Genomic DNA, 60,948 nt, shown 5'->3' with positions numbered 1-60,948 from the left:
ACTTGGGGGAGAGGAGACTGGTGAGAGTGAGGGGATTCATGTGCATTGCAGGGTGCAAAAAACTTTAACTGTTACTCCCAGCAACCTCTAGAGAAGAAACCCATCATTAAAACATTGTAGCACCTAAAACTTCTTTTTCTTTTTCTTTTTTTAACTTCACAAACGCATAACCCCATCACACACGTTCATTTCTGCCAATAGACTAAAATCCCAGAGTAGTTTAACGTGAACAAATTGATTAAGAACAGCAAAAAAGCAAACATCGCTGCCCGTTCACAAACTGAACTGCTTGTGACCACAAGGATATTCTCCAGCTGCTGGCAAGATACTGCCTACGATAGCCTCCTAGCCTGGAAAATTGAGCCCTCCGTGAGATCCACGTACGTCTTTAAACTTAATATGAACAGTATATCCATTTAAGCAAGTGAAAACTCAAATTAGGTTGCTATAAATACCGCCGATCCCAGTGTCATAAGAGGGAAATTCAATTAACTCAGATTGGTCCCCAAAATCGTATTCTGAAAATGAGACAATGATGAAACACCACAGGCTTTTTTTAAATTAGGCATTCTGGCAGTAGCTCCGAGGGAAAGCTCGGCAGTGTCAGAAACCAGGAGCCCTCTCTGTTCAACCACAGCAGCTGTCAGTAAGGGCTTGCTGCAGTCACCATGAAACCTGAGCCACAGCGCAGGGGAGACTGAAACAAAATAGCCTGAAAAGAGCAGCTGTGTCTAAGGAGTTCAGCTTCAGCGCTGTTAAACTGTAAACTCCTCTTCTCCACACAGTGAGCTTTTTCTAACCTCAGGAAAGAATCTTCTAGATGCCAGAGTCACAGGCATTTTTAAAACCTCCCTGGATCGGAGAGCTCATTTATCTGTTTTGATTTTATACTAAGACTGGCCCACCAGACTTTCAAGAACTCATAGTGGTCCTCTCACTAGCAAGTGACTAAAGCAGCCCTCTCACTGACCATTACTGAGACAACATTTGACCTTGTCCGTGTGTGTGTGTGTGTGTGTGTAAAAAAAACATGCAATATATATCTATCAAGGCTTTGCTTACAGTGCAAGCTAAACCATCTTATAGTCCATTTCTCTCCTCTGTTACACAGGGGAGAGTGAAGGACTCTCCTAAAACATTGCCTCTCCCTAACAACGGTGAACCCAGAAATCTATTAATATTGACAAGTTCACAGCCTTTTTTCCGTGTGTTGCCACTACATATTTTTTCTAAGACCCCCCAACACAAATCCTTCACAGAAGTTTCCAGATACATAATTAATACAAACAGGATCCTTTGGTACGTAGACCCTAATACTGGCTTTTAAGTACCAGAAAACAACCCACTTCTATAAAAACTTGTACAAAATCTAAACCAAGGGGAAAGAAGAAAGCAGACAAGAACTCCATGACAGGATCTCTGCAGAGATGCAATGCATCCAGACTCCAGGAACAGCTGTCTGAGAGCAGAAGACACTTTCTGCATGGTATCTGGCTCATCTACCATAGCTTCCCTGTTCTGTATGTGCTGTCAGATATGGCACAAGAGGAGATGCATATTCAGTTAAAAAACAACACACGCACACACACAGAGTATAAACCCATTTAGAGCCCAAAGACCAGGCCTTTGCACAGATACCAGAAAGTACACGGGTACACAAGGGCTGCACAGCTTCTATAATATTTGCAATAAGTGAGGTTACTTATGGGTGGGTAGAGCAAATAGCAGTCTTCGGCCCACCTCCAATTCAGAGCTTTAGAACAGCGTAGCACTCACAGGAGGTTTAAATAAACCACAGCAAGTCTACTTAGCGACAGGCACATTAGTCCTTCCTCTACCCTTACCCAGCTCTGAATACAAACAGCTCAAGCAAAGGAGCAAAGAAACATGGTGAGGGGGCTTCACTCCCTTCCAGCACACATCTCAAACTCCCCAGCTCTCTCACCCGTGTGCCAGGATTGGGGAACTGGATTGAATCTGCAATGCTGTTCAGAGAAGAGGTTTTCTCACTGTCGCCCTGCCTTGCAGTCTCATCCCTTGTCATTTACCACAACAGAGGAGGCAGGACAAGGGTGACTTCACTGACGTTAGGGCTGCATCCGCTCCTGGGTAGGAAGATAAGAAGTTGGCATTTGGACAGGTCTGTCACAACCCTGCCTTGGTTTGTCACAGCGTCCAAGACTAAAAAAATTCAGCATCAAATAATACTAGATAGCATATTAACAAAGGAAAAAAGGAGGAATATTTTTTTCCTTACCTCTGCAAATCATATCCAGTTTCATCCTCACGAAGATAGAGCTGCCAGCGTAATACGCTCTCAAAATCTGACCTTTCTACTCTAGAGTCATTTCAGTACTACATCAGGTCAAGAGGGGAGAAGAGGAGCGAGGCAAGTCAAACACGGGAGCTCATCCTGGAAACTGTCAAGCTAATTTGACTGACACAGTCCTTGCCTCCATAACCTAAGTGATATTTTCCCCATTTATAACGCTTTCCGTCCGAACACATTTTACCCAACATCGCACTTATCTAACATGTGGGCATCTCAAGCTGATGTGGTAACACACAGTTACGGTGATAGTACAGCATCAGGGTCCAGCCTTAGCCTTTTGAGAGAGTCGTTTCCCTCCGAGGCTCAAAATTGCCACAGACCTTTGGTGTGCCTCCACAAAGCCTCCATCCCTGTTACTGTGTCCCTCCCTATCCCTTGCTAGGCTACAAGAAGTGCTGGGAGGCAGCTTGGGAGGGAAGGATTCAGAGGCGAAGGTGTACACTGCTGCCACTCTCATTTTTGCAACTCCAGAGCTGAATCAGCAGGAAGGGGAGCAGGGCTCAGTTGGCAGCCCCCTACTAAAGGCAAGCAGTCAGTCAAGACAGGGCTAAGAGTTTTCTATTTCTACTGTTTCCTGTGGTTGCAATGCCCTCCTGAGAGGGGCAGGTCTCAAGAATGTCATTCCACAAGAGATGCCTGTTCTGCTCAATGGCATTTGAGTATCTGAAGCAAACAAACATTATTAGCATGCCTGATACGCTTGCTATATGCAGGATGCTTTCTGCCTCCATAATCCGCAGTGCAACGGGTTGAAAGATGAGTATATCGGAGAACCCATGAAATGACATATTACCATGAGACTGGAGCTCTGGAAATGACAGAATTAAATGAGAAAAAGCTCTTAAAAGTCATGGAGGTTGTGAGGATCCCGAGTGAGGAGCAGAGACACTGCAAGCTCTCCCTGCTGCTCCTCAGGGTTTAGCTGCCTGTGCTGAAGGTCAGCTCTGCCATGGTGCAGCCTGCGGGGAGAACATCTATGTGGTGGCAAAGAGGCGTGGACCCCTTATCGAGTGCCTCAGCCTCCCTCAGCTTGGGAGCTGCATTTAAGCTCAGGCCCTTCCCCAGGTCTTTGCCTGAGCTGTCTTGCAGGTACACTGTTCTCAGAACATACCTCGCTGACCTGGACCCACTGATGTGGCTCCTTGGCCTGACCTCGGACTCATCTCAGTGCTAGGGCTGGTGAGGGGGCCACAGGCCCCTCAGCTGTCCCTGGTCACTGTCCTCAGGCCCACTCCGCTCTCCACATTTTCGGGCTGTGGGCCTGTGCCCTTGTCTGAAGGGCCTTGCCCGTCCCACTGTCACCCTCAGCTCCCTCTGCTGCTGCTCCCTGGCCCAAGGTATCTTAAAAACAGAACTTTTGAACTAGAGAGAGATGGGTCGCATAGCAGCATCACAAACTTATCTGGAGGACGCACGGGGCTAGCACTCCCAGTTGCTTTCACACTTTCTCTCAGGAATGTCCTCCCTAAAATGTTCTCAGCAGCTGCTCTCCTGCCCACCCGTGCCCACTTTCCTTCATCGCGTTAACAAGCAGCCAGCTTGTCAGGGGCGGAAAGCAGGGCAGCCGGGTGGATTCTCTCCGCATTTATTCCTGGTTCAGCGGGGGTGGGTGTGGGGAAATCCAGGGAGAACAGCGAATTCTTCTTCTCACCCTTCCCATAAAACTGCATGTCAATCAGCCTGCACAGCCTGCGCGGAATCCCATGAGTTCTCAATTACAGAAATCAGGATGAAGTCTCAAATTATATGCACTTCAGGGCAGGGACACTCTCCGTCACATATTTGTTCAGCTCCAATGCATTGGAGCCCTAGGCACCAAATCAACTAATAATTCCAGTTCTGTTCTCAGAATGTGTCAGAAATCTCTGAAGACACTAGCTGAGAAGGGGTTGCAATCAATCCAGTGAATTAAGTGCCTATTAGGACACTTTCATTTCTTTAACTCATAAGGACTGTCTACACAGGAGAGTTGCTCTAATCCAAGGCACTTTCAAAGTGCCATTGATTTTGATCAACTCAAGTGGATCACATACTTGCTACTTTCCTATTCCCTTTCACATGGTACAATAGAAAAAGCAAACGTTACCTAACTCACAGAAGCTTAGCGGGTTTTTTTTCTTTCTTTTTTTTTTTTGTGAAAGAAGAAAAAACTCAATCCTCTCCCCCCACCCAACACTTGTATTTAGATGCTGGGAATTGTTTCTTTAAACAATTTCCACAAAAGCTTTACAAATTCATAATGTTACATTGCAAGGGCAAGTGTGGGAGTTACTTGAGCAAGTTGTCATGTATCTTTGTAGCATGTGAACCACATAGCAAAAAGGTTGCTATGGTAAGCATGCAGTTTCTTGCTTTTTAAAAATACAACACCATATTTCATAATCACACAACCTTCTGCCAGTTATGGGCATATAAATGCTGCTGGCCCTAGCAATCTCTCCTTCCAAATTCAACCTTTTTCTACCCTAAGTCCCCTAAGGAGCAGAAATTTTTACAACTCAAAACTGATTTTTAAGAGAGATTACAGGTGTTTATACCCAAGCATTGAGTTGCCCACACACACCGCTTACACTTGCTTTCCAAAAGACTTCCCATCCTTTGTTTTCCTTCAGCAAAATGCAAGCTTTCAATGACAGGCCCAGTTTAGGCTCATGTGGCCAAAATCCATTACGTTAGATGTGGTACAACAAAAGCTCTAGACGTTGCCATAAGGCTTCAAGGACTCTGGAAAATAATACAACACATGGATGAAGCTTGCTGTAATGGATGGTGCTTTTTATGTCTTGATATACTTGGCCTGACATAGCTAACTAACATAGCTATGCTAAGGCTCACTGCATGCTTGGGTTGCTTCCTAGCTAAAAGGTTACTGCAGTATTCCCTTACCGCTTTTGGTAGGGCAGACAGAAGACAACCTTTCTCAAGTTCATCTGTATACTTTGTGTTCATTCCTTAACTGGTTCTATTTTGTGCGATCTTTCTCAGATCAAAAGAGTTTTTGACAATGTTGTCAGTTTGCTGATCTATAGGAGCTCAAACCCTTCTTTCTCCTGGACCAAAGATACATCCTATGAATGTATAAAATCAGTTACAGTTTTGAGCATACTTGAGAAACTCACTGCAGAAAAGCTGTGTAAAACACCCAGAAGTGCCTTTCCTCATCACCGTCCTGAACTCTCGTACAAGCTCTTTTGACCACAAGCTGGATATCAGGCATAAGCTTTCTTTTTCCAGATTACCTAGCGTGATAAGCAAGAGTTATTCCCCAGGGGTTTTCAAGCCATCACTGTGATTCTAGAACAAGCAGACTTTGGTATTGAACCTGTCCCAAAACTGCGCAGATACAAAACGATCTTCCTAGGAGGAGCTGTAGTCATCACGAGGACTTTGCAGGACGGCACATTTCAGCATCAGGCAAATTCACAGACAGATAAGATTAGATCTTAAAAAAATAGCAGTGCCAGCAAATTCTCATCTTTGTTAATATTGCTGAGCATGGTTATTACACAGTCTTCTCAAAACTGTTCTCAAAACCTTTGTTGCAAGCTAAGGTCAACTGAGTGGCTGCAGAACTTTATAATATTGAAGTGTTGCCGTTTCCCACTAATTAGCCCAAAGTTGTTGGTGGTAAGGCATGAGATAACTAGAACAAATAGCATTAAAACTGTTGACAAAGTTTATTGAATATGCTAATATAGCAGAGTTGAATACAGCATGAAATGTCTGAAGGAAACAAGAAGCTCGTCTCTCCTATTCCTCACCCCATCCTTTAAAGGAACAGAGACAGGTCAGAGTCAAAGACTTTTTTTGCCTGTGTGCCACATAGCATGCAGAATACTGTTGCAGAGAGCAAACCATTGCTCAGGGCAACAGAGAGGCATTTCTTTCAGGAGTTTCTCCAATTTCCCTGGGTTATGCAGAGTCTCAGAATCACAGAGACTGCTTTCCTGGTCAGACTCCCAGGGAGATAAGTGCCGAAAAGATGTCTTGGGCACACCTTGGAAGCTTAGAGCAAAGAATGGGTTTCTACTTGCAAATTAGGAGGATATTTCTTCTTTAGCAAATCTGTTCCTTGAAGATATATCCTTTAACTTTTAAATGTGTCAGCACCAAACTTCTTCTCCAGCAGAAAAACAAACAAGATAAAAAACTCAAAAGCACTTTTCTCCACAGTGCTAGTGACCTACATAGCTTCTATGAGTTGTTTGAGTTCCTCACTACCCTTTCACCTTCTGTAACTATACTGCATCACCACACATTTCCAGCAGAAGCTATTTTTGCCTTTGGAGAACAGAATTCCCAAGGAGAAAGGGAATGAGAAAAGGGAAGAGCAATTATCTGACATGGTCGCAGACCAAGAACAGAAGGATGTTTTTATTTTTCAAGAGATGAAAATGCCTGCAACAGCCACTTACTCAGGCAACGCTTATCTACTTGTCTCCGCTCTCTCTCTCTCCAGTTCCAACAGATACTAAATACATTTTTCCTGCTCTTAACATTTATCATTGGAGAAGGGAACATTTGATTATAAAAACTGTTTGTAGAAATGAATAAACATAATGCAATTCTGAAGGTGCCAGAAGTCTGAGGTACATCAGTAGGACTTCATATTCATTTTCTGATTTGGTTATGCTACTAGTGTGTTTCATTTCCTCTTTTCAGCATTACCAAGAGGAAAAAGAGGAGTGACAGATTTAAGAAGGAAGACTGACTCAGGCTCAGCTAATAAGGGAGGGAAAAATAACTATTAGCTGAAAGACAGACCTAGCCTTGGGGGTTTTCGCTTGACTTTTAACATTTTTTTCTGCAGTCATCCGGAAAAGGTACAAACAAGGCACTCAGAGGCACTTCAGTAACGCTCCCTGCACATTACTCAAGGAGAACAGTGTTTTGATATTGAGTAACTTCCTTACTTACCTATGAGTACTTTCAACCAAACATTTTCTTTCATAACTGTGATAGTAAGGATCTACTTCTGCTCCTCCTTCTCACTAACACACAAGGCTGGTCTCATTTCTGTTCCTATTTCCCTCCAATTACTCTGATGTGCCACAGCAGATCTGCCTCTGCACTTCAGCACCTGACAGCACTGCAAGATGGGAGTAACTTATGTACGCTGAATTTGAAAGAACAGCAAACTCGTGACTGAAAGCCAGTGTGAGCGAGTGCAAAGATTTAAGGTTCGTGCAGGCCTACTTTTGGTCTTCTGCTTTGTGCAGGGAAGCCCAGGCTCATGCCTCATGGAAATAATCTGTCCTTAGCACTTGGCAATACCCATCCTCATGCTGGGTTTCATCAGCTCAGCAAGAAACAGTCCCCAGCTCCTGGGTCATTATCATACATTTCTACAAACAAGTCTTTGGCATGCGCTCTGGGGTATGGATTCACCCTCTGTGGAGATTAGCACTGGAGTTTGCCCATTTCAATCTAAAAATCTCTCCCCCATCCAATCTTTTAACATATTAAGGTCACACTTTCATCTCAGTGTGAAAAAACAGAAGGAATGAGTCAAACAAAACACTTGCACTCTAGTCTGAGCTGAAACATTTTTTAAGATTTATCATTGTCCCAGATGTTAGAGCAGAAACGTTGCCTTCACTTTCAAAAATCCATCCTCATTTCTGACATCTTTCTCTATACTTACTTGCATACTTTCAGAACTGGAGTTTGAAATATAAATGCAAGAGCTCTAAATAAGAATCCAACATTTCAGGGTATTTCCTGCTCCACTCCTTCAGAGGTATGAACATTAACGGCCTTTTGTGGGCCTAGGCTTCTCTAAGGCTAGGAAGCTACTTACTTTATGAGCATAAATTTTCGATCCCGCTCTGAACTGTGTTTTTAGTATGGTTGTCTACATAAGATGTATGAATAGCTCAAATAAAGTAATTTCTTATACTCTTGGGATGCAGTCATCATTGTGCAAAGACCACACACGATACGTTAGATTCAAGGCTTCCTGCATGACATCATCCTGAATCATCCTTTTAGATTAATGGATCACAAAAAGTTTGAAGTCTCACACTTAACTGAGAGAAGGAAAAAAAAACTACCACAAGGCAGGAATGAAAAATTCAGGCGAGCCAATGAATTAGAGACCATTCATTTTCCAACCACAGGAAAGATCAAAGTCACACCACCTCTGTTATACACACAGGCTACAATCTCACCAGAGGAGCTTCTTTGTTATCTCTTTCAAGGCAAGGTAAACTGTGGGCATAAATATCAGGCATGGTAGAAGGGATCTGGAAAGGACTGTAGCAGCACCAATCCCTGGTGAAACAAGGAGGCTAACGTTGCGCTTCTATGAACATGGCGCCTCCAGCTCTCTAATTCCTGGCACCAGACCAGAAGTCACTGCAGTGTGATGCTCTGCTCTGGTATAAACTAACTTTGGGAGGTCACGTTCTCATCAGAAAGATCAATCCAGATTTGTCTAAGCAGGCTTCATGCTAATTTTATGTTGGCTGACGGAAGATGGATAAGATTGTGTCTTGTCTGTGTTCTTTACCACATCCTTTGGCTAGTTCTACAGAAGCACGATCACATGCCATGCAAGACAACTCAGATCAGTATCACTGAGCGACTCAGTACTGCACTGATCTAGTTTTACAATTGTGGAAGCAGCCGCTAAACGCAGCCAAGAAGTTTACAAGACAATGCACCTTCTACTCCTGAATAAATTCTGTTCTACATGGAGCATGTTAAATGTTACTGGAAAGTAAACAATTCCATCCTCTTAGTCAAGTATTTCTCGGTAGGTTTTTGTTTTCTAACTATACCTGTTATTTTCTCTCGGGTCTTTTGCGTTAGTGTTAGTTAACACAAGACTGCATTATTTATACACACAGGAACATGACATCAGCTCCATAGGCTTAACATCTCTTTAAATTCAGTATTTGCCACGCAGTCAGTGCACCAACAGGCTCAAATGCTTATCCCATACACCCTGAGCATTTAGCTGCCCGAGTCGTAGGTCAGCTCTGCCATGGTGCAGCCTTGGATCAGACTGCTGGGAAAACAGCTAGGCTGTGGGAAAGAGCTGAGAGATGCCTCAGCAAGCCTCTCTCTAGTGGCTGGCGTGGTGGCCACAGGCCCCTCAGACACCCCTGGGCACATTCCTTGGTGCTGCTCTGCTCTCCTCGTTCAGGGGCTGGGCACCTGTGCCCTCATCGGGGAGAGCCTGCCTGCCCTGCTGTCGCCCTTGGCTCCCAGCTCTGCTGCTGCTTCCTGACAATATCATAGATCTGTCAATCTTCTGTTCCGTCCCAGCGTAAACCAGTGCCTCTGGGTTTGTTTGAACTATTTTCAGCTTTTAGATCATGTCCTTCCCTTGCCCTTTTTAATCTATATTCCTGGAGTCTTAGGGGAGATTGTCGTCTTCGTTATAAAGTTCCCTGTCAATTAGAATTTTGCACTACTTACAACAGTAAGTAGTAGTAGACTTTGGCAAGTTAGTTTTTTCTATTTAGGGACATCAAGTAACAAAACAGACTCACATGAAAACTACCCTGTCCCCCCATTGGGCACTGAAAACCATCCAGAGACAAGCACAACCACATGCTTCCCAGTTCATTTTGTTCCTAACTGGATACTGGACTCCTGGATTTCTCCTGCACCACGCTGAACAATTTTGACAGTTTTTAAAGTCTTCACAGATGACAACTTACCTTCGGATGTTATGACCTTTAGCATATCTTACATATAGATATCGAAAAGGAAGATGGTAGTCACGAGAACCTGAAATGGCTGCGTTTCGCCAGCGCTGCAGCCTGGCAGCGAGCACCAAACTCCATGGCATCTTTCAGCATGAGGTAGGTCTCTTCAGTTACAAATGAATACGTAGTGCTTCCAGTAATTTCTCACAATACTTAAATATTTCTTCTAATGTTTTATCACCATCTGTTATGTGCTTACTGTTCATTCTGCTGCAACCATATCACCTCTACCATTGACCTTGTCCTCTAAGGTACTTGGTAGCCTCAAGACGAGTCAGTACTTGAAAGAAGAGCCAAGGGCTGCAGAAGGTAATACTAACTAATTCTTGTGTGTCATGCCAAGAGCCAAGACTGCACAACAAATATCATCACTATGAATCCTAAATAAGATACCCTAGTAATTTGTTAAGGCTCTACCATACTGTCTAAACAGAGTACTGTTAACCTTGATCATTTAGAACATTCTGTTTGTTTTGTATCCTTTGTGCTCTTTAGTCACAAAATCCTCTTAATCTTCTTTACTAAAAGCTGCTGTACACGTTCAGGACCCCAAGGTGGCTATATTATAGTCATGATTAATTCCTACGTATATTTTTAAGATTTTTCGGATTCTTTATGAAATGTATCACACCTTGTACTGAGTAGTATAACTACCTCCTTCAAAGGGATTTAGCACAGCAGCGATTGTAGCTCTGACTTGCTCACCGTGATGTAAAGCAACATACAATTCAGTTATGGAAGTTTTTTTTCCTTGAGAAGTCCTACAAGCCAGTGTTTATTTTGCGTTCATTCTTGAAGTTATGAAAACTGCTGGGCATCTTCGGAGTGCATATGATATTTGTGATATAATAGCATTTTTAGATTACAATCCACCTGGAGTGAAGAGAGTTACCCTCTCCATCACCCCTTTTGGGAAGGACAGTGGCCAAACAAATGGCACAGGAGAGCTCTCCAGAACAGAAAACATTCTTCCTTTTTCTTTTGTTTGGCCTATTACATAACACTTTCTAGCACACATGGGAGTTTAAGTTCTTTTAGGCTCACCATGCAGACACACAGTAAGAAACAGTAGTGCTGAAGTTCAGGATGCAGCCTTTGAGCACTGGAATTTCACGGTTCATCCTTGCTTATGGCTCAGCAGTCATACAGGGATTGTAGGAAGGCCTGAAAAAACTTCATCTTGACACTTGCCAGTAACAGTATGACAAACATCAAGAATGTGTCAGTACCCAAGACAAAAATATAAACCTTTTCCCGTTTACAACTGCAAAGGCAAGGAGACTTCTATTTTTTGAATCAACTTTTAGGCATTCCCTACACTTTAAACAAGTACTTCTGATACAAACAATGCATTTTGTAACAGTTAAGAGGCAATTTTTTAAAACTTTCACATTCAAAGGAAGCACTATGAAAGCTGTTAGAGAATTAACCTGTCAGCTATATACTATACTTTATGCAATGACTATAAATACTAATTGTGACTACTCTATGTTACTATTTTTAGTATGCCCTCTATAAATAAAAAACACCTGGCCTTTAGGAGTGAATTAAGCTAAGCAATAATTCCTACCATCTCCAAGAATGTGATACTGTGTGTTAGCTGAATACTGGAGCAAGAATAACAAGCTCACACTATTCAATGCTATTTCCACTAGTTCACAAGTGGAATACCTCTGTCAAAGTGGCACATTCCTTGCCTCAGCCATCCAAAGAGACTCCCACTGAATAGGCCACATATTTCAGGGTAACACTTCCCTATCAGATCAATTCCAAATCAAAGGGGTACGGACCTTATTTACCAATTGCCCTGCATTATGTATGTATAAGGTGAGCCACAGGCATAGACAGTACATCCTGAACTGTTCCTAAGTTTTCAAATCATCATAAATTGCAGACTGAGGAATAATAATACACGCTATAACCTGACAGCACTTTAGAGCTATTCAGCTCCCTCCTTGCCTCATTACTGGTAAGAGCCAGATGCCAAAGCACATAATCTCAGCACACGAAAAAATACATGTAAAACGCTACCTTCCTTGCTCTTCAGCTCAGATGAAATGCAAGGATGACAGGCCTCCTGACATGCAATTAAGCAGCAGGCTACAGAACTGCAATTTATAAAACAACACAGCTAAATCCAGCACCCTGTGTATGATGCAAGGTACTCATATACCTACCAAATAAATGACCTGGTTTGCTGGACCATCTAGCTCTTCTTACTCCCTTCATCTCCTACCCCTTCTCAGCATCCTCTCCCCTAAGCGTCAAGGTCCTCAACTCTCATCTATATCTTCCCTTGTGCAAGCTGGCTTTCAGACCACAAATCAAGGTCTTGAAGGCTGCTCCTTCATACTCTTTCTGAGGGGTCATGTCTTCACATTGGACACTTGCCTGATGTGACTCATACTGGTCGTAAGCTGCAGCCAGTTGCAGACAGCACTTCCTCGTGTTGCAGTCGATTCCAGCTCGCTCTCCCCTTTGCTGACCTTCTCCTCTGCCCCATACACTAGCTACTACTTTCCGTCACATTGCCTAGTTGAATGACAAATTAACTCAAATTTTACTTCACTTGAAATTTGCTGTTTCAGAAGGGCTTATGTGTGCAAAAATGTTTTTTCCCTGCCCTGCTGTATCATCTGGTTGAGCTGATTACTTTGAGGCTGTACTTCCATAGCTGTTGCCCACTTTACTTGTTCATGTTCCCCTCACCCCACTCCACCGCTTCAGGGACCTCACAGGTCTCAGGAAAGAGCTGCCTTGCAATTCAAAGTGCTCACCTAGATTCCAGTGGGTTTAGGGGGAAATAGTAGCTCTGATAGCCCTTTCCCCCAGATGTAAAGATTTCAACTCTTTCGTAGGGAACCAACTCAAGAATTCATTTTGAGGGCTGTAGACAGACCAAACTGGTAACCTTAGTCATGGCACAAAGTTCCCTAGTGTCCCTGTATTTCCGTTGCTCACTCCTCTAGCTTATGTCTCCTAAGCCTGATTCCAGGGCCAAAAACCATCACAACATTCCACTGCAGAGCTCCAAGGCGTATCCCTAAAGATACAGGCTCCAATCCCAATATTACTCCTTACTAAATCTCAACAATAGCTGTATTTTTACTATAAAGAACTTGTGTTGTGCTGTTCCTGCTTGGAGCTCCCACGACAAACTTATAAAGACTCTGTGCATTTTGCTTAATAAAGAGATGAACGATACAACACTGTAGAGAAACAGATCACTGCTGATAAAAGCAAAGAATTCAAGTTGTTGATATTCCTGTAGGAAGAGGGCTTTTTTAAGGCTTTGTTTAAACCAGTCAGCTACAGGAAATGCTCATGAGCATCCCTGAATATCTGCAGGGTACTTCTGTTTAACTAAAGAAAAGATGAAACTCAAAGAGCATATAAACACCTGAAAAAGGGGAAACACACCAAAATTATTGAGAACTCTTCACCATGTAGAAGCCATGAGGAGAATGGGGCATCCCAAAGCAATTTTTTTTTTTTTTAAATAGGATTTTTTCCTCCCTCGTGTAAAGAGTACTGGAAGTTCTAGAGACAGGTGATCAGTGAAGAAAATATTCAGATAGCTATGTTAGTTTTGTTAAGCATATTAGTCAATTCACATACCTGCAAAAGCTGGGCAGGTAGAAAATTCTGATTTTCAAAACAGTAATCTTAATTGGCTAGTTCTGGAAGATCTAACACACTGAAACCAAAATGAGAAGAGAGAATGCTGTAAAATAAGTGAAAAGCATATAGGCATGAAATTGTTTACACTTGCTACCCACAATAAGAACTCTTTTCTCAATAAGGCGGGAGGAGGAAGATAGTGACAAAGCCAGAAGAACCTGGGCAGTAAAGCACTTAAAAGATTTATTGTAGCAGCAATGGAAAATTGCAAGTACATGCATGTGCAAGGCCATATGGTAGCATAAAAGGAGTAGCACAATTTTGGCTTCCATATGGAGGAAAGGAAGTTACAGACTGTCTCTAAGCAGCTTTACTGCGGTTGTATGTGAAATAAAGCATTTATCTTTAGAATGCTCCCTAACAGGAAAATAGAGGCAAATTAGGGCAATTAAGAAAAATATACTATCCATATACAAACAAAAATTTGGAACCTAAAGGGACAGATTTGCAAAGAACTATGAGGAAACTTGGTCTAACAGAAAAAATGAGAAAGAATTGCTAGCCTAGAAGTATACATGCCTGGTTTAGATGACAAGGGAAGAAAGTCAGATATACTGCCAAAAAAGCACATTCTTCAACACTTTCCTTCCGCTCTCCTCCAGAAGGTCCTACTGTACCATAATGGAGAAGCACCCCAGATTTCAGTCCTGTACTATCATTTTCATGGCAGCTGCCGTGGTGAAGAGCACAGGACAGGGCACTCAGGCAGGGAGGCAGAACAGGGAAAACACATAACTTGGCTTTGCCTCAACTGTCCCACAGGTAAGTTGCATTCCCAGGCCCGAGACATCCACTCCTGTATGCTTCCTCCATACTCTCTCTTATTTGTGCAGACTGCTCCTTCTCTTCAATATGTCTACCACAAGCATCTTCCATCCAGCAGCTCAGGGTGGGGAACCTGTGGGAAAACATGCAGGTGCACACACATACCTCAAGAGATTCAGGAAATACCATGTTACTCTTAATAATTTTGAAAAGTGGACTGGACTGTAGCTGACTTTCAACTGTAACATCTTCTATGCAAAAAATAGCATGCTTCTGTGCATCTCTGGGAGAAGGTTTTCCTTGTCTACTCTTATTCTTTAGACAGTGAAGGATAGGACTACAGGAGTGAAAAGGGATGGCATGAATATCAAGAATCACGTAGTGGTATAACAGCAACGTGGGATCCTATGTTTGGGGATTTTAAATTAGGCTGTACAAAGCCCTACATGTACACTATTGAAAAAAGTAAAAGACAAACCTGTTACTACATAACCAGTATCCTGATGCTGTTTTGAAGTGCTTCAGGGAATTCACCGGGGAATTGAAAGAAACCCCCTAATATGGGAAGAGGTCATTAGAGACAAATCCAAAGGTCATGACCTTTTATGTTCTGAGTTTCAAGACAAAATGGCCAGAGCACTAATTATTTTATTAAAAAGTAAAATCCTGAAGCAAACAAGTAAATTTGAAGCTTCATTTATGTATGATGAAAAGGGAATGACTAGCTTGTTAAAAATTATGCCCTAATTAAAGCTGAGAGTCATACCCTCAATAGTTTTAAAGGTTAGACCTGAGATGAGATCATTGTCCTCGGAGTCAGCGGGTGAGCCCACACCAGCCTCAGCAAGGCCAATCTTTCACCCTGTTGAGTTGCCAGCACAACCTGCCTATCAAGCCTAGCTGCATTGAGAACCCCTCAGCATTAGGTTTCTGAGGTATTTTCTACTCAAGAACATTGCCCTGAGTGAATAACTATGCCACTCCCTTACTAAAAACCACAGTATCAATTAGGAGCTTTTGCCATTCCACCATTAGCACTCATCTTTATACTTAGTAACACTTTGCAGTATAGCTTCTTCATCTTCTCTTCCTTCAAGACTGTATCACACCTATAACTGTTTTTTGGAAAGCAAAACCCAAAATCTTGCATCTATTACTCTTAAGAACAATTTCCAGCATGCACCCATAGTTACTGGCATCTTATTTGTTACCTAAAGGAAAGCATGAACTTTACCGGCCCCCACTTTGCTCTCTCCCCTATGTGAGCCTCGTTAGCTCAGCAGGCTGCACAGGCTGGCACAGGAACCTGCCTGCAGCACTGCCTGGTGAAACGTGGCCCTGGGACGGCAGAGCCCATGCCTGCAATCTCAATGCCTCAAAACCTTCAGTCTTTCTGTATATGGAGGAACTGTATCCAGTATCATTCATACCATACCAAGAAAACCACTTACTTCCAACTCGTACATAGATTATACAAGATTGTAAAGCATGAGTGGCAGACTTCTGAATACTATAAAAGGATATCACAAGCTTTCTGTAGTTTAGATACATCAGTTTGACTTAATTTGTTCCAAAGATCTAGTGGATACCCACACAAAACCTAAAAGTTCAAGCAAGTGGGTTATTACTAGTTTCAATACCCATTTTAATATTTACTTAGGAAAAAGGGTTTTTTTGGCCAATATTTTTCAGTCAGTTTATTTTCCTCTTTTACATTTCTGCCAGGAACTGGAGGAGGAAGAGCAGGCTTTGAAATTTGTATTTAAACAACATTAGGCAGTCCTGCACTTCACCAAGTAGATGTACTGCTCCTCTTGTATCAAGTTCACCGCTCTAGTTCAATTGACCTACTATAGTCAAATTGACCGTGCAGTACAGTTGCGTATTTAATTTTCCCTGGAAGATCCACTTAACTACAGCCAATGTGGATGACTTCAACTGGACCTCAACTGCCAGGGTCTAGTTCCTCTCAACAGGAATTCAACAGACCTTGAGAAGCAACAGCTGAGCCTTGAGCAGAGCAAGTCAAGGTTCCTAAATCGATTCGTATTGCTAGCACAGAGACAGGATGAAAACTCATCTCCCTCCACACACATACTTTGTTCTTGAGGTTTTTTGCCAGAAGCCTAAATACCATTTAAAGATATCGGAAGATCTTAGTTGTCAACTAGTTATGATAATAAACTGGACAAACAGTAAATAAACTAAACATCTGGAGAACTAAATCAGACACAAACTCAGGAAGCTGCATTTTCAAAAACAGTCATTTCTGTTGCATGGCTACTACTGAACAGTAGCGAAGGACTAGCTTAGCATTTATAACATTTTGTATTTATTAATTTTTACTTTTACATTGTACATTGGAAAGGAGCAAGGAACCAGTAGACTGAGGCACTCTAAACATAAGATTCAGAAAAGTCTGGATTGCAATAAATTAAGGGAAAAGGAATATATATATTTTTAAAAGAGTTCTTACTGAAGAGAAACAAGGTGACCTTAAAGCCAAAAGTTTTTTCTCTTCTTTAAGAAGTCACACAGACCTCTCAAAACAAGGTTTCAGGGAAGTGTTAGAGAATCTCAAGAAGCCTCAATTATTAGACGTTCTCTAAACAGAATTCTTCCTGCAGGCAGACATACAAGATTCTTCTGTCCTCAGGACAAAAAGCCTCTCCTGTTCTTACCAGCACATATTATTTTGATAATCTCATTAATAGGAGTTAAGAGCTAAGATAAGGCAAAGAGTTTTCATTTTGTTAGCCAGTAGGTAAGAGAAACACATTTTCCAAAATCTCCACTTAGGTTTGTATTTATCTAGTAAACCATAACCTTCTATTCAGACAAAATAGATTAATAAATTAGGTATTTTCCCTCTCTAAAATGTGAAGTAACATGAAATTAAAAGGAATCTATTTTTCTTTTGCTATTGTGGTGTTATGACTTTAAATCAAGCTCTCATCTATCAAAATTTTGCTGCCTAGGATGTAAACAATAATTGAGTGTATCAAAAGACCAACATTATAAAGCTAGTTTAAAATTAGAATAAAATTCTTTCACCCACCTCAGAAAAAAAAAGCAAAATGCTCCTCAAGGCCACAGAAGTTTCCAACTCCAGCATAGGACACACAACGTGAAACCTGTGGAAGTTAATCATGTTTAACCAGGTGGCTGTTGTGTTGAGCAGCTCCATTAACCACAGCTGCTAGGAGTTAAGTGTTATTTTAAACAGCCACAACCCAATTAAGTTTCTGGAGCTCAAATTTGCAGCCGTTCACTGAGAAAGGGAAAAAATACGTGGTCCTACTCTTACTCCAGAAAATAAAATGTTATTCTTATTTCCATAAGAAAGGAAAAATGTTTCCAGTGTTGAACAGTATCATAACAGAGGCCTACATGTAAAAAAACAGAAGTAGATGAGGTCAGTTTTTGATCCAGAAGTCTGCCCCATGATACAGCTGAGCTGAACAATTTTCTATCTCCTTGTGTGAAAGCATCTTTTGCACTTGGGGTGGTTAAATAAAATATATGAAATACAATTTGTTGCCATACAGAAGTGTGCTTATACTTTGAGAGGATCACAGATATTTATGCATTGCTGAAAAGAAGCAGCCACAGACTAGCCCTTGCTTTTGCCGCCAGTTTTGCCTCACAGATCTGGGAAGGAGGAGGGGATGAGAGGAATAAAGCAGTCTTGCCTCTACAGTTAATTAGCACATCCTCAGCACTGCTTTTCACTCGCACACAGTCGTACGCTTCCAAGCTCTTCTGGTTGCAAGAGATTACCAGTATACATAGGTGCTTGGCTGTCTTCCGTTTTACCAAGGAATACGCTTGCCAATAAGCCGATGGCTACAAGAGGGCTATATATTATAAACAGTGAGAATTTCTTGACAGCTTATGCATCAGGGCATAGCAGAGCAGGTGATCTATGTACCTTTGGTGATATGATAGTATGCCAATGTCCAGGTAGAAACTGATAAAGACTCTATATCTGAAACAGCCGAAAAACAATCGCTGATCTGATACTGCAAGTAAGTTCCAAGAGTGTATGGTACACGCACAAACGGAAATAAAACTGCACATTTTGTACTCAATTAATTTCTAAAATGACTTTTGGAACACTTAAACAATAATTCACTGTAATTTTAAAAAGGTCTTGAGATTAATCCTATTACTGCACACTCAGCAAATTTAAAAAGCAATATTGCCAATGATAGCCATGACGTTTAAATACAGTTTCAAAGAAAATGAATGATTGTACAAAAGTACTATCTTCATAACAAAAGCTCTAAAAAACAGCCTAATTTAAAATCTATATATTTAATGCAGAAAAATCACTACCATCCTTCACTTATCTCTTGGGAGGGGAAAAGAAGAACTAAAACATCAGCCAGATAGTCTCAAAGTCTTCCTTTTCAAAGACTTCTTTTTGTATTATTCAAAAATATAATTTCATCTTAGTTATGCATGCCCTTGATGGGAGGAAGTCCTTTAACGTATGCCCGTATCCTGCCAACTCATAGCTGGTAGCAGAGAGATATCGTGCTGGTGATACTCTGCAGGTGACACTCTGCAGTGTGAGCATGTTGCATTCTCCCGGTCTGCATGAGAAATGAGAAAAAGGCTACGGGCTGTGCAATATTTTCCTTGATGATGTTACTAAATAGTTTCCATTAGACAGCTAGCATCTGCAGGATGTTTGGCCCTGGTTTTGCTTTAATTGTTCCCAAAGGAGAAAGGCTTCAAGGTATTTCAACTGTGAATCATATTTGAAAGATTATACTTTTGACATGGGGACATATGCCACTGTTCTTCACAGAACTACTGGTCATTTGCTTTCAAAAACTGTTAATTGAGAGAGGCTAAGAAGGCAGGGCTTCCAAACATAGAAATTTTCCTTGAGAGAGATATGGTTCACAGTGTTTAACTCGTTCTTTGAAGTTTCACTTGAACTTTGGACATTGTAAGTCTCACTGCACTCTTTTTCACCTCAAGGACAGTGAATTATTCTTTGTGTAGTGACTGCAGGATGTCACTCTTTCATCTTTTTTCCGATTTTTTCTCTCTCTCAGGCCAGAGATCCCGATGACTCCTGCCTGCTGCAAAACAAGCCCATCTTCCTTCCTTCAGTACCTTTTTCTCTTTGAGGTGGCTTCCCCAAAGCTATGCCTCCCTTTGTAGGGGACATTTAAACCCACCACCAGCAGCAGTGGGATTCCCAAGCTACTGAACCAAGACTCTCGGAGGCTGTGCTGCAAAGGCGTGGGACAGTGGGATTCAGAAAGACAGAGAGCAGCAGCAGCAGCCACGCAAAGCCAGAGCTGTGCTGAAAAGGAGATGTAGCATCTGGGCTTTGCATTGTGCAAGGCACCAAAAACATGCATGCAATTTTTCTAAACCAAGTGCAAAAATTTGATACAAATATAAACCATTTTGTTTTCCTTAGAAATAAAATGAAGGGGTTCCCTTGCCTGTAAGTGTTACACTGATATCAAATCCTGTTATCTGGATATGTAATAGGCTGGATCGTAAGGTGACATATGTCAGTGTCATGCCCTTGGTATCTATATAGTAATGTCAGTCTGCACGGGCTGACAATTTGACTTTTCAGCCTCTTTCTCAGGAGAGAACTGTGGAAGGGGCTTCTGGTGCCTAACTCCTTTTGGTCTCAAACACATTATGACTGGAAGGGACAGATTTGACAACAACAGTAAAGGAGCCACATAAACCTCTTTATATGATTAGGAAATAGTGTCTGGACTTGCTTTGTGTCCTGCTGCTGCTGCTGCTAGAGGACTCTGGTACATTTCCATTGCTATTTCAGGATGCTGTACTTATTTTTTAAGTGCTTAGATACCGTTGTAACTGTGACTGTATCAGCTCCTAGAGAGACACACAGAGGGACAGATTGCCCATATGTTTTATCTTATAATCTGCTGGTTGATTCTATCCAACCCTGGTCACAGTTTGACTGCTTTGTGAATTTTGAAGTAAATCTGACTTTGTAACTGCCATATGAATAACTGGACCCTACCATCACTACATTCTTTTCTAGATGCAGTTAGTGAGAAAAAGAATAACACTCTATAATTTTCTCAGCAAACAAATAGGAATAGTATTGCATCTTATCCAGAAATGAAAACATGCAATATATTTATCCACAGGATATAGTTATCTGTTTTAAAATAAAGCTGTATTATAAAGAAGAGCACATTAAATGTTCTTAATAAGTTTCTTCATTATTACTTCAAAGGAATCATTCAGCTGAGTCAGTGCTGAGTCAAAGCCTAACTATTAACTGTAACAATATAAAAATATTCAAGCAGGTCATATGGATGATAACAATTACAGATTATAATAATTACATTTCTACAAAAGACAGAATATGATAACAGTGAATTCATATTTATCAGTAAACTATAGGCATTATCAAAGAAATGGGTCAAAAGTTTGGTTTGTCATAAAATTCTTAACATTTTATAATTAAAAGGTCAGAACTTCAGTAATTCTGCATGCCCATTTTTTTTGCTTTGGCATTAGAATATCACTGAACAGGCTTTCATGCACTTCAGCTGAATGCTCAGAATATATCAAAACATACAAAACCTCTGCTATAATCCTGCTACGCACTGTTGGTTGAGTACAGGCCATTAATGTCAAATGCCCTTAAAAAATGTAAAAAGCACTTTGGTGGAACATTCGTACCTTATACAACATACCTATCCACTTTGGAAGTAGTTCTTACCCACTTCTACCTGTATTAAGTAATCCCAGATTGCACTGCAGCATTACGTAGGAATTTATTAGGATACGTAGGATTAGATTACACTGTGCTTGGCATGGTAAAACACACATGCAGAAAGTATCTCTGCCCTAAACACTTTTTAAAACTAACTATTTTTTTTCACTATTCTGATGGGCAAAGTGGTCAGTTATTCCCTAGATCTAGTCAGCTGAGAATTACTTAGATTGAGAGAACGGAGATGAAATGAAAACAGTATAGAGGAATACAATTACGAGGTATTAGCTCCACTGAAACGGGGAGAAGAGCATGACACATACGAGGGACAATTTCTGACATTTCATTACCTTGCGTGGGAAACACTCTCACAGGGGATACAGTAGAACTTCAAAGCTAAACAAAACACAGTGCTGGATAACCTGTTGTGCAGAGTCAGGTGTGGCACAGGCTAGCAGGCAAAAGGGATACTCTAATGTTGTAGGTCCTTTCCATCTCTAGAGCCTCTGGGTTCTTTACTGTAACGCTTTTCTATTCAGCAGCAAAAACAGGCAGTGCACGCTAGCCAGTAAATTCAGTCTTGCTGTTACACACAGACACAGACAGGCTGTTAGGCTCTTTCCAAGAGAAAGATATCAACACTGTAGTGAAATTACGAGCGCTTAAATACGACTCACTCCACAACTAAAAGGTGACACTAGAAAAGAGGCTCTCAACTGTATTTAGTGATAAGTCATACAACTAGCATGTTGCTTAAAGAAATCGCTCAGGATGGCAGAGGTATAGTTTGAAGCTCTGAAACTGTACCCAAATGTCGAGAAACAATCTTTTCTTGGGACTGCCATACAGCTGTTCTCTGGGAAGTGAGATGAAAGAGAATGAGTATTCTCAGGACAAAACCTTTCACCAGCTATTTCTATTTAATGACGTTCGCCAGATGACAAACATATTTAAATTAGTATTTGGAAATTAAAGATTGTCCTTGTTTACTGCTGAAACAATAGTGATATAACTACTTACTCATTAATACTGTCTACATTAGTCATGATTCATGAGAGACCTCCGTATGTCTTCGACATAATAGGGACAACAGGTACGTTTTTGAACTCTTCATTTCTGTAATGGAAGACATCCAAAAATTGAGCAAGAAGTAATGGATCACTATTCTCAGTCCTCTCTGTGAGGGACTAAAATTTCTGTATTTCACAGATGGAGATATGGAAGCAAAGAATGATTAAATGGAGTTGTTAAACCTGGGGCAACACCTACCTTTAGAGAGACTCAGTGGACAGGTCACTGTTTCCGATGGTCCTCAGATAGTGTGCCAGGCTTGGAGGATAAAGGACTGAAGAAATAAAAAAAAGAAATCATACTAATTATAGGAAACAATTCTATTGCAGAGTGGCTTAAATCCACCTCTAAAAATCTCATGCCATTATGCCTATACGTATACTTGCTGTGTATTCTGTGCATTTACTGAAATTTCTCTTTGTCAGCTAGATCCAGATATATTTCAAACCATTTATAATGTGAAAACACAATGAACAAAGAAAAGACAAGAAAGGGGAGTTTCATGTTACAACAACATAGTAGAGGAGCCAAGAGGCTCATAAACTTTTTCTCTTTGCAGACTCCATAATTAATTTAGTTAGCTCTCCAAGCCGCGTTTTTAAATTTAACTACACACATGATGAAGTGGTACACTACACAGACTGCCATTTTTGCCAAGGCTTCTATCAACACTGGATGCCATCTGGCAATTTCATTAACACTAATAAGAACCATCAGTTTGGAAACACCCTAATAGAGAGCCAATTAGCACACTCAGACACATTTATTATTGTAGCCAAATGCAATATTTATTAGTATTAGCAAATGTAATATTTATTTTACAAGAAAGAGAATTACAGTGAGCATGCGGTCATTAGATTTCATTAGAAATCGAAATGGGCTTAAGCTGACAAATCTGGCATTTAGTAACCTAAATATTAGTAACGTCTAGCTGGTAGATTTTGGTTTGGCTGTTTTTAAGGGGGCCTTTTGCAAGACTTTAGTGCAATTTTGGATCCAAAGCATTGGCCAGATTTCAAAGTTTTGAGATGATTTGATAACCAGGTAGAAATAAGGATAGCCATTTTTATTATCATTTTTAAGCTTTAGTCCAGGCTGGATCTACTCTTCCTGGTACACTTATTGGTTTAAATCGCTTCCACATATTTTATCGGATACTTGAGAAATACCGAAGTGAGTACGACGTCCTAGATGCTGCTCTGGATAACTAACAGCTGGTAAAGCAAGCAGTGCTGCTCAGCAGTGAGGGTACTATGCGAGGATGCCCACGTTCCCTCCCCAGCTTCGCAGGGGGCCAACTGCAGTGGCTTCTCCAGCCACGGTTCCTTTGCCCCAGTTTGCCCATGTAGGAAGCTACTCTTGCAAAGCCACTTTTGAGATTTTCTGATGAAAATACTATAGGCAAAAAGCATTTTCTATCAATCTGCTAACAGCAGCATTCTTACTGCTCTGGAAACTTTCACTGTTAGTGTTTATTCAGAACTAGCTCCTGCTACCCTTGTTGGCCGAAGGTCATTTAATACAAGGCAGAGAACAGAACAAGGTTTTCCCTCATTAAACATTTAGTGCTAACATCTGTGACTGCGGTGTAGCGCCTGTCGTGTCTCTTTTTAAAGCCTGCTTCAGTGAAATCATATCTTCACTCTGGATCCTTAAATTGGAGCCATCTTTGTATGGCTGTTGAAATAGCTGTGTAACTGAAAGCAAACGTCCGTCTAATTTTTTGAAAATGGCTCCTTTAAATATAGAGGATTTAGGTTCAGAGCCAGACTGTTAAAGAACAAAGAGAACGTTCTCCTTCATGGGAAACTGGTCATTTGTTCTTTCTTGGTTTTCCTCAAATAGAAATAAAACCTGTTTATATATTAAACTGAAAAATACGTCTTTTTCCTGGGTATGCCTGAATGTTTGTGATCAATGTAAAATGAGTGATGAAATACGTGAAGCATATAATCATTCACAGGAGTTTGCAAAGAGAAAAGGGTTTGATGATATCTATCTTCTGTTCTCCAGAAAGCATACAAAATACCTAGGAATACTATTTTTTCTGTTTTAGATGAAAAAACATGAGGTAAAAAAATTAATCTACTCTGTGTTTTAATCTCTTATAGGCACTTTGAGTATTTTTACCACTGTGTAATACTTTCTTACTGTATTTATTTTCCCTGGAAACCAGTCTTCATTTACCTTTAATTTGTAATATAAACTGAACATTAGATGTTCAGTTTAACTCAACATGAATAGTGTCCTTTCAAAGTAAAATAGGTCTTCCTTACTTGTCATTAATCATAACGTTCCCATAAATCATGGAGGCTATGCTAAGATTTAAAAAAGGAGGGTGACTTGTTATCCAACCCTGCAAAATAATGATAGTACAGAAAAAAATTGAAACAAAAACTCATCTCCCATTATGGCTATCAGATTAACCAGATACCTCTTAGCACCTTTTTCCATGGGGAATCTGCTCAGTTTGTTCTTCATAATCCCGTTATGGGACCAAAATAAACATTTTGAACCATGATGGGATGAAAATCCGTATCTTGCGCCACTTCTTTTCCCTGTCACTGGAAAAACGACATGTCCTCAGAACGATTTGGCATGGAATTCCTCCTCATCGGAGGTCACCTTGCCAAAGACGCTTGGGGTTTAAAAGCTTTGACGTCAGACATTCCCAATACAACCGTGCCCCGGCTGCATTGTCCCATTAGGCCGGACATTTTATAAAGATTAGCAAGGGCAAAGGGATTATCGTTGACAGAAGTCCGTGGCAGAGGAACTCAAAGCGAAATGTTCCCTTCTGGTCACACTTTGCCCCACAGGAAGCTAAAATAAAAGGGAAAAAAGAGCAAGCATAATCATTTCACAGGTGCTGCACGTGCCATGCTCAGGAAAAAGAAGATTAAAATGTACTTTATTATCTTGTGTCTCTTTGGTTGTAGCTTTTAGCTGAAAAACGCCAGAGCTCCCATTTGAGGGGCAGAAGATCGCACGTTAACGCCTCACTGGGATATTTCATAGGAGCTTTTCAAATCAGGTATTCTACAGAGCAACAGCACTGTTCAGTTTTTTAAAGGGCTAGCAGCACTACTTTAATTTAATGCTTCGGGCTTGTTTGGGCACCATTATTAAAAACAAATTGGAATTGTAAGATAAACAACTTTCTCATGCCTGAGCCCTCACTTCTAATTATGTAAGAAACTCCCTTTAATAACCCGTTTCACTAGGCCATTCATCTTGAGTAGGATACTCTAAAGCTTAGGGCCTTAGAGTAAAAAAAGTCTCATAAATTTTATCAGGACAGCAGAAAAGAGAAAGGGATTTTTTTAGAAGAAATGAATATTGATCAACTAGAAAGGGAGTGCGTATTTTGATACATATCCAAAGTACAGTATTCAGCATCCAAAAAAATCGGTGATTGTTTTGTGCATAGGCCCATATTTCATGGGCAATGAGGGCTGGGTAAGAAATGAACGTGCATCTTTCCTGGGGGCGCAGAACACCGAGTGTCCAAGGCAACCAAATAATTTCTCTAAACAAAAATTTTGTTTTGTAAATGGTTTTCTTAAAACCACCATCATTTCTCTAAAAAGGCATTCAATTCAAAGAGGGTTCTTGGGAGAAGGTTAATTTCTAAAATTGTTTAATGTAATTGAAAACCATTTTGTCATAAATAATGATTAGTATGTTTGGAAATCGTCTGTGGATGTATGCTGCACTAAAGAAAAAATGTGGGACCCGTCCATAAACTCTCTCCTGGCTACACACAAAAATGACTTATTCCCTAATGTCACCCCAAATTATTATACATTGTCCTTCACCTGATTGTGGCTTCAAGCTATTACAGAACATTTAGAAAGTAAGATCCACACAGTCAGTGGGGTTATTACACTCAGTATGAAAAGACGCCTTGCAAACAAAGAGAAAATAAAGAGGTGAGATTGGCAGAAATTCTATTATTTTGCTTGCTGTGAGTTTGTGGGCAGGAGAACTTACAGGGGGTTGTATGCTGTATGAAAAGCACTTGAATTTGAGAACTCTTGTGATTCTTCATTCTTTATTTCATTTCAGATTTTCACTACAACTAACTCCTTGACAGAGCTGCTTTCTTAATTACCAAAGTACTGTTTGCATTGGTAAGCTATGTCATGATTGACATCTTGTTTGTTTTTTCAAATGTTCCTCAAATCTACAGTGGACAAACTACTTTTAAGACATTTTTTATGCAACACAAACCATTTCCTTTGGCATTTATGATTCCCTGAGAAAATATACCCTAAACTAAGGTGATGGGGAGAGAAAAAGAGGAAAAAGTGCACCACACAGTCTTTGTGGAATGGCAGCTTGCCAGCTAATTGATTCTTCTGAGTCTTCTTCGGCGCAGCAACACACGTTCCTTATTTTGTTACTTTTAGGAAAAGTATATACAGATTAATTTTCATAATTGCACATAATTGTACCCTTCTGAGTTTACTGCACTAGAAAAAGTGAATTTCCTTTCTTTCTCCTTCTAGATAATTTACCCTCTAGTTCTCTCTTCACCAAGGAAGGCTGAATAAAAAAGCTGGCAATATTTCAGGTTAATATAGTGAAGGTGCTTAAAATATTTATGAACCCTGACACCAATAATCACATTCAATGATCATGGCTGACACCTGATCTTGTTGGCTGCAATGTAGTAGTCAAATTTCATTAAGACACAGATTAGGCTTGTAACGTTTCCAGCCTTAGCAAAAGCAAGCACACTAGCAAGCAATCTAATCTATGGATATTATCACCACCTAACGGGGCAGGTCCATGCTGTAATTTGTTCCTTAATTAGACCTGAGCACACAGTTGCGGTGCTCCTGCTTGTGCCGCAGGACAGGCAGCAAATATAAACTTTACTTCAACATAAAAGTGTCTGACTTTTATCAGGAGCATTTTCCTATACAAAAGAAATAAAGATATTTTCTGGACCGCATTAAACTGGAGATAATGGTATTTCGAAACTTTTCCATTCAAGAACGTTGAGGCCCTGTGGTGAAGTCAGAGGCACACAGTCGTTTCCTCGCTTGAGCTCCTCTGAGTATCTCAAAATAGCGACACCAAACAGAGGCAAAGTCACCGTGCACAGAACAACGGCTGTGTTTTAATGGGAAGCTTTTGCTTTTTCTCTTTGGAGACAAGAGAGAAGTATTTTGACCTCAAAAGGACCAAGGAAAAAGTGGGTCTGAGAGACTTAAGCGTCTCATTCTCAAGAAGCAGGAAGCGTCCCAGTTTGTCATCTATGGTATGTTAGTGAGACATGGGCACGCTGACCCGATGAACACATCCAAGTCGTACATCATCACAAGCAGCAGAAGCTTTTCAAATGATGAATGAAATAATTCTGCGGGCTGTTTCAGTGCAGGCAGCATTTGGCCCCCAGTCGGGACCCTGCTATTTCAAAGGAACAACACAAGGGCTTGAGGATGAGGTTTCATGGTGGACCTGAGCCAACCTCACAGTGGGCTGCCACCGACAAGGGCTGCCTGGCTTTCCCCTGCCCTCACCCCGCCAGCCACGTAGCCCTGCTGCCAGTTAACTCAGCAGCACAAGCATTTCTGAATGTGCTGAGGCAGTTTTAGGGGGGACCACGGGTCTGGGAACGCAGTAGGGAGGAGGCGAAGGAGCAGGATGTCAGCTTGGAGGGTGGGACACACTAATTTCATAAATCAACTCACCTGCATGGTGCAGCCTCAGGCTGAGTCTTCACTTAGGCTCGTCTCATGCTGCTGTTATGTCACGGAGGCCTCTCGTTAGCCATGGTCCATGACAAATCCCGCCCAAGAGAGGAGAGCAGGCCACAAACAATTGTACTTGCATGGAGACGATGAAAGGAAACGGATGTCCAAGTGTTTCTGGAGAGAGTTCATTTCTCCATTTTCCATGCTGCCCCAACATACTCTGCAGGAAGCAAATGGTGGTAAATGAACTTTTCAGGCAGCTGAGCAGAACAGCACTTTTTTTTTCTCTGTGAGATTACACTATGGTCACTGCATGCAAATTATAAGTTGCTGTGATAAGCAACTAAACCTGAACAACTGTTTACTTAGTTGCTAAAAATTAATGAATATGCATCAGTAATGTTTTTACAGTGGTTAAATAGTGGTTATAGTCTGAATAACTTTCTAAATTCAAAAATAAATCTGGAAATTAGATAATCCCTGTCATCAGTGGCTCTGAGCCCCTCGGCTCCTTGGAAAGAAGGGAGTGGGTCCTAAGTGTGAGGTCATGGCTAAATGCCTGCCTGTCTTTCATGCTTTCCTCTCTCCACCTAAACATCAACAGTCCCCACTAAGGAGAACCACAGTGTTTCTTATGAGTTTCGGTTCCACAGATGAGGCGCTAATAAGAGACAGAGTGGGGGATACACGGGGGTCCCCATTTTTGCAGAGTTTGTGCTTATGTAAAAGAGTTTTCCCCTTTGTCATAAGAACCTCCTTCTTCAAACAGGGATCCCCAGAATAGCTGTGGACAAGAAAGCTCCTGGTATACCTGGGATGACCATGGCTTTTTTTTTTTTTTTTTTTAATAACAGGGACATTGGCTCCAGGTATAGCAGAGCAATACAGTGGAAACATCCCCCTTTTTTTCAATACCAGTCTACAAACTGAAGAAACAAGCTACCATCTATTTCCACTCCTGCTTAAAATTAAATCAACAATAGCTTATAATCAACCTAGAGAAGACCAATAGCTAGAGCACTCAGAATAATCCTTTTCTTAGGCATTTCCAGTTGGAAGTCTCACCCACTCTGCATTTATTTTTTGGCTACCAAATACCAAATCCTGGCCTCTGGGGCAGTTCAGGCTCCAGGATGATTCCCAGACTCAGTCAATGGATGAGCGCAAGGCTGAGAATTTTCTTTAGCTTAGGAAGTGCGTGTAACTAACACACATCTGGAATAAGCACATACATATTTAAAATACTGCAATCTTTCGTGAATGGGTTGCACTTCATATTTCGTCCATCTTTTCCTCTTTAAATGTCACTGAGGTAGGGATGCCTTCAAATATACCAGGATTTGGGTGCGGGGGGGTGGAGTGAAGTAGGGGGGGAAGTTGACATTGAAGAAAGAAAACAAAGTACCCAGCGCCAACAACTGCAGTTCTGAGCAACGACAGCATATGGCACACATGAATTATTCTGACTGATGCCCCTGTGAAAGCCACTGGTTTCTGCGGCTGCAGGATGCCCTGCAACAGCATGACAACCTTGGAGGGCAAAGCTTAATTGCTTACCTGCTTTTAGCAACAATGAAGAGACCTTTCTCAGTCTAGATTACAGGCACATTTGAACCACTTAATTAAATGCCTTGCAGCATTTTATAGAAAGGCAAGTTGGAAGTGCCTGAACTTTGTAAAGTCAGAAAGTGGATACAGGGATATAACAAAACAAAAACGCTGTAAAAACGTCAAAAGAAAGCTAGGGAAGTCCTATGCTAAGTGGCACACTGAGTTTATTGCAATAAGGTACATATAGCCCCTTGAAAGGAAACGCTCGGTGTCATTTCTTAGATTTGCACACAGCCCATGGGTACACAGAAAGCTACATCTGTGGTAAACAGTCAAGGATTAGCATTAGGATCATGGGAAATAATTATCATTTCCAAAGATCTATTCAATGAGCTTAAAATCTTTAGAAAGCCGTAACTAGATCCGCTCTATTTAGACAACAGCGGACAACAGCGGGGGCCCTCGGCTCTTGCCCCTTTTCAACTGCATCAGGATGCCTCCCCAGAGAATTGTGTCTAGGGCCCTGGCTTTATTTTTGAAATAACAACATCGCATTTCCTCTTCATTGTGAAAATGTGCAAAAATGAGACCTACTGCACATTTGTCTTCCTCTTGAGCGCCAAAGACACACAAAGAGGCAGGAACTACATCATTTCCTTCAAGGTCCCATGGATTTTGAGATATGACAGATCCAAAATACCGTAGTTTTCCCACACCTACCTCGGTGTCAGGGTGTCAGGCAGGCTGGCCGCTCTGGGGAGCTGGTATCAGCGCGGGCTGCCTGTGGGGCAGGTCAGGGCCTGGCAGCCCGGGCCCGTCTCACCACCCCGCAAGGGAGCAGGGCACCGGGGGCAGCTGGGGAGATGCTAACTATAAAGATGTCCACGGCTATTGTTATGTTGATGGCATTTCAGTCACATCAGTTTTAAAAGTGTGCCCTACCCAGAAAAGCACTTAGAAGATGTTTAATTTTCAACACATGAATACTTTCATTGCAGACAACGGAACTGCTGAATGTTTACTGTCAAGCAGGTGTTTTTAAGTTCCTTGTAGCAGGCAAGTCTGATTTTCCCACTTCTTTTTAGTGGATGGCACAGACTATCAACCACTGTTTTTTAAAAAGCTTCAACAAAAAACAAACTGCATGCTTGAGTTAACATGACATGAGAGCTTCAGCTGCAAGTGACATTGCTTTTCTTAGTTTTAACAGATAGCTTGCAATGAATCACTTAGCCACCGAATATAATATGACTAGAGTATAATAGTTCTCAACCTGACAGTTTTCCCTGAAGACAGAAAAGGAAGCTTTGCAACTGATGGTAAGGAAAGAAAGGCACATACATCTTCAGTTTTTTCAGATTAGCCTTAATGATGAGGACTTCCCAATTTACAAAGAAAAATGGTGACAGACAAATAAAAAAATTAGGGCTATCAAGCCCCAATTCTACACGTAGTCTCACAGTCTGAACGCTTTTGGTACAACTTCAAGATAGAAATAAGGCAGAAGCAGCAGGAAAAAACATTCCTCGTAAAAGAAATAATAAGGTTCCTATTTGGTACTCTTACGCTAATCTACTATTTCAGAAATATCCCCTACTGTTTAATGCGCCTATAATACAAATGTCCATAAGGTCATTTCCTGTGGCACGGTAGCTGAGTAGAGAGGCTCCCTGACAGCAAAAAAAAATGAGATCATTCCTCTCAACTGGGGAGAAAGAAGACAGGGAAAAGTAAGGGAAGGTCTTCCGCTCTCTATGCAGGGATCTCCTACCTGCTGGCAAGAAGCAAAACAGAGAGAGGTAATAGCCGGCAACAGAGGACAAACAAGAGAGGACAAATTTACTATTTTTGTGAGTGCATGAACTCTTTGATCTTTCCCCTGGAAGCAGCAAGTAGTATTTAACACAGGTTGTTACTGCCGCTTCATAAATCCAACTCCTCTGGTTAAGATGTTTCTCGTGGTGTACATGGCAGAAACAGCAAACAGATCTGGAAGACACCCACTCAGCTTTAAATAAGGAGGTCTAACCTAACCATCTCCGCTGTTGTAGCATTTTTAAAAGATTTCTGTAAAAAGAAGGGTCTGATGACAGAGACCTAGGTCTGAGGACAGGAAAAAATAGCGATTGTTATAAAGAAGCTAGGGAATCAAAAAATGACTTCTGAAATCCCCAGATTCTTAAACTCCCAACAGAAAATGTGGGTTGCAGTTAGCAGCTTAGTCTAAACTGTACTTGGAGGTATATTTATTCCCAATACGTGGGTGTTAGCAAGTAATGCAACATCTTACTATATAAATAACTGTGAGTAATTACTGGATTCTTCTGTGACATATGGAAATCAAGTCTAAGACTAAGCAGTGATGTGGTAAAACAGCATAGACCTGCTGAGTGAATGTCAGGAACATTCAGCTAGAGAGGGACAGTGGAGAGAAGGTGAATAATAAACAACTTTTCCCAACTAATGGGTGATCAGCTCTGGCAGCTTTCCAACTGTTCTTTGATCGGACAAATTTAACTGTACAAAACTTCTTGCTACCAGCAGTAGCAATTCTGAGTCCGACAGCACTTTAAGTGGTGGGTTAGACTCCATTGGAGGACCACACGCACCTTTAGGGCTCAAGACACCTTTTTCCTTCACTTTCTTCTTTCAAAAGTTGTAAGAATCAAGATTTTTCATATTACTTTAAAAAATGAGTCATCTTGTCACTGCCAAATACAGTTCTGGGCTCTCAAGTTAAGAAATAGTTAACTTCCAAGAGTCTTCCGAAAAAACATCTTCACCAAGTAACTTCATAATGAAATAAGCTATATTTCTCAAGGAAGTCACCAAGTGGGACTAGCCCAGCCATTTAGAGTTTGTAGGCGAATCATAGAGAAAAATGCTAAAGTTAATCTCTAGGAAAAGACAACGGAAACTGAAGAAGTGGAGACCTGTGATTACTTCTCCTGTTTTGCAAGCTACTTATATTTACTATTATTTTCATTGCTTCCCTGCCCTCCTTTCACACTCATTGGTATTCCACATGTTTTGCGTAGTCCTTTAGGAACAGATCTGGCAAGGGTCAAGCGTAGGCAGAGAAACTTTCACTGCACCTGCACTCAGGCTGGCCAGGTTGAAACCACCTCTGGTGCAGAAACTGTGCAGCTACCTTAATGACTGTGTCTATGCTTAACATGCTCTTTCTCTCAGTCAGCCAGCTGAACTACCCAGCTCCCAAACCAGGGCTGGGGCATTCTCGCCCAGGATCGGGATGGTACAAGTTTGTTCAGTTCAGTTTGGTAGAACTGGCTATTGAAATCCATCCCCAACAGGGCCTGCTCCCCAGCTAACCCTTTTTCTAGTGGGTTTGCCGCTCTCACACATGTCCGTGGGTAGCTCCTCCACCAACCTGGTTGGGCTTTAGGGACAGACCAGCGGTACCTCCACCACATGTATAAGCCTTGTCTTCAGTAGCGCTCTCAGCTTTTCTCCCTACTGCCATGCACAGACTCGCCAAACTCCCCTTGGAAGCCCAAGTCTACCTCTGACTAAGAGCGCCTGCAGACTGGACGTGCCTCTGTCTTCACAGATGTATGGTCTGATCCCAGCTAGGTGCTGCTGTACACCTCGAATACAGCTCAAAAGGCCTCTCGTGAGTGTAATCCAACACCCATAAGGAGTCACTTCTCCATATGGATCACTAGGACTTCAGAAACAGACAAAGATCATATGCTAGGAGCGTCCCACAGCTAAGCAATGGAGAAAGCTAACTCAAGGATATATGCCTGGCCTTCCATCCCCAGCAGGAGTGGATACCTCCATCCATTTCAGGTCTACTACCTAAATACTTTTCAAAATGACAGAGGCCTTTTAAAGGAGTGAGCAGGCCTCACAATTTTTCTTTTCAAACATAGCCAGAAGAAGATGCAGTGGTGGTCAGTTTTTATATAACTTTATTATCTACACCACCTCAGTTCATAGATCCCCTTTGAGTTCTTCTGGCTTCTCCTTACTGAGGCATCTGTCTGCAAGAGTTTTGCTTTTGTTATTCCTTCTGTTTTGGCAGTCCTGCCTTTTGATGGAGGCAAATAGTGTAGTTTTGAGCTGTGGATGTGCTTTTTGCCTTAAATCTACCTCCAAACAAGCGAGGGAACTCTGCTCTTAGAGGTCATATTACATCTACATTACACTATTTCATCTATAAACAAAACGTGCTAAGAAAGAGAGAGAGTAAGAACAAAGTAAAGGAAATGGCTTGCACAGCACATTTCATCTGCTTACATGGGTTCAATATTATTTCAGGGTGAAATTAATTTGACACGTCCAGAAGAACATTTGATCATGAGGCCCCTGTGGAAGAATAGTCTGAACCTCACGCAAAGACCATTTATCTTCTAATCACCTGCCTCCTTGCCTCTAGCCCTTAGTATTTCAAAATTCCCCTTGTGCCCACCCCAATCAAGCCGACTGGCCTCCAGATCCTATTTCCATTGCTCCTTGGGGAAGGAATTAGCTCACGCTCTCTTGCTGTAGACATCTAGTTGCTACCTCTGCTGACCTCAGCTATTGTCATGATCTGCCTAATAAAATCAAAGCAATTTTTATGCGAGAAGGCTTTGCAGTTAGACAGAGATTAAACATACCTCTAGCAATGTCTCCAAATTAATTTTTCAGATCATAACTCTGCAGCTCCAGGCCATTCCTTAGTAAACGTACTGGGCCAAATTAAATCTCTGAATGCACTGGTCGAACTGGTTTCTTAGTATCATAAATAGTAATTCTTTTAGTCCTCATGCCAACCCTAAGAAGCCACAGCCTTGAGTTAAACACTTGAGTTTCAGCACTACACATGGCATGTCAAGTATCAATTATCTATAACAGAAAACACTGTTTAATCAATATCAGGATCGTTTCATAAGCTTAACAAGTGGCAGATGCAGCAGACAGGTACAGTGAAGCACTGAGTAAATTATCTACCACCTAAGAAGTTCCCTTTATAACATCAGAGAAGCGCTCTTTATAACACCAGGGAACGGGGTATATATCAAGTAAATGTTTTACTCTGAAGTGAAATAACAACCAGTAACCAGTTTTAGAGAAGCTACATGGCATACAGACAGCAGTTCTGTAATCAAAACAGGTGTTCATAGCAGCCTGTACGCTGAGATAAAAATCCAACCAGAAAACCACTCTATGGACTATGCTTAAGAAGAATAAACCATCATGTAAACGGAAGATTGGAACTAAGCAGCACAATACAGCAGAGAAGATCCTATGACAAAAAAGACTAGAGGAAAAAAACACAAGTATCAAATGAAAATTGGATGCCAGTTCATTTCAAGCTGTATTTTCTTATGAAAGAAGAAAGGGAGCTAAAATGAAACATCTGAGTTGCTTCTTATATTCTTCTTTGGTCATTTTTGATATAAGGGATTCAAGTCAGTAGCTATTATCACACAGGAGACCAGAGTCATCATATGCACAATTTATGCAGTTACTCTTAAAAGCAAAGCAATTATTCATTTTCTCATTAACCTTACACCCAGAGAATCCTCATTAGACTGCTAGAGAAACATGTGGATTTACCAGCTTTGTACCGGCTTTGCGTTGGCTCGAGAGCACCCACTTTTGTGTCCTGGCTCCTTTTACTATCTTGTATTTTAGACTTGAATTCACATACAAGGGTCTCGCTCTGCCTTTAAAGACAAACGGTTTCAGTATGGGAGCGTAATGACAAGCGTGAGCTTTAGGAGAAGGAACACAAGGTGCAGTGCAGAAAAGTCTGGGATAACGCAGAAAGTTAATCTGTGCGACTGGAATGAAAAGTCCAACAGCAGCAACTTTAAACAGAGCTTTTAACAAAGGCTAGTCTCCGTGTGAAATGTTTCTTCTTGTCTCCTTCCTACCCCCCACTTCCCCCAACAAATAAAGCAGAAAAGAAAGCACGGTAATGGGAGAGAAAGCAGGAATCATTTAGGTGGAATGGGTCCCTACAGATACCTATATGGAATCTCCTTTCATCTTTCATTCCCAGCGGCATTACTACTGAAATCAAAAGACTGATGGATAAATTCCTGCATCTTCTTTTCCTATACAACAAAGCTATTCATAAACATTAGCATACTAAACCATTTCAAATTGCTTACTCAATAGGTACGTTCAGAGCATCAAATAGAGTTAAATTTGCTTCTGCGGTGCCTTGTATGTCACACAAACTTCTGGCTGTCCGTTCTGGGATATATCAGCCTCGCTATTACCTGGGGAAAGTAAGTCAATTACTTGTAGCTGTAATATAGCGTAGGGCTTAACCATAATCTGCCGTCCATGAGCTGTCTTTCAGGAAAAAAAAAAAAAAAAAAAAAAGAGCAAAAGAGCAGCGTTTGGGCCAGTATTTCCTTTTCATCTGGAATTTTGTTCCCAGCTCCACTGCAGAATGCGAGTACCTGTATGACAAGGTCAGGGGAGGGCAGGATCACTCCCGGCGACACCACTGCTCTTTGGGAATGTGGTAGGCATAGGCATACCACGCTTTTCACGAACCGACAGCAGCTTCCAGAGTGACAAAGCAGACGGGAGTTTGCTGTGCTGTCTCACCAGTCTCTTTCTACATGTAAAGGTTTCCAGCGATACTAACGTTCACTTCTAAAAATGGAGGTACTCTATTCACAATTTTTGTGGAGCTAAATATTAAAAACATTAAAAACAAGTATTAAACATTTCTGCAACAGACTATTTGCATGCGTATATAACCTCCAGGACTATAAGCTTCTTTTTCTTTTTTTATTTTGCAACTGCCTCCAGATGATGTGAAAACTGCAATTTTGTAAAACACAGAGATCTATCTTAAACTTACTCGCACATTCTTATTGCCTGCCATCTGCTATTCAACTCTAATTCAGTACCTGGGAAAGTACGGGCATGTCACACTGCAGGGCCATTAATTGCCTTTGCACTGCAGTATTCTGTACTTGGGACGCCAGCCTCTCACAGTATATGCATGTGTAACTCCCGTTAATGTTAACGATGTTAATTTACAAATAGGAAGCTCAGGCTCACTAAGGAGGGAATATGGCACCCCTGGGGTCCCTTCCTCTTTCATCTGTAGTCACGATTTCACATTAGGCACCTTCTAAACGCATAGTTACAACCTGATCCAAAAAGAACCACTTATTTTTCCTTCTTGGCAACTAGTGCAATTACACGATGTTAAACAATAACACAAAGCAATTAGCTTTCGAGAAGGGGAGAAATAAAGCATTTTCTGTACAGCAATAGAGCACTCCACAGGAACCAATGTCATTTCCCGCTGATGTCTCATTACTTGTGATTAGGGCCGCTCACACTGAACAGCCCCAGCATGCCAACCTGGCAATGCTTGTAATAATAGCAATTAATCAACACTGAGCACTTACGAAGCACTCCTCATCCATAGATCTCAAAGTTTATAAAAAAGGTGCAGGAGCGAGCCTGCATGGTTAGCTTAACACGTAGGTTAGAAGAAAATCAAAATCTTCTGACCGCTTACCTTTGGGCAGCTCTACCTCTCTGGTTCTACCCATACTGCTAAACAAAGGAGGGACAAGAACTGCTCCGTGATGGCACCACTTGACAAGCGTCGATGCTGATACAGGGCTTGCCACCTTTGCAACAAATTTATCTTGGAAGGAGCCAGCTGGAACGGTTCAAAGCAAAGCTGGGGAGAGAACCAACGACTAAACTCTGTGGATAATCACAGCCCTCAGCGCTCTAACGCATCTCCTGGTCTTCTTCTGCTTAGCAGTATTGGTGTATCCTTCACTTCTGATATCTTTCACTCGACATAGCTAAGCCTACCTGTCCCTACTGATAATCTCCAGCCTCCTGAAAGTAACAGGCTATCTTTTTCTTATAATTTACAGTAATGATAAAAGAAAGGTTTTCCTCACTTCTTAAATGCTTTCCCAATTTCCGAGATTGTTTTGTAATATTATTCCTTGGAGCCATATGAGTGTTTCTGAAGAAAGCTCAACACTGCTTTCTGCAGTGGAAAAACTTTCTGCAGTGCACCTCTACTGCTAGGTGGAAGCAAGTAAGTAAATCATGAAAAAACTATCAAAAAAACTTCACTGAGGGGAAGAACATCGGAGTATTTCAAACTGTTAAAGAGCATTCAGCATCTTAATGAAGTCTCACTCTGGTAACAAAACGCAGACAATTCTGAGCTGCTGATACTAAATCATGAAAGAGGACGTGCTGGTGAATCTATCTTGTGAATTATTTAGAAAAACAAATGCATCTCAGAATTTCAGGATTTGCTTGCAAATATTTCATGAGCAACAAAAGAGATACAATTAGATGAATACATTACTCACTATGATTTGTTTGACTATCTTAATAAAGCAATTAGCCCCACCTTATAAATCAATAACAACAAAATGATTTACTGGCTTTGTTCACTGTTATATCATGTTATATACGATACTTATTTATGCTTCCTAAAAAATGGCAACTCTGCAGATCTTTGTATTAGACTTCATTTTTCTTGCTGAGTTCACAGAAGGAAGGAAAGTTATCAATATTTATTTCTTCTAAATGCAAGTGATGTTCAGAAGCGCTTTAGGTTAGCTTTCATAGCAAGAAGTCTCGGTGAGACCTGCAGGTTTGGCAGGTTAATGCATGAAGCAGAACCAAAGGAAACTCTATAGTATCATTACGGTCATTCATTATGGCTGTTGTGGAACAGGTCAAATCTTCACAAGCAGCAACGTCAGTAGTAGCACCACACTTGCTATTTAGAAACATTGCCTGGCATTAGGTTAACTGTACTCAAAATATTTCAAAAGGCATTTCAGAAGCCACAGTTTACAGCTCCCTTCTGCAGGAGGGTAGATGCTCAAGCCTGGCTCAGCCAATCTTCACCCGGGATATAAGACAGGGAAACATAAACAAGCTATTTTCACCATTTTTATGCAGCCTGTCAGATGCCGCTTTGGTCTCACAGCTACTTAGGAGTGAGCTAAGGGCAGGCCTGGCTGACAAGGAGTCGTAGCTGTCCCCCTAATTTACCAGTCCTCTACGCTGCATAGTGCAGTGACAAGAGGTCTTTAAAACTGACTTTCCCTCACTCGGTGCCTTCAGCAGCCCACCTTCCTTTCAATAGAGAGTGGTCAAGAGGTGATGGGAAAAAACACAGGAAAAAAATAATCCACACGTGACCAAGAAAATGCCTCGACACGTCTCCCTGCCCTGCAGCTGACTCCTGGGCAGGAGCAGAGCCCCAGCCCTGCGGGCAGTCCCTGCGCTGGGTGGTGTGCAATCCCGGGAAACCACAGGGCACCTAGGAGGCAAGCCAAGGCAGGGTTTGCTGTTTGTGTTCCCCGACTCGAGGCTTTGTGAGAGATATTTTGTTCTTTTCTTCATTTAGAGAAAAATAAATCCCCATTTGTAAACGCGAGGCCATTTAGACACCTCTGCATACGCTTATGGTTTCAGACACTGTGAATGGGAGGCAGCTGGTGACAGGTACAGTAGTACTAGCTTTGTGGACTGCAGAAAGAGTTGCATATTCTACAAAGAGATGCCACTGCTTAATATGCTGCTCCAATGCTTAAACTGCTGTTTGCTACAGGGAGTCGCTTTTAACAGTTTTCACGTATGGAAGAAAGTGCTTTAGATTACAAAGATTTTCTCAGCGTTGCTACTGTTGGTACAAAATAATTGCAGAGTTTCTTTATTTCTACTCTTCTTTTGTAGAAAGGAAAAAGAGAAGACCATTAATGAAAATGCACGATCGTGCTGAGCTTGCTCCTGAGAGCAATGGGAGGAAGGGGGCAAGGCGGCTGGCGTAGGTTGGTATTTTAAAGCGGAAGGTAAGAGGAAAAAGTTGGTACCAAAATTTCTAAAACGGTTTGCGTGAAGATGAGTGCTTCTTTACAGCTACATACCACATTCAAAGCCACTGAAATTTAAATTCCTTAGTCTTATGAAAGCTTTTTTGTGTAACTTGACATTCAGCTTTCTAATTCTTCTCCGGATAGCCCAGCTAGTCCATTTAGCCTGTTGATGCAAATGGGTAATGAAACCCAACTTGTTTTCTTGCAGACGAGGGCCTTTAAAACGTAGGCAAGCGCTCTTAGTTTGAAGACGGTCTCAGGCTGGAAAAGGTTTTGGCCTGCTTATTTTTTTGCACGTTATCTTCTAGCATAGCATCATCCGTTTTGATTTTCTGACTTATCCCGCTGGTATAGGCACACTCACCTGCTTTTTACAGAGATATCTAGTGAAATGAATGGCTGCATTTTAGAAATCAATGAAAGGGAAAACTCAAAAGTCAGGGCAGGGAGAACAATTAAAAGTTCAGATCTCATGAGTCTGCAAAACAATGCAAGAAATCTTATAAAAAATGTTCTTTAAGGCCTTTGGGATTTCAAATACAATTAGTTGGTTTATGTTTCAACTGAAGCTTGAGAACAAATTAAACTTTGTTCTTTTTATTTTATATGAAATATTTCACCTCTTGGGCAATAAGATCTCCTTGGCATTTGATAATTCTGCTTCAAAATACATTTGTTTTGGCAGAAGTTTCTATCCAGTTCCTGAAACTGTGCACATAGTTGTAAGAAAGCGTAGAGTTATTATGTATTTTTGAAATCAGGATGAAATAAAACTAAAATATCTTCTTTATCTTGTCAGTTTCAAACACACATCAAGGACCAGTTCATCCAAATGATGGAAACCGAATTAAAGGAGTTGCTACCAGTTCAGGATCTACAGTCCATGATATAAAATAATACATTCTTTCAAACACTTTCTAAACATGAAAAGAAATGCCTCTTAACTTGTCAGGTTTATTTAAAATAAGCACTTATTTAATTCTTATCTCTAATACCTACACTACCTATATAAATAAGCAAAAGCATTTTTAAAACCTGTAAGGATGAAATCTGACAGCCAGGACTGTCAGAGAGGTGTGTCAGTTCCTCATTTATTTCAGTATTTTACTACATTTTATTAATTGAGTTTCTCTTGAGGTCTAACTGTCTTTTGTTGCTTGCTTTCTCAGAGAAAAAGAAATGATGCTTTACAGGAAACAATGCATTTCATCTTTTTAAGGCTGGTCTTCCACTTCCACAAGCCTAAGTCAACATTCCCCAATTCCTCCACCCATTTGACAGAGATTTCCCTTCCGAAAAGCCTGTTCTGAAGGCTTGCCATGACATAAGCAAGAGTTTAATTTTAAAGGATGCTAAAATTCATTCGATGAAGAATCTTGTTACTAAATAAGGATAGCTGATGCGCACAAGCACATCATGTGAAGTATGAGCAATGACTCATATTTGTACAACGTATACTATTTAGGTGTATTAGAAAGAAGGTGAGGAAACTGCATTTGAGCAAGGTCATTATGAACAAAGATGTCATTTGGGAGCTCTGGATTTGGGACCAGGTTAAAGTTCCTACTTAACTGGGTCTCTGAGACCAGGCAAACTGAAGGGAGTTGCCAGCTTTGTGGATAAAAGGCATGAATAACCAAGTGAGATGTACATAAAGCCCTGCAAATCCCCATACTATCTCTATTATGGCAAACCCCTGTTTTTATTACAGAAATGTATTTTTAAATTAAGAAAAACAGCAGCCACAACGCTTCACCAGTGGCAATACATCTACATAGAAAAGCTTATCGGATTGAGCTGCAACCCCGGACTTAATGCACGCGTCAGTGTCATGGCTGGTAGTCCTAGCACAGCTACTGCAAGCCCTAGCTCAGCTTGTCAAGTAAGTCCTGCACCAACAGGGATGACTCGCGGGTGGGGCTGTGACCACTAGGATCTGGGAGCAGCAGCATGAGGAATAGGATGGGGCTGAGCAGCTCCCTGAGGAGCTACTGCTGCCTCTCCTGGTCTGTCACCTCTGGCTCCTGAAACATCGTGTTCGCCTGCCCCCAAAATCTGCAGTCTCTGTTCTTGCTAGTGGTTCAGACTCCACAGAGTCCTCGTGTCTCTTCTGATGACCCCAGTAGTCATGAACCAGAAGACATATAGTCATCAGGGAAAAAGGCTCAGAAGAAAGATCATAGAACTACTTACTGCTATTTGGGATCTCCACAGCAGCTTTCTAAATTTTGGCAAATACAGAATAAGCCCTAGGTCCTAGAGGGAACTATAAATTTATGGAGAAGGAAGATCTGGAATACGTGCTGACAAAAGGGTCATTAAGTTTTTGGAGAATAGTAGAGAAAGTAAAAAGGAAAAAGCTTCTATAGATGGTTTTCTAGCATTTTGGGAACTAGCAAGGAGAGGAATAAATAAAGAAAAGCAAGTTTTTTTGTCATGAAGTGATGTAAATCTGAAATTTCTAATGAAGATAAAAAATGACTGAAGTTTGGGCAGTTCTTCGTTTTTATGGGCTACTTCACCTTTTTTTTCTTTTTTTTTTTTTAACATCCTTGTTTGTTTTATATCTTGGCAAAGTCTCATTTCCTCCTTTGTATGCAACTGTAGTCTACTGAATACAAATGAAACAGGAAATTACAAAAGGAGAATTAATATCCATACTCAGCTTCCATTAGTCCTACTCCCACTGCTTCTGTAACATCAAGCAAGATTGGCAAAGAATTAGAGAGGATTAATGATCCTTGCAGCTGCATCCCATTCAGTAAGGAACTGCTAACTAAGCAATACCGCAATATTACATTTATTACTTTTTTACAATATTCCTTTAATCTTTTCCATATGGTCTCCCTCTCCTGACAATGGATTGTTCTACTTAAATAATGAGTCAATTATTGGGGCAAATCACTCTTGTAGCAGGTACTGTTCTCCCCTCTATTGCAAATACTATAAAACTGTTTGCAGAATAACTCTTGTTTTCATATGGTTGCCTGCCATAGCATGGTGAGATATTGATATGTTGGGCTTCAGACTGGGTAGGGTGTTTTTTTGGTGGGAATATTTAAGCAAAATACTTAACAATTTTTGTTTCATGGGAAATTTGAAAACATGTTTGTACTGTGGAAAATTGCCAGTCTCACTTGCATAACTTATACTAAAAAAAATTATACAAAGCTTGGAACCTGTCCTGCTTAGACATTACTGAGTAGCACAGCCAAGACTCACCAAAGGGCTTTTATGCTGTGCTGCTTAATGCTGCAATGCCCAGGAATTAGGCAGCTACCTTACCAAAACCCGTATGAAATCACCATACATGTTTTCTGAGCATATGAAGGTTGCCTAAATTCCCTCAGCAATCACAGCAGATTTTCTATGGGTTGCAAGTAGCAAATCATACCCTAACCTTAAGAGCTGGCCCTAATCTGTCAGCTAGTACAAGCCCCATATATAAGTTGTAGTCTTTGGATCTGGATGAGCAACAGTGGGCTCTAATTTTTGGGTCACCTGATCTCACTGGTAACCTTATGCAAGGTTATAAACCTAACGCAACTCCAGAAAGGCTGTGGCAGCGCATCTTAGCAAGCTGCCATTTATGTACTGGATGAGGGTGCTTGCAGACTTCTCAGCAAAAATCAGGACCAGCACCAGGGTTAGGTTTCAAGCCAGTATGGGTGGGGGAAAAGTGCAGTGCCTAGCTTCAGGGTGTGATGCCAGGCTGAGGTTTGGGGCTCACACCAACAGGGGCCACATGCACAAAGACGACTGAAATAAAACATTAAAAGGTGCAGCAAGACACAGCGAAGGGCAGGGGCCAACTTGGTGCCTAAACACCATTTGGTGTGAGGTCGGGAGGGATCACCAAGAATGGCATCAGAGCACAGATATGGCTGGAGTTATGCGGGTAACACACAGCAGCTAACTAGAATAACAACAACCTGTGTGAGGGGCTGCCAGAGAAACTTAACGCTTATGCTATAAAGAAATTCTGACAACACATGGAGAATAGAAAGAAGTTTCTAAAATGCCAGAAGTTTGTTATTTTTCCTAGGGTTACTATCACAAAATGACATTAGGCTTTATTGCTCAGACTGCTTGGAAGATTTGCTTTTAATAGTGACGAATTCTATCAGTGATTATCAAAAGTTTAACTTCTCCTTCCCCACTCATGTTGTGCTTCAAGAAAATACACTGATTACAGCACCCTTGTGAGCAGCCTCCATACAATCAGAACCCCTCCTTTTTCCTACACAGGTTATTTTTCTTGTACTCTTCACTCTGTTCCTAATAACCAACTAATCCGTTTCAGAGGAAAATAGCCTGGAACTGGACAAGAGCTGGGCAATCTAAACAGAAAAAGCAGCTTAACAGTGTAAGACTCTCTTTTAAACAATATAGACACAATTATACGGAAGTCAAAATAGGCCGACAGATGTACAATGCTACTCTAATATTTTCATTACTTGGCAGCTGTGTTGAGCTGGAATAACAAGCATTTTAACTTTATGAATGTAACTGGCATCACAGAGATGGGCTTGGGGTGGAAACAATGAGTAATTCTCCCACAGGAATCAGGAGATTATACAGAGTCCAATTTATTCATTAAAGTATTGAAATCCTAGGCAAAACTAGGCCAAATCTTGGCTTTACTAAGAGAGGCATTTTATTAAAAGAGGCATAATATAAAATCTTACATAAAGCAGCTAAACAGTTCTGAAACGTAGTACCAGCACTTCTTGCTATAGTACTAACTCTCATATAAGTCTACTAATAATATTGCATTGTAACAGATGTAATGAGAGATATGAGCTTATGTTATTAAGAAGTCACAATAAGATAAAGGTGCTACTGCTTGCTGCTCTGCCCAAACATCAAGAAATACTCAGTCTCATACAGCTTATATTTTATAGTATTAAAAAGAAAGATAAAGTAATTCTGCTGTTCAGAGGGTTTGAGTTACTCTTTTTTTTTTTTTTTTTTATTATAGTCAGTACTCTTGACAGACCCTTTGCACACAACTAGAAGTTTTCCAATCTGTGGGACAACTGAAACTAACCACAACTGCACTGGACACAGGGCAAAAAGCAAATATTGTCAACTACTAGGAAAGAAGCTTTTAAATAAACTAAACTGTTCATTCAATATGTTTCATTTCTAGGGTAGAGTGACCTTTAGCCATTTGAAAAGAGCATTGGAAGAAACGTCACGAATGAACACTAATTTTTAGCTCTTATTTTTTACTATCATCTATTTGTTGTGATGAATTAAGATCTTAAGAAAACAATTTGGTAAAGCTCTTCTGCCTACTCTCAGTCACTGAGAGCTTTGTGATCTGAGATTCAGAGAGTGATCCCAATCGTGGAACCATCCATGGGATTCACGCTTTGGACTACAGAAAATCACTCTTTATGCTTTTTGATCGCTATATATATATTTATGGAGCTTAAAAGTTCATTTTCTTGCTGAGGGAATTCCATTGATTATGAAAAGTGACTTCCTTTCTGGGACAATTGAACAAGTAACCAAATTTGATAATTTGATTAATTTTTTGTAAATGTTTATATATTTTGCAATAGTATTTTAGTTTTCAAGCTAAGTGGTAAGCACGGAAACATCTCTGAAGCCTTACCACACAGAATTCTAATTAATTAAAAACTGGCTTAAGTTCACAACCCCAGAAATAAAGAAGATAACGTCAATAGTCCTGCCTTGCCTTGGTTCTGAAAAGATTAATTAAAATGGTTTAAAGAACTAAAAACCCATTGCGTAGTGTTTTCTTGAGCAGTAATTCCATAGGAATAGACTTCCTTCTTTTTCAGGTTAGTAGTAGCGCAATCTTTGTGAATTCATCTTTACAAACAGCTTGCATTTATGTTCAAGCCAACGTGCAGACAGGGAAAGCCAAATGCAAAGTCAGAGCAGCAGAGCCAAAGCGTGGGGACTATCAACCCAAATCCTATGGGGCTCTGTGAGGAATCTCATCAAGACCAGATGGCTACACAAAAGCTTGAGTTCAACAGTGATTAAATCATTCAGGTGCTTCAATTTTACAGGCCAAATCTGAAGGGAGCCCAGTCTACGAAATATGCTGAGCATCTGCCGTCTCAACGCAGGTCCCTTTGAAACGTCTCAAGCTCTGCCTTTCCTCAAAAGCTTTAAAAAAAATCTGGGTTATAAATGGTTCCAGTTGTGCTAGGTCTTGCTACAATGCATATTTTAATACTCCATATAATCATCTGTAGGGCAAGAAATGCTGCTTTCTCTGTTTGTTGCTCCTGGCTGTCTCTCTGATGTGTAGTCTCCCATTGTGAGCGGCCCCACACACATCCTGTACTCCTCAACTAAACTTCATTTTCAGGACCACATTTATTGAATGGATTAGAAAGTGGCCCAAATTAAAGCTCTGTCAGAAGTGTCTCTGGGCTGTGCCAATCTCACGTTCATCTCTCAACACAAATGCGTTCCGAGTTTGCTGTTATCATTCAGTATATTTTGTAATATTCCCTTTGACTGGCAATCTCCTGCATTTCCTAGCATGCTGTAGGCAATTTTGCCTTGTTTCCTGCTGCAGCTCAATCAGAATCTTCCTAGCTTTAGCAGGCTGGTTAAAACAATCACATTATATATGCTACCTGTCACTTCATTTAATTTGACTTACCCTCAGGGTATATAATGAGCGAGGCAAAACTATGAGTCTACAATGAACAAAACAAAAGGAAGCGCAATCACATTCCTGAAGTAGTTAGCACCATTATTTGACAGCTGCAAACCAGAACTCAAGGAGAGGGAATAAAATTAAAGGCTGGAAAATTTTCCAAGTGACAGCAATCAGTATGAATCTACAGTATCCTTTGATGCAATCACTTTATTATGCAGTGCTTTTTCTGATACTACGTGGCAGTTACCCAAAACTATCCAGTGATCTGGTTTTTGGAAGTTAACCACCACATTTCCATTACACATCAAAATATGTCACTTCTCATCGCCATTAACTCCATTTGGTTCTGTACTCAATAAAACAGGAAGAAGTGGAACATAGGACGGTATGCCCCACATCAATAATTTTGTGCACTCCCCTAGCAGAAGGGCAATTAATAGTTAAATATCTGCAGAGTCTTTAATGGGTCACTGTATAGCTTATTTGCATGAATCAATATCATTTGGTATGGGTGAAATTTGCCCCTGTGAGCCAACACAAGCTTCCTCTTGAGCCCCTGCATCACCCATTTCTGCAGCCAGGTGCCTTCCAGTGCAGCTGTAGGAGACAACACTAGTGAGGACATTGCAACTTCGTCCGCACCCGCTGCTTGTAAGAAAACGGAAATCAGTCCCCCAGTTTGGATATAAAACATCTACAAACTCTTCAAGATGAAGAGTGATATACTCCTGCAAAATGGTACCGTAATATGTTGGGTGCAGATTAAAAAAGCCGGAGATAACATCACCTCTTATAAATTAAACAACTAGTAGAAGCCAAGGATGATACCGTTATTTGAATAAATGTCTCAAAAAGCATCAGCAAGTCTGCCTAGATTTTGCAGCTGAGAGGCCTGCAGTCAGCATATCTTCAGTGTCAACCTTCCAATTACAGTGTGATGCAGCCGAATTGAAAGAGCGCCAGCGCTTATCTACTTGCGTTTTGAGCTGGTTTTCCAGTTGCTCAAATCATTCCTTACAGCTGATTAGCAAATACTTGGCAAGTTAGCTGCTGAAAAAACAGTAAAGCCTTACACTCTTTTTAAACCAAACAGAAACTAAAGTACTTTTCCCCTCTCTTCCTGTAACGGCACGAACTTAAGCCTCTGAGTCTACTTTTTCTAAGACTAATGTTAGCTCTAGCTCTCTCTCTTAATAATTCATTTCATTAGCTATTTCATTTTATCTTTTTGTCACTTTTAACATCCTTTGCTTTTCTCTAAAACACTCTCCACCTTCTTCAAAATGCAGAAGTCAGGTCCCTGCTGCAGAACAGCGTGTATCTATCTGGTAAATAAAATGCAAGGGACTAAAGTCTGTTTTAATACATCAAATGTGAAGGCATGTACTGAGGAATAAAGCCAATAGGACATACAGGACGAATGAACCCTGTCTTGGGAAGAAGTGACTTAAAATCACACTGGGATCATCCTAGTCTGACATTAGAGTTGAAACAGGTAACATCAAACAAGAGTTGTACTGTTATATGACCTAAGTCCTTGATAAGGGTCTGAAAAACAAGTAATGAGATGACATTTCCCTGGAAGATTCCAGTGTAGGAGGTGAAAGTGGAACAGGCCATGAAGTAAAGTTTGATGGAAAACCAAGAGGCACTGCCAAATCTGCCTTTAATTGAAATACTATCAGTGGATCAAAGAAAGTTTCAGGCAGTGCCAATGTCCTCAAGCTTTGATCCGGCACCGTAATAAACACCCACCAAGCAACCGGCACTCTTTGCCAAATGAATGTCAAAGCAGGGAAGTGAAGAGGACAAGCAGACACTTCAGGACTGCACTTGCTAAGTATTAGGCAGGTATCAGCACAAGATGAGCAAAGGGGAAAAGATTAAGGGGAAATGCCTGAAAATGAGGATTCAAGAGAAGCAGAAGAATCTTTTGTACTGAGGCCGGTCACACTTCATTTCATGCACAGTCCTGTCCTTGCCATTCAACATGAAACCTCTTTCATAAGTGATTCTGTCCAAAAGCAGTTCTGTGACTCCATGCTCACTGTCTGCCAGTGACTTTGCATTGACTTTGCTCAATTAACAACAAAGAATTGATTTGTGCCTCGCCATCTGTCTCAAATTCGACCTCAGACGTAAAGGTCAGGTTGGGTTCTTTCCCTCTTACACACCAGGATGAGCTGGAAAGGGTCCAGGTTACTACCACACCTACATTTGTACAGCCCATCACCTTCAAATTATGCTCACATGTCTTTGCTCATATGCTCATGCCTGATTTTGTAAAGGACCGGTTCCACCTGTGATTAACAAAAAGGAATCGATTCCAACTCACTCCCCTTGTGCTGGATCTCCTGGATCCAGCCGCACAGCAAAAAGCTACTGCAAATATAGTGATATGTGGCATCATATTATTTGTTAAATGTTGCTTAGCAATTATGTAGAGAACTAGCATAGCTTTTCTCTTCTCTCTGAAATGAATCTTCAAGTGCCTTGAAAAATAGCATCTTTTTGTAGCTGGTGCATGTGGTATTCTTAGCTGTCTTTTTGCTATGGTTACTGTTTTTTGGACTGTTGAACACCCTTACGACACCAGAATTCAAAAGAACAAAGTAATCTAAAGGTACTTATCTGTTATATGGAAAGAAGCATGTTCTCTGAAGAAACAGAGGGAAAATCAACCAAAATTCTTGACTCTTTCACAAATCGTCATAGAATAAGCCACATACTCTTATGGTTCCTTATCTGTAAACTGCACAAAGTCTTACGATTTTATTTTTGTGTCATAGATTTATAATTATTCATATTTGGAAAGTGCTTTGAGAGCTTCTGTGGGGAAAGTCATTTATCTGAACCCAGCTTATTGGTATTGTTTAAGAATTAATATAACTTTCATTATCTAACCTCTGAGTTTTTTAATGGAGGGAAATTTGTTGGGTTTTGTCTGTTTTTTACTTACAGGAATTCAATGGAAGTTGCTTATGCAAGCACTGATTACATATCGGATAAGGAACTCAGAATTAGCATCAGTGTTGAAATATTGTCATAAGTACAATATAAGGATAATTTTAATTTCAGATTGCAACAAATCAAAGACTGACATTGATTCTGCCTAGAAGAGCTGACAGCATTTCTTTGGCTCTGCCCAATCTGTGAAGCAGAAATGGAACTTTGGCATGTTCTTACGATATGACCCTAAGCTGGCCAGAGCTTTACGACAGACCCACCTGCACCTTTTCCTTAAAACATGCTCACCGTTAAGATCTTTGAAACTCATGTCATGTTTCATTAGAACAAGGGAATTTGGACTAGAGAGAGTTCTACATCTGCCCAGTAGGACAAATTTAAAGGGTTTCTAAACAAATCTCTTCCTTGCCCACTCTGTCCAGGAAAATCTCTTCCTTTCCGTCATTTCCGGTGCCTGCCTTCTTCTCTGCTCCCCATTCTTCTCAGGGAGTTAGGATTGGTTCTTCAGGTTGCCTCCAGACTCTGTCTCTCTCCACGTGCCTTGACCCTGTGTGCCAGAAAGCTGTTCCCAGCAGAAAATATGCAGCTGCCCAGAGAGTTGTTCCACCTGGCCCAGGGTGCAATAGCCAAGAGGGAATATGTACAGTAACTAAAGGAACAACTAAAGCAACGTGTGAGGTAACATATATATTTTGCAATATATGTCTGGCAATTCAGATTTAACATCTAAGATTTGCTGAGTACTTCAAGGTCCATCCTTAGGAGCATAATATTCCAGCATGTTCAAGACTATATCTGATCCTTTGCCGAGTGCTGGTGTGATTTGCATGTTTGTGTATTGCAAACTTTAAATGACATAAATCAAAGCTGACAACCTAAAAACACTACCACTGAAGCACTTAAAATCCATAATGCTTTCATTTCCCATGCCTCAGCACACCCCCTTTCTGGGTTTGATTGAAGGATTGTTCTATAGCTCTCTGATTCTAGTCTGAACAGCCCATGCATTATGGTAGGGCTAACAGGATATGATTAAGGTTGTTAAAAATATAATAGCATGTATTAAGACACACTCATCCAAGCCGATCAAACTATCCATTATCAAATGGGACAGGAAAAATAAATTAGAGGCTTTCAGTGTCCCATTCAGATTTTCTGATTGTTTGGTTTTGCAATGTCATTTGCTATTCCCTGTTACATTTCTTTAGAACTCATTTGGTCTCTGAAACATGAAAGGCAGTCACATCAGTCACATTGAGGAAAAACAGACAACCTAGGCAAAAAATCAGAGTTTGGAAAGAGTAAAATGCTGTCCTTCAACAAGAATGTCCTTGGTCAAAACAATCCCTACTCATTCTGCCAATGCACCAGGGAGCTGAAATGCTGTCCTCTGGAAACGCTTCTTTTTCCGTCGCGCACGTACCATTGGCAGGCCCTCCAGTTACAACTGGATAAACTGTAGTGGACACTACTACTGTTAAAGATGCATCTTGCCTGGTCTAGGCAGTCCAACCACCCTTCTGTTGCGCACCCTGCTCCCTCGTGTCCTCCTGTGGGCAGGAGCACACAGACTTACTGCCCCTAAGGAAGTATTTGCCTTGAGGAGGGAAACAGGGCAGACTGTCAGAGGTGTTGAGAGTTAAGAAATGTGTGAATTGAACTAAACTGTAAAGGAGGAGACTAGGTCCTGGACATAAATGAAAACGACCTTGAAAAGAGGTGGTGTGCAGAACTGAGGCAGCAAGCATTAAAATAAGCTCATGGATGAGTCAGCTGTGACACTGTATGTTGGCTGAGACACAGTGGATCTCCACAGAAAGCGTGGATCACTGTGAAAAAAGAAACTGTTGGTGGCACGAATTGAAAGTGAACTGCAGCTAAAGACAGGGACATCTGACATTTTGCTAACCCTTTTTATGTTAACACCCTACGGGGTTCAGATCCCACCAAAGATCCTTAAGTGAGAGCTATTCACATCCAGAGGCGTATTCTCAATATGTAAAGCTGAGTCATTGCAGGACCATCACCCTTGAGAATAAAATATCTGAACATTAATGCTTTACTGAAATAAAGCAAACTCTGAATAACTACCATACAATTTTGTGATTTTGCTTCAGCAGTAGGACAGGTTGATCACTGATACATACTGTGCAGTGGGAGAGTCTGTAAGAACGTTTAGTTTGGGTCATGAAGATGGGACTAGAACTGAAGACTGCAGTGCTGGTTCATTATCTAGCATTAGTAGATGGCTGCAATTTGAAGATCTGCTTCTATTTCAGGCATGCTGAAACTGAAGGCACGTCTGCAATCAAAATTCCTGTGAATAGTTACACTGCATTTCCTTTCCTTGGGTCTATTATTCAAACTAATCCATCTGATTTAGTCTGCATTTAGAGTTTCGGTGCACTTTTTACTTGAGTATGGAAATTTTGTTTTAAGTGCCTTTTATCCTTCTTCGCATGCAAAATTAATATTGCTTTTTATGTTCTTTAATTAATTAGACACTCTTTTGCTCTCTGGGCAAATTTTGTTGTGAGGTGTCTGTGTTTTAAGTAAAGTTAATGGAATCCACGCAGGAATAAATGTCTAAATGTTTCAAACTAATTCCAGACCAGAGCTCTAGCTCTGATACTCTCTAGGGACAGTTTCTGTTCTTGGTCCTGCTGATAATTTTCTAGGTGAACTCTCTGTTGTGCTACCACATCATCGTGTTTCTGCAAAGATTTAACCTACGAGCATTAAGTTTAAGTAACTTTTCTGATTATGTGGAGATAAGTGGCAATCAGATCTACGTGCTGATTTACTACACTATTCCAGTAGAGGAGTGACCTCAGAAAATTTAATGAAGTTGGAAATGTACTGCTTTGATGTACTTTTTGGTGATGGGAGTGGACACACTAACTCTCTGCGATGTTCATGCCCTTAGGAATATGGCAGTAGAGTGAAAAGATGAGTCCTGCTCCTAAGCCTCTAAACAAAGTCCTTTTAACTCTCTTTTAACAATATACCATGGCATCTGTTGGTTCCTAGTTGATACTACTTAAATCTAAAAAAAAGTTTTAAAAATCTTACAAAATATATCAGGTAAGAAAGCCATGCAACTTCAAAAGAGTACTTCCAGAGTCTACAAATATTAATTTTACTTTAACAGTAGGCATGGTTTGTTTTTAGACCAAAACAGAGCATCTGAACGCAAATGGCAACATATTTATAAAACTGCATTGAGATTGGCACTATGGCAGAGAAAGGCATATGAGAACAAATTACTTACAGGTTCATACGTAACAAAACAAACTGGAACAAGAAATTACTGAATTCCCAGTAATTCCATCAGATTCCACAAAAAAAAGAGAGTAGAAATAAAGGAATGCAGGAGTGAGAAGCCTTCGTCTTTCTTTTTTCTATGGACATAGAAGAGGAAGAATCCTTGTCCTCATGGACTGATCTCTCCCTAACTTGCAACCCCATTTCAGAGCCATTGTCGCATTGCCAATACAAGAAGAAACATAACCTCCTGCTTTTATTCACCACTACTGCAGATGATTTATTGTATGGAAAAGCTAGGCTCACAGACAGCATGGTGATGAAAAGCTACAGTTTATGGCTATGCTGTTGTCCTAGATTTCCTGAATCCATCTTTCTGCAGAGATGGATTTGCCCCAAAGAGAATAAATGAAGACAGAAAAGCAGCTTTTCCTCAAACTTTCCATACATTATCAGAAAATGTAATGTCAGTCTAATACAAAACAGTCAGGAGTATAAAAGTTTCAAACTATGTTTATATGCATGTAGAAGCTCTGTGCTGTTTGTCACATTTAGATACAACTCTCCTTTTTTCAGCTTCTCAAACCTTGCCATTAAAACACCTCATAAATTAAATCTACCAGTATTTTCAGGTGTGCAGTTGCTGGGTAGCTGCTGTTGCTCTTAGTAAAGGGATATGAATTAGAGTTGGTTAGAAGTTATGAACAACTGTTTAATCTAGAAGATAAGACTGAATACAAGCAGAGTCTTCAAATGTGGCCGGCAAGTGCCTGCTTCTGTATCAGGCAGTATACACTTTGGCAGGGAACCAGGGAGACACGTGCCACTGTGCAGATTTTGCTCTCCAACAGTATCAGAGTCAAATGTTAGTGAGTACAGCTGTGTACTTTGTTATTACCTGATGTGAACTTAGCTCTTAAAAAACTGGTAATCATTGTAAAAGCCAGAATTTGGAAAGCGTGAACATCAGAGCTCCGTAGTCAGCCTGATTTGAAAAGCTAGCAATGACTGAAGGCAGTTGCCAGCAACAGGCAAATCACTCCCATTCATTCCCCTCTCTCATGCCATTTGCACTCTGATACCATATCCTGCTTCTAGATACGCTGGTACACAGCCACATGCAGAAATATATGCAACATGCTTTACAAAAGCCATACATGTGTGTATTAAGCATACAAGCACATATGTTGTGCACAGCAAAAGGAGATATGAGAGGTAAAAAGTAAAGCAGCTGATGTTTAAAAGAGGAAACGTACCAAAAAAGGATAAACAGGGAGCTTAATGACGTCACTGCCTATTTCTTTCACCATTTGTTCTGGCTATAAAGTCAGGCAAGCTTAATTCAAAGTTCACATGATTTGCTTTGAAACAAATAAGCACTTAGAAAACACATACAAAGAACTGATTAATGAACCTTTTCTACTAGTGCATGCTGTTTCTGTAGGGAAAGTAAAAGAAAACAACCCAACGCTGTGCCACCAAACCTTATGCACACATTATTGCCTAAAAGTTTCTCTGTATTAAAAGAAAAAAGAGGAAAATTTTTCAGCTTCTCCAGAAAAAACCTGCTGTGCTAAGTGTTCTGTTTCAAACCTCCCAGAAACCTTTTGCCAGAAAGGCGGACAGTTGACTCAGGGTTTTGCTAGGCATTACGGTGAGAAACTATTTAATACCGGCTGTTTCTGAGTCGTGATTTTGTTGCTAATTTCATTGTCTTGATCAAGGAGAAGCTGACTTTTTACTTAAGATAAGGATCCACTAAACAACTGGTAGCTCTTCCATTGGCATGGGGAGAGCAGAGCAAGGCGCTCAGAGCAAACCAGGCAAAGGCAGAACAGGACGGGACACGGTGGCACTTCCTTGTGATTTATTAGTGCAGAAAATACTTCACGGATAAAAACACTGCAAGTTCTGAGCATTGCTGACCAAGTATCAAACCATGAAGGCCAGCATGCACAGCAGCTGAGGTTATTTTTGTGTATGCTTATATAGTCTTGAAATTCAGATAATTTGGGGCTATCAAGTTGTGCATTAGTTAAGCTGTGTAACTGCATGGCTTGATTTTCACTACCAGCGCCTCTCTGCTTTTTGTTGGTCAACCTCAGACTTTCTTACTAGTTCTTCTATCATCTTCTTCAGACTACAGGCAATTTTTTTCTATGACAGAGCAAATAAAATGGTCCCCAGCACAAGAGGACCTCCATGTCCACCTGGGAACTAATGCCAGGCAAACATTAAAAAAAATTAATAACTGATGGCAGAATTTGCAGCAGATTCAATCAGGATACTAATAAAATTGGTCAGAGAGACTGAAACTGACAGACAGAACAGTGAAAAATCTTATTATTTTAATGTGCTTATATCTAATTGCATCATTAAAATTATATCCAGAAGAGCTGGGACACTGCCATATCTGACCTTGGTAATACATTTGCTACAAAGCAGCAGCTCCCCTTTCCAGTGTCAACACGAGGCAGTCTGCAGGCCTGACAGCACCTCCCTCTGCAGGGCTTGCACGCGGTGCCAGGTTTCAAAAGTGCTTCTACAGCCTGAATTCTGAAATGTATTCTTATCTATACCTTCCTCCCTACAGGTGTAACAGAAAATTACTAGATGGCATTTTGAAGTGAGGGCATCCTTTTGGCATTGATTCAAAATGCGAGGGGGAAAAGGCACAGTCGCTTAGAATATGCTATTAATACTGGTGAAACATTTTCTTTCAATCTGCTTTGGTTTTCTCAGCTTTAGTTAAAAAGCCGTGCTTTAGAATGATACGGTAGGTATGCAGAAGGGGCAAGATAAATGTGATCAACGACAGTTTACACACTCTGTGCCTACCCCAAAAAGCAGCGAAGAGATTTTTTTCGGTCCAGTCACACTTTTGCAAATCCGAAATGCCCATACAGTTCCACACCTAATCTACAAATACATTTGCCAATGCCATGTGCTCCAAACGTATAATCATATTTAGAAGTCGCCACTTGATACTGGTGTATTTCTTTACCCTAAAGATAACTGGCTGGTTAGTTATGATTCCCTCGCTGCTCAAAAAAGTCCAAATATTTATTTATAAGGAGCTTGGTAACTTCCTTCATGAGCTTGTATGACCTGGTTGCCTAAAATAGGAGGGTGAATGGACTTGGTAATGCAGGAAATCTTTCCCAGTTCTATGTCTCTAAGTGTTTAAGCTCTCCGGCCTTCGTAAAACTTTCAGAAACGCTTAAATTTATATGCCCTTTGCGGCTTTGCCGTATAAGAGCTTTAAGGGTTGCGTAATGGGTTGTTTGCCAAGTGACATCCCAGCCGTAAATATATACATGGTGCGAAGACTACTTCAAGACTGATAAATTTATCCGAAGAACATCTTGAGACGAGTAGGAAAAATTAGCGTTATTCTCATTTTACTGATGTTTACAGGGTAGTACGGGCTGTAAGCAAAGCAGGGAGTAGGCTGCTTGGGTAAGGAGGAGGCAGAGCAGCCTGGGCTCCGCTTCTTCCCGTGGGTACACTAGAGACTGCTCCCAGCACTGCTCAGAGGGTTCACGTTGCTCCAGCAGTTCCCACTTCTTTCCTACTCTCAAAACTCATCCTGAGCAAGAAGCACTAGAAATTCAGTTTTTAGATTTGCTAGTGAAAATTAAAAGAGCAAAAGAGCACTCTGGCAAAGAGCACGTGTCACCGGCCTGCCCTGGCCTGCCTCCTTAGGCCTCGGGGGCCGCTGGCCTTGAGAAGAGGGAGCGCTTGCAGAGCCCTCCCTCCATGAAAACAGATGTATTAACCTCTTGGCTTGCAAAGTTGCAAACACAAGAAAAACACCTCGCGGCTCAGCACACCAGGGCAGCCCTGAGGCGATGTGACAGTTTTTCAGTGTAGGAAACAAGGATGTAATTAATAACAGACAACCGAATGCAGGTCATTTCTAGTAGCCCAGCTCTCTCTGCTGTGTCTCGCTAGAGGCTGGTTTCCGATGCTCTCTGTGGAGCATCACCCCAGTGCTTCAGCCCCGACTGCTTGCCCTTGCGTTTATTTAACAGGAGAGCAAGTCTGAGGAGTTCAGAGGAGTTACTGCTGATACGTGCTACCGACAAATGAGGGTGGCAGGAGGTTCTACCTATAAACGTATGTTTTTACATCCATTGGGCCTTGAGTACAATCTACATGGAAACATGAAGGGGCGCGCTTGCTCACTCTCAGAAGCGTTTGTGAAGCACACGTTGTGCAGCAGCGCTATAATGGGAAGACAAGACCCGACTCTTTCATCATGAATCATGCCCCCTCAAAAATCATACTGTATTTCTATTAATTAAATTAGTTCCCTGTGTGACAGAGATACAAGTATGTCTTGGAAAAAACTGAGGAGGAAAGAAAGAAAATTCTGAGTTCTAGTCAACGCATAAATCTTTTAAAATGCTTGCTGTGTTTTATTAATACTTAGTTGACTGTTCAGATGAAGTCCATTTGAAAAAATAATTTCATCCTTCTAATGGAAAACAATGGAAAACTCATCAATAATGTATTAAGTAATTCCAGATCTACAAAATTAATTGCATAAAAATTTGTTTCTAGAAACAAATTTGGTTTATGAAGTACTGTACTTTACAGGGGATGTTCACATAATAAGAGCCTGGCAAATGACGAGAATAATAAGAAAGGAGGCGAATAAAGATAGTCGGGAGGAGATGTTGGCATGACAGAGTACTACTGGGTTGGAGAGGAATAGGTGTGATAAGGTGGAGTAACAGACAACGCTGGCGAGAACTTATTCCAATAGGAAAACGATATGGGTTATGGAGATTTAGCCTGACAGAAATGGATAGAAGCTGTGGAAATAGAAGCCAGTCAGAAAAGAGAATCAGTTATTTAGCAAAGATGGGAAGCTCAATCAGAGACAGCTTAAGTGGAAAGAGCCAAGAGCTGTTCTCACCCTCCAAAATGGAGTACATTTTACAATAGACAACGTTTTTGCGATTTTTTAAATATAATTGTGTGCATAATTACATACATCTGTACTTGAAAACCAGATGTAGATGACAGAACTCTTTATGTTATACCTTTTTAACAAGCAGCCTCTTGCAAGCTTCTTAGATCACGCAGCTGCTCAAAACACCTTCTAACTGAGATTTTTTACAGCACCACTGCAGCCCCAAATATTTGCTTTCATTAAGCAAACAAACAAGCAAAAGAGAAGGAGAAAATCCGATCCTTTTCCAGGAGAACCCACAGAATTTCACTTGTGCAAAACTGAGAGTCTCATGTTCTCGATCTTTGGCTGTTATGAGGATCACTTCATTCCAGTGAGAAATCATTCAGTGATGATTTTACCGCTGTACTCTGTAGAAGGCTACCAGGCTCAGTGGTATGTACAGTTAAGTATCCATTTCAGTAGAGCAGAAGGCAGAGGAGCGACATGCATTCCCAAGTTTAAAGCCAGAACTGCCCTTTTGCACAGGATTAGGAAAAAATATACTTCTCTCATCCAAAAGTCTCAACAGCACATCAAGCTCCCAAATTTAAACATTCTCCAAAATACCATAAGCTCAAACTGGCAACTCAGAAGCCAAAAGTTCTGTTTTCCTTTCAGGCAGCTTCTTCAAAGCAATTAAAAAATTAACGGAAAGATGTGCTGCAAAACGAAAATGGAATATTTTGGAATTAGATAAATACGAATGATAATAATACCAGAGAGCTTGCCCTGAGCGTGCTGTTTATTCTCCAGATATACCTCTCTTGTTTCCTATTGTGCCAAAGAATTACCTTATCATTGCATAGGTTCAACCAGTAAACTACAAGGACTGAATACGTTGTGTTCATTTGAATGCAAAGCCTTCTCCAATATCCCTGCATCTTTCAGCAAGCTGCATGCTGCCCAGTAGGTTTCAGGTGTCCAAATGAATCTGTATAAACATCCCATCCCACATAAAGAATGGTGCGTATGTACAGGCTTTGCAGTCATTTCTAGACAGTAGGGTGGTTTCTGCAGTTGTTGTGAAAACTTCACTCTTCAGGGTCCGTTTTGGAATATTTTCCCCTTGTGATCCTTAGAGCTCATTTTGTGAGCTTACCACTTAGGTGTCTTCATAATGTGAAATTTACAGGAGACAGCAGAAATTATGAAAACTGCTCTATCCCCTTGAATCACAGCAATTTTGAATATTATCCATTTGAGATGAATACAACTCACTGGTCCATGCATATTATGTGTCTCCTGCTATAGCTGGCTCACAAAGGGTGCAAAACTGTTACTGTTGACCTCTATTTGAGCGGCTAAGATATACTTCAGTTCCCCAGGCCCCTTTGTTCAACCTCTAGTATCCAGCAAGGTGATGGTGGTCACAGCGAGCTGGGCGGATGACAGTGGATAGAACAAGCCCAGGGATACAAGCCTTGTGGGCTCAACGCAATCTACTGATCTTCACCCATTGGTAACTACTTGTTGCTGTGGATTCTGCATTCCTCTTCATTCACAGAGGTACAGTTTTGTCTGGAGCCAAAGGCTATTTAACATTAGCAACTCACACTGATAACTCTGGATGGCTTCGGTTCAATCTTGGTGCCCATCAAGATAACACAGCAGAAATACTAAAACGCTCAGTTACTCAGTGATATCAGTTCTTCATCTCTTAGCAGTTAAAAGGAGAGCCTGAAGACTTACATTTGACATGCAGAGTCAAACCAACATCTGCTTAGACGTTCAAGTAGGTACAGAATAGTAGAAGATCTCAGGCATATCATGACAGACTCCCTGTTTGAGCTCTAAATTGTTTTCTACATTAGGCAGCATGACACAGTGGGTAAGATCTCTTTACAAGAATAGTTCATAACAAGGGAATGAGGCATGGATGAAATACTGGTAGCTTGCTAAAACGGGCAGAGAGCCGTGACAGCAGGCAGGCACATATTTCTAATGCAGCATAAGAGATAAAAACTATTATAACTAGCTGTAAGTTTACTGTAGCCCCACTCCAGTGGACGTTCTTCCCCTTCCCAGTTACTCATCAACTGCCATACATGCAACACAGAGCTAAAGTAAAACCCACTCATAATCTGAGATAATACAGGCAATGAGTAGTGCTCCACTTCCTTTACACTAAGTAAAATCATTCAAATTTCTGCTATGAAAGAGAGAGGTATAGTTACTTGTTATTCAGGGGCAAGAGACTTAATTCTTCTCCCTACTTCTCCAGTTTCAGGCCAGCACAGAAACAATGAAGTCAGTGGAACTCCACTAGCTTAAAACTGGTACGAGGCAGGGGAAGGCTGAATGCAATCGACTGATTATAGCAGCTCAGCCCCATGGAAATGATAATTCCCGGTTGCTCTGGCATCACTCAGAGGAGAATGAGGCTGGATTTCTTGCATTAAAGATACCATTCCCATCTGCAACTGTTTATTCCCATTAAACATCATATAACAATATGACCACTATCTATTCATATTTAACTGAGCGCTGATGAATTCACAAGCGTCTCTACTGCAGCTACATTCAGTTTTGAGCTTGAATATTACACATGCAAAAAGCTTTGAATCTGCACCAAACATGCACTCCCTACTTCAACTTTGGATCTGGATACTCAGTTTTCAGGTCAGGTACCTAACTAGGATGCGCAAAGTCTACATCTAGGTGCAAAAATTTGCACTGAAGGAGGTTAACGCCAATTTAAACTTCTAAGCAACGTGAGGAACATAAGAAGTAGGTGTTTGAGTATGTGCATCTAATATAGGAGCAGCTGATGTAAAGAATTCATATAGCGCAAGCAACAGTTACTGTATACATTGCATGAAAGCTAAGACTACACCTCTTTGTCCTCAAAAACACAGGCCTATCACACCTGCCTTAAAACTTTTTTACGTGGTCTTGGAAGGTCTTTTATATACTCCCTGGAGACAGCCACTAAAAGGCAGGGTTGCACTCGTTAAATTATCCTCTTCTATTCTATCCTGTCCTAATTCCCTGCCCTCATCACCTTTGCAACTGAAAGTCTTCCAAGAGCACCCTAAGCAATATGACTAACATCTGCCATGCATGGTTCATTATTTTACCTTCTCCCACCGCACAGAAGAGAAAATACACAGGATTATTAAAACAGAAAGAAAGCATTTCAGGGGTAATGCACATAAATGTTAGGAATCTACCTCTTGCTCCTGCAAAGGATAAAGGAAGGAAACATAATTGTTTCCCTTTGTGCTTGTCAAAGGCTAAGCACTAATGCAAGTTGAGTAGTCATACAAAGCAACAAATAATCATGTAACTGCAAAAACAATAATAATAGGATGTTATCTTTAAAATGCTTTTCACAAAGAGCCTCAGCACATTACTAATATAAAAAAAAAAATACCAGAAATAATGTACTCAGCAGCACCATAAGGTAAAGCAAAAACATTCATTATAAAGGACCGATTTACAAAGATGAGCTTTCAGACTCCCTCTGCATACTGACACGATTTCAGAGCGTTTCGCTTGGCAGACAGGAGTTCCGTGGACAGGAGCCATAAAAGGAGAGAGCTGAACAGCTCTTCTGCCGAGGACAAACCCTTGTTCTCGGGACTCAGGGCAACTAGCTTATTGAAGAGCACAGCATGTATCTGTGGATGAGAATGGCGGGGGAGTAATCTGTAGGTATTTATTCACCAGTAATGAGATTTAAAAGAGAG

At 40.9% G+C, this 60,948-nt stretch overlaps 1 long non-coding RNA gene across 3 annotated transcripts; it reads left to right on the top strand.

The window, feature by feature from the left end:
• The first annotated feature begins 9,661 nt into the window (after positions 1-9,661).
• Positions 9,662-40,424, top strand: LOC138064648 (uncharacterized). 3 transcript variants are annotated; one of them, XR_011137882.1, is made up of 5 exons: positions 9,662-10,146; positions 25,243-25,337; positions 26,372-26,436; positions 39,274-39,389; positions 40,213-40,424. It is a non-coding gene; the product is annotated as an uncharacterized lncRNA (long non-coding RNA). The 3 variants fall into 3 exon arrangements; XR_011137883.1 differs by adding an exon at positions 10,302-10,359 and having other exon boundaries at positions 39,274-40,424; XR_011137881.1 differs by having other exon boundaries at positions 39,274-40,424.
• The last annotated feature ends 20,524 nt before the right edge of the window (positions 40,425-60,948 follow it).

This window comes from Struthio camelus, chromosome Z, assembly GCF_040807025.1.
Source record: "Struthio camelus isolate bStrCam1 chromosome Z, bStrCam1.hap1, whole genome shotgun sequence".
Taxonomy (NCBI): domain Eukaryota; kingdom Metazoa; phylum Chordata; class Aves; order Struthioniformes; family Struthionidae; genus Struthio; species Struthio camelus.
This window is presented reverse-complemented; position numbering and strand designations above follow the sequence as displayed.